The following is a 72,089-nucleotide window of genomic DNA, read 5'->3' as shown; positions in this document are numbered from 1 at the left end:
CCCATATTTGGTGTCAAGAGGAGCATGCTTGACCCACTTAAACTTGTGAATCATGGTGTCCATATCAATGAGGTGACCTCCTTTGACCGCCACATAAGTTTTGTCTTTGTTGAAATTTGGGTTAAAGTGCTTGGCCAAATAGGTAACTAATTCTCCATTCACAATAAAAGCGGTGCCCTCTTTACCACAATCGACATTAAGCCATCTTTGAACCAAAAGTCTTAGAGCATTATATGGCTTAGTATATTCCCTTCCTATGTTCAAGGCCGACTCAAGAAGAACAAAATCGAGCTTGGTAAGATAATTAGTGCCATTTCTTTCTATCAAATTATTCCCAATGACCTTATGCCACACTGTAATGCCCGGATGGTGGACTAATAGAGCACGACAATCTTTCCGGAAATTGCCTCCCAGAGAGGAGCGGGGTCATACTTGTCGGGGATCTTTTCATAGTACGGGGTATCACTAAGGCCTAAAATCTTACTCAATTCACCAAAAGTGATTCGTCTATTGACATTTGCAAGACGAAACTCGATGTGGGTTCTAGTTTCCACCCTTGTAACTTTCAAGGAACTCAAAAATTCCAATGTGAGGGAGGGGTATGTCAATTCCTTCATGGTGAACAATTTACCCAATCCCATAGCCTCCAAGAAGGTTTTGGTTTGTTCAAGAACACCCAACTTTGACAAAGCATCTTCACAAATAAATTTTGTAGGCATAATGGTCTTCTTAGCAAAGAGAACAAATTTATCCCTATGAGAGTCAGAAGTGAAAATTACCTCCGGATAATTAGATAGTTGCTCAATCACCGGAGTTGTTGATGTTGTAGCTTCCATAGGGGGACCTTGTTGAACCTCCAATCATGCCTCATGAACTACCAATGCCTTTGACAATTGTTTTGCTTGAAGAGTTTGTTGCCTTTTTTAAAGTGTCTTCTTTGGGGGTGCCTTGTTACCTCCTTTAGTTGTTGTCATTGTTGATTACACCAAAGAGAGATTGAAATCTTCAATTTTTAGTTATGCCCAAATCGATTTAAGATGAAAGAATGTTGCTTTGTATCTTAAAAATCGACTCAAAGGTTGAAGATTTTGGTGTTTGAATGAATTTTTGTTGTAAAAGGAGTGATTAATTTTTGTTGTGGGGAAGTTTGGATTTGATTTTGTTGAATTTGGTTGAAGAAATCTTGTTTTTTTGATGTAGAGGATGAGGGTTTTGGGGGTTTTTGGGGTTTGGGTAGTGTTTGAATGAAGAAGAAATGAAAATGAATGAGGGAGTAAGGGTTTAAAGGACCCGTTAGTTATTGAAATAGCAGTAGGGACGAGCGGATTCAGGACTGGGACGCTCGGATTCTGCGCGTTTTGCTTCAGGAAAAGACGCCTCAGGACGAGCGACTTTCAGGAAACACGAGCAGATTCCTCAATGTGAGACGAGCGGATTCTTTGGAAGACGCTCGGATTCTGTGTCAGGGTGATACTTTAAAATCCAACAGGAGAAAGACGAGCGTCTTTGCTATAAGACGAGCGGATTCTTCACTGGGACGCTCGGATTCTGCGACAGACCATTTTCTTGAATTCCACAGCTCAGCCAGACGAGCGAATTATAACATAGGACGCTCGGATTCATCAGGACGAGCGGATTCTCTCATCAGACGCTCGGATTCCTCCCTGTCCACACGGATTCAGGTCCATCCGTGGGTACTGCTTAACCCGTATCATTTTCATTCTTCAATTCTCGTGTTCTTCATTGTAGGGGTACTACAAAGGCATGAATAGCCTAGGCAATTGCTATCCCCACACTAAGTCAAAACACTACACATCAATAAAATCATAAGTCCCTCCCTCACTTCTCTCAAAAATAATGAATATCTTGATCAAGGCACAAAAATATAAATCCAAAAAATGACAAAAATGCAATGTAAAATTGAAATGCAAGTTAGGGAGTTAGAATATTTACCAATGGTGGTTTAGGGAGGACTCCACCAAACTCTCATCCATTGTGAGATGTCAAGGGGGCATGTTCAAGGTGTTGTTGATGTTACTCAACACCTTGAAGAAGTAGTCGAAAGCTTGTTCCTTATCATGATAAATATCCTCAATAGACCTTTTCACTTGTTGTTCTCCATGATGGTCTTGGTTCATAGCATTACCAATGTAGGGATTGAATATCCCTTCGAAATCATCATCCCAAAGACCGCAAACTTTGTCTACATGATCATTAAAAATCTCTTGAGTTGATAGAGACAACTCTCCTTCTTTCTTGTCTTGGCCAATGAGGCCATCTTATTCACTTGTCATGGGTGAGCTTTTAAAGCTCTCTTTGTTTCTATTCTCTTGCTCTTTGAATGGAGCATCATCCACCTTCTTTTTACATTGGAATTTCGACTTCTTCCTATCATCCTTCCGGCTATAGTGATCAACCATGAAGCATGGCTCATGCCAACGGGGAGCTCTCATGGTCTTGTCAAGATTGAAAGTTATGCTCTCGTCTCCCACTTCTAGAGTAAGCTCTCCATGCTTCACATCTATCACCGCACCCACGGTGTGCAAGAAAGGTCTACCTAGAATGATCGGAATATTGGAGTCTTCTTCCATGTCAACAATGACAAAGTCCACCGTGATGAAAAATTTCCCAACTCTCACGGGAACATCTTCCCATATCCCTAACGGTGTCTTCGTCGATCTATCGGCCATTTGGAGTGTGATGTTGGTACATTTAATCTCTCTCATCCCTAACCTTTTACTAACCGAATACGGCATAACACTCACGCTTTCTCCTGGATCACACAAAGCCTTGTTGATCGTGGTGTCGCCAATGGTACACAGTATTGAGAAACTTCCCGGGTCTTTAAGTTTCGGAGGTGAAATTCCCTGAAGGATTGCACTACTCACCTTAGTAAAGGCGATAGTTTCAAGCTTCCAGATCGACTTCTTTTTCGTAAGGATGTCCTTCATGTACTTTTCATAGGCCGGCACGTGATTGATTAATTCTGTGAAAGGAATCGAGACTTCCAAATTCTTCACAATTTCCATAAATTTTCCAAGTTGGTCATCGAACTTAGGCTTAGCTTGACGACTTGGGAATGGAAGTCTAATCACAATGGGCTCCTTCTCCTTGGCCTTCTCTTCACTTTTCTTTGAAACTTCTTCTTTTGTTGGTTCTCCATCCTTAGAGTTTTGCACAACTTCTTCTTTGTCACTAGCTTCCACAACTTGATCCTCAACTTGCTTCTTTGGTCCTTCATACCTCGTACCACTCCTCAAGTGAATGGCACTAACCGTTTCATGTCTTGGGGGATTACTTTGAGGTGGTAATTGCCCCTTTTGTCTTTGAGAACTTGAAGATGCTAGTTGGGTCAATTGAGTTTCCAAAATTTTTTTGTGAGCTAGGATGTTGTTGATGGTGATGTCTTTTGCTTGGCTATCCTTTTGCATTTGAGTGAAAAACTCTTGTTGATTCTTTTGCATTTGGAGGACCGCTTTTTGAACATCAAAACCTTGGTCATTTTGTTGATTGTATGGAGTTTGATTTTGGTAACCTTGGTTTTGGTTGAAAAAGGGTCTTTGATTTTGGTTTCTCATGGGAGGTGGGGTGTATGTTGGTTGAGGGTTTTGAACATTTTGGCTTTTGTTTGAGAGATTTGGGTGGAATTTGGTGTTTTCATTGTAATAGTTGGAATAAGGGGTACCACTCTTGTATGCTTGAAAAGCATTCACTTGTCCATTTGTTCCCCTACATTCACTTTGGTCATGTCCCAAAGTTCCACAATTCTCACATATCCCACTTGGGATTGATGAAGATGCTACCATGGCAGCGTTTGACATAGGTACTAAAGATAAGGAAATCGTCCCTCTTTAGCATCCTATCTCTAGAATGACTCTCGTACGCCCTGGATAAGGTGGTCCACTATCCAAAGTTTCTGAGTAAGAGGTGAAGGTACGTATTGGGAAGCCCTTTAATCAGACACCCAATCCCGCCCGCGGTAGCGGCCTCTACTGATCGATCTTGGTTGGTTGAATGCAAAAGTTGATAAAACGGTTCAAATGCATGAATGCGCATCCAATAATTTAAACCTAACATGTGAGAGCTTTCTAAGTCGGTTGATTTAATCCAAGTATCAAGTATAAGATGACTAGTTCGATTTATGGTTGATTTGCATGAAAGATGGAAATTAAACATCCATTTACCGTATTAGGTTTATGGTGCATAACGTGATCCATTTGTCTTAGTAAAGCATTTTGCAATATGATTTTGGATAAGCAAATAGTCATCTGATCTGTCCTATATCTGGGCTAACCGGAGTCGGGATCATCCTAGACTAATGCTGGAAAGGGAACTGGCCCTGTACCAGACGGCTACATGAGGCGCGAGCCAGCCGGCGGTGTAAGGGGCCTCCCCTGGTTTTGAATATGAGAATTGAAAGGCTTGTTTTAGGCGCGGTCAACCTACGGTAATATGCCGTGTTCTGACCTTTAAAAAAAACGTTTAGAAAGCGTATTGAAAAATGGGTATTTGACCCAATTTGGTTTGAAAGAGTCGTTTAGACCGCATTTGTTGATTTGAGGAACGAGACTCGAATAATCATCCTTATTTGATAATATTCGGTGTCGGGTTCGACTTGACAAGCGTGACATGAATAGTTTTGAAAATAATTATGAACTAATTATTTTAAGTTCATTCGAATATAATTAGTCGATACTCATCATCGTACCCGGGTTAAAATCCGGCATGGTATGTAGAACCAAGGATGACTTTGTATTGGTGACTAATATGTTTATTTTGAAAATGTAAAGAAATGATGAAAGGCTTTAAAATACCTCCCAAAATGTAAATAAATGAAATTAAAGGCTTTAAATACCTTTTAAATGTTATTAACTAAATATCATCACCGAACCACGGATTTAACCGTCATGGTATGAGGAACCAAGGGTGAGAAATGTTTTATGGTTAAAACAAATAAAATGAAATAAAAAGGTTCGAAAATATTTGAAATAGTAAAAACCGATTGTAAATATGAAAATGAAATAAAGGGAAATGACGAGAACATACACGATTGAGTTCTGATCTGGACACGCCATTGAGGCGCGGGCAAGCCGGTTGACGTGGCGTGATGTCGTCGGGTCACATCCAATCAAACACATTTATAATACTCAACAAACAACTAGTTAGCGGTAAGTCGAGGTCGATCCATGGGACGGTGTGCTTTGGGTTCTAAGTCTATCTATCTCAATTTATGCTAGTGTCACAATTTGTTCGGGTTTGTAGTTGTGTCTAGACTAATGCAAGCAATAAAATGAAACAAGTAATAAAAGGAAGGATGTAAGCAAATGATTAAAAGTGCTAGGATATAATGGGGTCATAGAGGATTCATGGTGTTTGACCATACAAACATGTTTACAATTATAAGCAAGCAATTAGTGTTGTGGAGGAACCGAGTTGGTTTATATCTTACGGTTCTTAGGAAGAGTTGGGTCCCGGAACCGAATCAATTAGATTGTACAACACCTACAAGTCGACTTACTTTCCTCCTAATCAACTTCTATGCATGGTCTAACAAGACTCGAGTTGGTTTATATCTTACAAGTCAAGTTGAATAGATAAGAGATGGTTGTAAATGCAAGGATTCATAGGCTTAGCATTTCATCAAACATAACATGTGCATAAAGTTGACATCACAACAAGCAAGCAATTTAATCATGTGAACATATTGATTTAAGCATGAATCAATCTCATGTTGGTTTCCCCTAATTACCCACTAATCCTAACTAAAAGACTACTCACTCATTATCGTGGGAAACATGTCATTAATGGTGTCAATCATCACAACAAGTATAAACATGATAATAGAATGAAGAAGAGAACAATAAAGATTAAAGAGCAAAGGAATTATTCCAAACTTGAGATGATCCAAATAATAAAGCAAAGAATAATAGAAGAAACTTGATTGATTGATGAAGGGTTGTCAATCCTTCAATAATAACCCAATAATCTTTAATTACCCAAAAGTAACAAACTTGAACAATAATTAATGTGAGATTTTTGGAAAGATCAAGGAGCAATCTATTCTAATCTACTCCTAATTGAGTCTAAGAGGAATTTCTAATGTGGAGGCTTAGCCTAATCTCCAAACTCCTTTTTATGATTATTTACAAGTGGGGTATATATAGTAGAGCTTCATTAGGTTAACTAAGGCTAAATTAGTAATTACATTTTTTAGTTTTAAGCAGGGAAACGCTAGTCTTTTTGAAAGGATGAGCATCTCGGCTCAAGATGTCGCGGTCCGTCCGTCCAGGAAGGGAAGATGCTCGGATTGTAGAGGGGGTGCACGGGCGTCTTTATGTGAATCCGCTCGGATTCTTTGGAGGAATCCGAGCGTCTTTGTTGCTTGAACGCTCGGGTTGTCGTTCTGGACGGGCGTCTTGCATGCAAACCCGCTCAGGTTCTGCTTCAGAATCTTTTCCTTCACTTCCTTTTTATTCTCGTAGGATTGGTCTTTAGTTCTTGCTTCTTCTTTATTCTTTATCCATCAAACATCGTCAAATAGCTTCCAAACATGCACGAAAGACGGGAATTTCCGCCTTATTATCTTCTTTCCTACAAAACATACGAAATGCACTAGGAAAGCGAAATAGAAAGCATTTGACGGATAAAATGGCTATGGAATGTTATGAAAGTATGCAAAATAGGCTCAACTAGGGGACTAAATGTGGTCAAATAATGGTCACATCAAATATCCCCAAACCGAACCTTTACTCGTCCTGAGTAAAGAGGTGACAAAAACTAGACCTAATAATATAACCGATGTGAGACAATTAGCGGGTCTCACTCCGCCCCTTCAACTCACAACAGGACAACCATGGGGTAGGATGCCTTCTTGCAAGGTAAGGTGGGTCTTGCCAAAATGGCAACACATCCAAACATTAAGCACACAAAATCAAATAATGGATGCATCTACAAAAGAATAGCCACTTTCCTCATTTAAGTGGCGGAAATTATCTACAAGGGAAGCAATTCAAGGGTACACACTCCTTCATAGATGCAATTTATTCAAACTACTAAGCCTAGAAGAATACCAATAAATCACCTCCAAATTGTGTCAATCTAGGGTATCTTTGTCCTCAATCGTTAAATGCTTTTGTCAAGAGTAGACTCCCTATGGTGTTAGAAACACTGGAGGATCGCGGAATTCCCCCTCTTGCCTAGACAAGAAGAAGGGTCGTCCCCTCTCTACCATGCACAAAAATGGATACGATGGATAAAGGGATCGATAGATATTTTATTTTCACTTTGGGAGTTTGCTTTTGTTTTTGTTTTCCCCCCAATTTCTTGTCGCATATAACATTTGAGAACACTTTCTTTTGCCATTTCTTTTGATTTTTGGCATTTCCATACTTGACAACTTTTCAACTTTTTGCATTTTCTTTTGAACATTTTCAAAGTCACCTCATATGTAGTGAGGGTGCCTTATATTTGAAGCTTTTGGAGTCTATTTTTGCTCCTCTTTTCATTTGATGCATTTTTGCAAACTTTCTTTTACTTTTCATTTCATTGAACTCAAATTGATTTCTTTTTATGCCCATTCCCTTGATGACAAAAACGTGGTAGAACATGGATGATGGATGCATGGTTTCAAGGGTCACTTTGGAATAAACGGTAGCCAAGGAGTTATCACACCAAAAGGTACTCATGACTAGGCCTTAATCCATGGGTTAAAGGATACTAGCATGACACATCCTAGGGTGTTTTACAAGTATTCTAACAAACAAAGTCTTAAGAAGAAAAAGCATCTACTAGGGCCTATATACACTTGTCAAGCTTCCCAAGTAGATGGTTTCACAAAAATTTTCTAACATGCAAACTATATGCCATGATGCAACAAACATTTATACATCCTAATGCATATGCTTCTACCAACTAGTATGCGATATAATCTAAATGCAACTCCTAACAACACATATATACACAAACCGCAACAATAAAATACACCACATTCTCCTTGACATGTAAGCTGATCGGTCCGTTTCGTGTTCACAATTTAAGGTGTGGTCGTTGGGTCACGTCCGAATCGAAACACAATTTATAGCTTCACAAACAACTCTACAATTAGTAAAGAGGCAAGTAAAGGTCGGATCCCAAGGGACGGGTATTGAAACGAGATTTCTATTGTAACTAGTGGTGTCTTAGGCGTGTCACAAATTGGGTTGATGTATGATGTGAACATTATTTGCGCACATTTAGTCCCCTAATTGAGCCTATTTTGCATACTATTATAACATTCTTTGGCCATTTTATCCGTCAAAACCTTCCTATTTGCTTTTCTATCGCATTTCATATGTTTTGTAGAAAAGAAGATAATAAGGCGGAAATTCCCGTCTTTCGTGCATATTTGGAAGCTTATTGATGATATTAGATGGACTAGTATGAAGAAGAGGCACGAATGATGACGAAAGATGTAGGAATAAAGAGTATATAGAAGGGTCATAAGGTTTAAAGCAAGGAGGAAAAGCAAGGAAGCCATTCATGAAGAAAACTGCTCGGAACGCAAACCAAGGGTTGCTCCTTTGGCTCTGAAAATATGCTAGATGGAACGGCGTCGAAAAAACAAGCGATCTAGGCTTTTGAATCACTCCAATAGGAGTCCGGATGAGAAAATGACGTCCGTTTTACAATCCGAGCTCAAACAAAGAAGCTGTACAGGAATCCGCGCGTCCCGCGCTGAAGACGCTCGTCCTCCCAAATCCGCTCGGATTGCTCCAAATCCGCTCGGATTCCCTCTCTTTTTGCCCGAGCGTCTTGCCCCAAATCCGCTCGGATTCCCTTGCTACAATCCGCCCGTCCCGACAATAATCCGCTCGGATTCCTTTACAGCAATTTTCGTGTTGTTCAAGCTCCGTGAAAGATGCCCTTCCTTCGAAAAATACCGGCTTCTCCCTGCTCAAATCTCAAAAGTGTAATTACTAGTTTAGCCCTTAGTTAACCCTAATGCATCCACCTAATTTCCACTATAAATACCCCATTTGTAATAATCAAACCATCAAGTTTTATTAGATTAGAACCAAGTTTTATTAGATTAAATCAAGCTTTCTTAGATTAGATTAGGAGTAGATTAGAATAGATTAATCTCAATCTTTCCACACAAATTACACATTAATCTCTCCTTAATTATTGTTATTACACATTAATCTCAAAAACATTGTTACTAATGGCGAGAAGTTGGCAAATCAAATTGCCCAAATGGAAGCCACCCAAATGCTAAATGAAGAAGAAAGGGAAAGTAATAAGGGTGAAGAAGAATTTGGATGGCATTATGAAGCTACTCTTGTGAATCCCCCACCACCTCCTAAATTCATAAGTATTGAACATCCCATATTCCAACTTGTACCCAACTTTACAAACATTCATGATGGATGTGAATATGAAGATGTAACTTTTGAGGAAGGGGAGTGCTTGATTGATTATGGACCAAGAGTGGATGATGAATTGAAGCATAATGTTGGGGTGGAGAGCAATGATGAATGTGAGTTGAAGGCCAATTATGAGACAAGCACTTTGTCTAAATTGTCTAATGAATCTAGCTCACACACTAGCCTTGCTTCTCCAATTTGGGATACCTATGATGATGATGAGGAAGACCTCCCACCACAATTTCCCTCTTTGACCCATGTAGAGGAAGTGTGTTCCCTTGACACTTATGGGAGTGAAGGTAAAACTTTGAAAGAAGAGGTTGATGAATTTGAACTTGCAATCTTTGGGGAATTGAGAGGTCAAGAGGAAAACTATGATGTTGGCATCTTTGATCATAGTTTGGAAGAAATTGAAGCTCTTTTCTTTGGAAATGGTTCAAGTTCTAAGGAGGGTCAAGAAGAAAGTGAAGATAATGAAAGCATGAATGACCTCAATGATGAGAAGTTGACTCCTCCACATCTTATCCTTCAACTATCCCCTCATCAAAGAAATGAGAACTTTCCTTCTACTATTGAAGGATTGATGAATCAATGCTCTATCATCATAGAATTTGAAAGAGATGGTAAAGAGTGGAAGCCTCCGGATGAATATGGGCAATACTTCATACCTTGTATTGACAAAAATCATGAGCTTGTTGGTTTGAAGCATTGTAAGAAGCCAAGTGCCAAGGGCAAAACAAATGGGAGAGTATTTGGCAAGTTCTATTCCAAGCCAAGATGGGTAAACTACGTTTTGACATCACCAATCTCCTATTTATGCTTACATGAAGCCCATTCAAAAGCCTTTGACCGGTTGTTGAGAGCATTAAGCAACATGGACAACATCAATAATCATGGCAACAAGGAATGAGTTTGGTGGAGTTCTCCCTCAAACCACCATTTGTAAGATATCCTTTCCTTTCACTTTGCATTACTTTTCCACTTGCATTTAGTTATATACATATACATTTAGCTTGCATTTGTATTATATTTCATATTGCATTTACATTAGTGAGTTCAAATAGTATAGTTTGCATTGTAATATATCTCACATGATTCATGTAAATAGTTGCATATAGATTAGAATTCATGCATAGTTACTAATGACCAAACCTATTTCTTTTCTACACTAGAAATAGTGTTTAAATCGGTTTGGGGAGGTTTGATCATAAGTGACCATAGTTTACTAGAAATCATGCATCATATAGTATAGTTTAGATTGCATTCATTTGTTATATATGTCATATAGAATTGCATTTAGTTAGAGCATGCATTCATTCATACCATATCATTGCATTTGTACTTTATTTCAAAAAAAATCAAAAATCCAAAAACATGTATTTCTTTTTCATTCCTACTCCTACATGTACATTGAGGACAATGTCCAAAATAAAGTGGGGGATGGGAATTTATATCCCAAAAATGCATAAAAATATGTCTTTTAATTTCATAAAAACAAAAACCATAAAAATTTGAAAAATTGAAAAATCCAAAAACAAGTTCATTTCCTTTTTAGTGTAGTCTTGTACATAATGTTTTGTATATATTGTGTTTGTCCATCCTTTTTCACATTGATCGACTACGCCACATCCGAGACATGAGGATATTGAAGACCGCATGGTATGATCTTTCCAATCTCCTTTTTCCTCTTTATGTTAATGACTATGTGGCTTTATTTTGATTGATGCGGTAAAAACAATGTGAACTTAGGACTTGCATTTAGTTTATATGGCATATTAGTTGGTAGAATCATTTGCATTAGGATGTATATATGTTAGTTGCATCATGGCATGTAGTTTGCATGTTAGAAATTTTTTTGCGAAACCGTCTACTTGGGAAGCTTGACTAGTGTATATAGGCCCTAGTAGATTCTTTTTATTCTTAAGACTTTGCTTGTTAGAATACTTGTAAAACACCCTAGGATGTGTCATGCTAGTATCCTTTGACCCATGGATTAAGGCCTAGTCAAGAGTACCTTCTGGTGTGATAACTCCTTGGCTACCGTTTATTCCAAGGTGACCCTTGAAACCATGCATACAACCATCATCCATGTTCTACCACATTTTTTTCATCAAAGGGAATGGGCACAAAAAAAAAATCAATTTGAGTTCAATGAAATGAAAAGTGAAAGAAAGTTTGCAAATTGCATCAAATGAAAAGAGGAGCAAAAATAGAACTCCTATGCTTCAAATATAAGCCACCCTCACTACATATGGGGTGACTTTGAAAATGTTCAAAAAGAAATGCAAAGAAAAGTTGAAAGTTGTCAAGTGTTGAAATGCCAAAAATCAAAAAGAAATGGCAAAAAGAAAGTGTTCTCAAATATTATATGCCACAAGAAATTGGGGGGAAAACAAAAACAAAAGCAAACTCCCAAATGAAACTCAAATTTTATTGATCCCTTTATCCATCGTATCCATTTTTGTGTATGGTAGAGAGGGGACGACCCTTCTTCTTGTCTAGGCAAGAGGGGGAATTCCGCGATCCTCCAGTGTTTCTAACACCATAGGGAGTCTACTCTTGACAAAAGCATTTAACGATTGAGGACAAAGGTACCCTAGCTTGACACATTTTGGAGGTGATTTATTGGTATCCTTCTAGGCTTAGTAGTTTGAAGAAATTGTATCTATGAAGGAGTGTGTACCCTTGAATTGCTTCCCTTGTAGATAATTTCAGCCACTTAGATGAGGAAAGTGACTATTCTTTTGTAGATGCATCCATTACTTGATTTTGTGTGCTTAATGATTGGATGTGTCGCCATTTTGGCAAGACCCACCTTGCCTTAGAAGAAGGCATCCTACCTCATGGTTGTCTTGTTGTGAGTTGAAGGGGCGGAGTGAGACCCGCTAATTGTCTCATATCGGTTATGTTATTAGGTTAGTTTAAATAAAGGTCTAGTTTTAGTCACCTCTTTACTCGGGACGAGTAAAGGTTCGGTTTGGGGATATTTGATGTGAACATTATTTGCGCACATTTAGTCCCCTAATTGAGCCTATTTTGCATACTATTATAACATTCTTTGGCCATTTTATCCGTCAAAACCTTCCTATTTGCTTTTCTATCGCATTTCATATGTTTCGTAGAAAAGGAGAAAATAAGGCGGAAATTCCCGTCTTTCGTGCATATTTGGAAGCTTATTGATGATATTAGATGGACTAGTATGAAGAAGAGGCAAGAATGATGACCAAAGATGTAGGAATAAAGAGTATATAGAAGGGTCATAAGGTTTAAAGCAAGGAGGAAAAGCAAGGAAGCCATTCATGAAGAAAACTGCTCGGAACGCAAACCAAGGGTTGCTACTTTGGCTCTGAAAATATGCTAGATGGAACGGCGTCGAAAAAACAAGCGATCTAGGCTTTTGAATCACTCCAATAGGAGTCCGGATGAGAAAATGACGTCCGTTTTACAATCCGAGCTCAAACAAAGAAGCTGTACAGGAATCCGCGCGTCCCGCGCTGAAGACGCTCGTCCTCCCAAATCCGCTCGGATTGCTCCAAATCCGCTCGGATTCCCTCTCTTTTTGCCCGAGCGTCTTGCTCCAAATCCGCTCGGATTCCCTTGCTACAATCCGCCCGTCCCGACACTAATCCGCTCGGATTCCTTTACAAAGAATTTTCGTGTTGTTCAAGCTCCGTGAAAGACGCCCTTCCTTCGAAAAATACCGCTTCTCCTCGCTCAAATCTCAAAAGTGTAATTACTAGTTTAGCCCTTAGTTAACCCTAATACATCCACCTAATTTCCACTATAAATACCCCATTTGTAATAATCAAACCATCAAGTTTTATTAGATTAGAACCAAGTTTTATTAGATTAAATCAAGCTTTCTTAGATTAGATTAGGAGTAGATTAGAATAGATTAATCTCAATCTTTCCACACAAATTACACATTAATCTCTCCTTAATTATTGTTCAAGTTTATTATTCAAGTTTATTATTGGGTAATTGAAGATTATTGGGTTATTATTGGGAGATTGACAACCTTCCATCAATCATCAATTTCTTCTATTATTCTTTGCATTATTATTTTGGAATCTCCATAGGTATAACTCTCTTAATCCTTGTTTTAATTATTGTTAATCTTTCTTACTTGTTCATCATGTTTTACCTTGTTAATATGATTGACAACATTGTTAGCATGTTAAACTTGATAATGAGTGAGTAGTCTCTTAGCTAGGATTAGTGGGTAATTAAGGGAAACAAACATGGGGATTGATTCATGCTTAATCTAATATGTTCACATGATTAAATTGCTTGCTTGTTGTGATGTCAACTTTATGCACATGTTATGTTTGATGAAATGCTAAGCCTATGAATCCTTGCATTTTTACCATCTCTTATCTACTCAACTTGACTTGTAAGATATAAACCAACTCGAGTCTTGTTAGACCATGCATAGAAGTTGAATAGGAGGAAAGTAAGTCGACTTGTAGGTGTTGTACAATCTAATCGATTGACTCAGGGACCCAACTCTTCCTATGAACCGTAAGACATAAACCAACTCGGTTCCCCCACAACATTAATTGCTTGCAACATTGTGAACATGTTTGTATGATCAACACCATGAATCCCTTATGCCCCCATGATATCCTAGCACTTTTTATCAATTATTTACATCCTTCCTTTTATTGCTTGTTTTACCTTATTGTTTGCATTAGTCTAGACACAACTACAAACCCCATCAATTGTGACACTAGCATAAATTGAGATAGATAGACTTAGAACCCAAAGCACACCGTCCCATGGATCGACCTCGACTTACCGCTTACTAGTTGTATGTTGAGTATTATAAATGTGTTTGATTGGATGAGTGACGACATCGTCCGGATCAATGTAGAAGGTCACTAAACTAAAATATCAATGGAAATAAACAAGCAAGATGAATTAAAGGGTTGTAAACAATTGATTAAAAAGCACTAGGGTGTCATGGGGTCATAGGAGAATCATGGGAATTGATCATACAAACATGCTCTCAAATTATAAGCAAGCAATTATTGTTGTGATGGATTGAATTGGGTTATATCTTACAATCCTAGGAAAGTTTGGGTCCCGGAGCCGAATCGATTAGATTGTACAACACCTAAAAGTCGACTTAGTCTTCCCTTCTCAACAACATGCATGGTCTAATGAGACTCGAGTTGGGTTATGTCTTACAAGTCTCATTGAAAAGATAGGAGATGGTGGTAAATGCAAGGATTCATAGGCTTAGCATTTCATCAAATATAACATGTGCATGAGTTGAGATCAAAACAAGCAAGCAAATAAAACATGTAAGCATATTAATTTAAGCATGAATCATTCCCCATGTTGGTTTACCCTAATCACCCATTAACCCTAGCTAAGAGACTACTCACTCATTATCATGTTGATCATGCTAGCAAGGTTGTCAATCATACCAACAAAATGAAACATGATGAATAAATGAAAGTAATTAACAATAATTAAAAAGGGATTAAGAGAATTATACCTACTAATGATTCCAATAATAAAGCAAAGATAAAAGAAGTACTTGATGCTTGATTGAGAGGTTGTCAATCTCCCAATATAACCCAAATAATCTTCAATTACCCAAAATAAAGGATGAACAAAAGAGAGATTAAGGAAATAAAACTTGTATTAGAACTTGATTAATTGTTGATTACAAAATTAAAGAGAGATTTGATTGGTATTAACTACTCTAAGAATTGATAAGAAAAACATGCTCTTCTAATTACACTAATGGGGTATTTATAGTGGAGATTAGGGGGATGAATTAGGGTTAACTAAGGGATAAACTAGTAATTACACTTTTTAGATTGAGCAGGGAGGAGCCGGTATTTTTTTCGAAGGAAGGGCTTCTTTCTTTGTAGCTTGGAGAAGACGAAATTGCGCTGTAGAGGAATCCGAGCGGATTAGTGTCGAGACGGGCGGATTCTGGCGGTGGAACACGAGCGGCTTTGGATGAATCCGGGCGGATTGTGGCAGAGCTAACCCGAGTGTCTTGTGATGAAACCGCACGGATTGTGCAGGTGGAGGACGGCCGGATTGTAGTCAATCCGCACGGATTGTTCTTCAGCAAGATTTCTTCTTCTTTTCTTCCCTTTTCTTCATAAATTCCTTGGGGATTTCCTTGGGGACTCAAGGATCCTTTCTCAACATTGTTCATCTACTATAATATGTACAAAGGCCTTCTAATCTTGTCTCTCCTTGATGCTTGGTCATTGGATTCGATCAATTTAGTCTCGTTTTGCCATAAAAATGCAAGATTCTTACTCCTTTCCTACCAAGGGATCAAAATCTCAAAGAATATGCAAAACAAAGAACTAAAGATAAGAAATGACCCAAATATGCACTAAAAAGCATGGGAACAAGGCTAATTCGGGGGCTAAATATGCGCTAATTATGGTCACATCAAATATCCCCAAACCGAACCTTTGCTCGTCCCGAGTAAAGAGGTGACAAAGACTAGGACCATTATTTAAACTAACCTAATAACATAGCCGATATGAGACAGTTAGCGGGTCTCACTCCGCCCCTTCAACTCACAACAAGACAACCATGAGGTAGGATGCCTTCTTGCAAGGCAAGGTGGGTCTTGCCAAAATGGCGACACATCCAAACATTAAGCACACAAAATCACATAATGGATGCATCTACAAAAGAATAGCCACTTCCTCATCAAGCGGCGGAGGCACTAAAGAGGAACAAATTTAAGAGCATGTAATCCTTCACAAATACTAGTTCAACAAATTACTAAGGCTAAGAGGATGGCACTAAATCACCTCCAAATGGTGTTAAACTAGACTACTTTCGTCCTCAATTTCCAAATGCTTTCGTCAAGAGCGATCGGATGGTGGTGGAATGATGATCCCTATCATGCTAGTAGCATATGACATGACAAGTCTCGAATTCTCTACAAAAGTAAAGGTCATGGATCGTCCCAAGCTCGACAAAGTTGCTTGACAAAAAGGCTTTTTGGGAATGAAATGCTCAAATCTTTATACACAACGGGTGGATATGACTAGTATTCAAAATTGTCCTCATTTCACTTTTACATTTCAAAAATTTTAGATGGGGTTTGTCCCTTCCGAGCTAGTGTCCTTTGCTTTCGCCAATCGCTTATTAGGCAACTGGTTAACCTCTAGACAATAGCTTTTCGGGGTGATAGTCACTCTGTCTCTAGGCAGCCGAATTCACAACTGTGTGGGGGCCCAATTCAATGGATCCCACTCCAAAGCACATCGAAGTGGTACGCCTCCATCAAAACAATTTAAATTTCTCAACATTCAACAATTCATAACTTTTGAGGTTTCCTTGGCATTAAATTACTTCCACATGACAAAATTCTTTGAAATGGGCACTTCAAGCTTATTGATAGAAAATATATTTGGGTTGCCTTACCACAAGGTCAATCAAGGTCACCTAGACAAGTTAACCAAGTCCACATCGCATCACGGGGTTGGATAGGTGGCTCACATGCAAACCCTTGACTAGGCTTTGGGTCATGGGTCAAAAGACACTAGTATGACACTATCTAGGGTGTTTTAAAACCATTCTAGTAGGCAAAGTCTTAAGTTGAACAAGTATTTGTAATGGCTTAGTTGCTCTTGTCAAAGTTCCTAATTAGGCATTTTTCAAAACTTTTATCTAAATGCAACTATATGCTATGATGCAACTAATATAAACATCCTAATGCAAGTGATTCTATCAACTAATATGATATATAAACTAAATGCAAGTCCTAAGTTCACATTGTTATACCGCATCAAACAAAATAAAGCCACATAGTCATTAACATAAAGAGGAAAAAGGAGATTGGAAAGATCATACCATGTGGTCTTCATGATCCTCATGTCTCGGATGTGGCGTAGTCAATCAATGTGAACAAGGATAGAACAAACATAATATATACAATAATATAAACAAGACTACACTACAAAAGGAAATAAACATGTTTTTGGCTTTTTCATTTTTTTTCAATTTTTATCATTTTGGAATATAAAGTTAAGTTAGAATTCCCTATCCCCACACTAATATGGGCATTGTCCTCAATGGCCAAAATGATGGGAAATTATGCAAAGATGATGCATGATTTCTATACTAAATGCAATCTACACTAGTCTACACTACATGATGCATGGTTTTTGTTATGACGGAGAGGATAATTTAGATTACCTCCCATTGTGTATGCATTAACTTCCCCAAATCGAGTTAGACACTATTGCTAATGTCCAAGGATGGGTGTAGTTCATGCACACACTATGCAATGAATGAAACAAATTTGTCATTTTAGATTTAGAAAGTGGGAAAAATAAAATGAGAACACCTCAATGGTACCGAGGTGTGAGTCCTCTATGGTGCTAGGACTACTCCAACAATGATCAAGAAAATAATTAAAACAAAGAGACAAGACACGAACTTCTTTTCATGAAACTTTGAAAAATAAAGAGGAGAGATGAGAAAACTTCACTTAAACTTAGGTGGGTGCCTCTCGCCCGCTCCACCTAGTGATGAAGTAGTCTTCTAGATATCGGCATCATCTCCCTCTACATCGTTATCCCAAATCTCCTTTGAAGCATCACTCAAACTTGGGTCCATGAATTCGTCTTCTTCACTCTCAAGCTCCACCGTGTCTCCTCCACAAGAATTGTTGCTTCCCTCCTCTTGTCTACCGTTCGCTCCTTCATTAACTCTCTCCGAATTGGGGAAGAGCAAATCCAATTGAGCCCATGAGGGGAATGCTCCTTCCTCACTAATCCGTCCTCTTCGAACCATCTCGTGATATTGGGGGGTAGAGAGCGTAGTAAGTGTCCACAGAGGTTTCGTATTGACGGTAGTGTAAATCTTGTAAGATTCCTGTGACAAAGTCGTCACGGGGGATGATGAAGGGGTTTGGATGGTTATACGGTTGGTAGGGAAAGGGGTAGGGAGGCACTTTTATCTTATCATCTTGAGTTTGTTGTTCTTGTTGTTGTGGTGGTGGTGCTTGCCTTGGTTGGGTTGGATTTGGAGGGATGAGGTAGGATGGGATTGGAGACAAATGTCCTCTTCTCGGAGAAACTCGTGGTAAGCCATTCATTGGAAGAAAAATCGGATCACATCCTTTCGTTATCCACTTGATGCGCTTGTCAACCCCCTCAAGGGTTATCCAATGATGTTGAATGAGAAGAAGATCTTCATTTATCCTCGTGTTTCCCAAGAGAGGAGTATACTCATTATTCTCATTGAATCTTTGGTTGAAATGCTTTGCAAGCCTAGTAATGAGTCCTCCATTCACTATGTGTTTCATTCCATCATCGTCACCATTCCTAAACTTTGCCCATTTCTCGACTAGCACTAGAGGTACATTGAGGTGGTACACACTTCTTCCTTGAATATTGAGGTAGGATTCCATAAACACAAGGTCTAATTGGTTCACGATCGCCGGATGTCGGCGAGCAAAGAGAGTGCCCGAGAGGAATCGATAAGTAAGTCTCAAGATCGGATTTTGAATATGAAAATCGAGACATTCCTTGTTGTGTACGAAATCCCGGCCGGTCATGGCCCTCCACAAAGGCTCAACACTGTATTTCTTTGGCTTCGATGTTCGGGTAGGCGAAACATCGAGTCCGAACACATTTGCGAATTCTACAAGGGTCATCATCCTTGAAACATTTTCTAGCCTAAACTCTATGTAGATTGTTTTGTTCAAGGTTGTAATCTTCAAAAAGCTCAGAAACTCAAGCACAAGAGATCGATAAGTTGGTTCATGCATGTGAAAAAGGGTAGAGAGACCAAATACTTCAAAGAGAGCTTCTACTTGGTGATAAATTCCAAGTTTCATCAAGGTATCATGACATAAAAACTTAGTGGGAAGAATGTTCTTACTTAGAAGCCGGTGGAAGACTAGTCTTTGCACATCATTGACAAATTCCACATTGGAGAAGTCATCAAGCCTTGTGAGATCTACAATCTCTTCATGCTCCCTTCTTAAAGTGTTGACATGGGAGGTGGAAGAACTTCCCCTCATCCATGGTCTTCTCCCACTCCTAAAAGAGGATCTTCTTGGTGCCATTCCTTGATTACAGAGTTGAATTCCTTTGATTTGAAAGATGCTCCTTGTTGATTGAGTGTTGCCTTTGGAAACCCTAGAAAATTGGGGCTTTTTGATTTTGTGGGTTAAGAAAGTGATTTGGATATGTATGGGAGTCATAAGGAGGTGGGTTTTATAATGCAAGTGGAAGGAGTAGTGATATGTCACTATATGTGTGGTGGGGTGTAATTTAATTAGGGAAAAGTCGGGTCAAAACACCGTGGGAGGACGAGCGGATTCGAGCTGAAGACGCTCGGATTCGTGCTCCTCGGGACGGGCGGATTCTGGGCAATACGCCCGGATTCTGTCACAGCGAAAATCTTCAAAATTTGACACCTCAAAGACGGGCGTCCCGAGCATAAGACGTTGGAATTCTTTTTCAACGGGACGGGTGTCTTCTTCTGAAGACGGACAGATTCCTTTACAGCGATTTTCCTTGAAATGCACAGGTAGAAAGACGAGCGTCTTTCTTCAAATCCGGCCGGATTCTTCAAGATGGGCGTTTCTCCTTCTGAGACGCTCGGATTCAACCTCAGTCCAAAAATCTTCAATTTCTCAGCGTAGCGGGACGGACGGATTGTCCTCGGAATGCTCGGATTCCGGTTAGACGGCCGGATTCCGGGGAACACGCACGTGTTCAGGCTGTGAATTCATCCTTTGACTTTCTCTCCTCTCTTAGATGCGTCCCCACATTCGAAAATTGGTTCCTTCCTTCATTCAAAATTCATTAGTAACCCTCCCTCACTTACGCTAATGAAAAAGAGTTCATGCTAATTATTGAAAGAAATGTAATAAATACAATAAATACAAGTTAGAGGGTTAGTATATTTACAAGTGGTGGTTTAGGGAGGACTCCACCAAACTCTCCCTTCGATAGTTCTTTCAAGGATTAGAAGGCCCGAGGTAGGTGACCTCGACCTCTCCAATAAACTCTCCCTCATAGTATGGCTTCAACCTTTGACGATTTACCTTGAACTTGCTTCCATCTTCTGCCTTGAGTTCAAAATCTCCATATTTTCCAACTTTGGTTATCACATAGGGACCCATCCATCTAGAGTTCAATTTTCCCGGAAAGAGTCGGTAGCGGGAATTGAATAGAAGGACTTTGTCTCCTTTGTGCAAGGCCTTTTGTCTAATTCTCTTATCATGAAGCAATTTCGTCCTTTCTTTGTAAATCTTTGCATTCTCATAGGATTGTAGTCGGAATTCCTCCAACTCTTGGATTTGAATCATCCTCCTTTGACCGCTTAATTTGAGATCAAGATTAAGTGCTCGGATTGCCCAATAAGCTTTGTACTCCAATTCGATTGGCAAATGACATGCTTTTCCATAGACAAGCTTGTAAGGGGAGGCTCCTATGGGAGTCTTATAGGCCGTCCTATAAGCCCAAAGAGCATCATCAAGCTTTGTGCTCCAATCTTTCCGAGTCTTGTTCACAACTTTCTCAAGGATTTGCTTGATCTCTCTATTTGAAATCTCAACTTGACCGCTTGTTTGAGGATGATATCCCAAGCCGGTTCTATGTTGAACACGATATTTGGTCAAAAAGATGCAAGTTTCTTCTCATGGAAATGCGTTCCTCCATCACTAATGATTGCTCTAGGAACTCCAAATATTGGGAAGATTATCTTCTTGAAGAGCTTGGTGACTGTTTTTGCATCATCATTTGGGGTGGCAATTGCCTCCACCCACTTTGAGACGTAGTCTACGGCCACAAGGATGTACTTATTCCCATTTGATGTCACAAAGGGTCCTTGGTAGTCGATTCCCCAAACATCGAAGATCTCTACCTCTAGAATGCACCTTTGTGGCATTTCGTTCCTCCAAGAGATATTCCCCGTTCTTTGACAAGCTTCGCAATGAATGATGAATTCCCTTGTATCTTGAAACATTGTAGGCCAATAGAAGCCCGATTGAAGAATTTTTGCAACGGTTCTCCTTGCTCCATGGTGCCCACCGTAGGGTGATGAATGACATCCTTCCAAGATTCCTTGGATTTCCCATTGAGGGATGCATCTCCGGTAGAGCCCATCACTACACTCCTTGTAGAGGTTTGGGTCATCCCAAAAGTACCTCTTCACTTCGAATAGGAATCTCTTCCTTTGGTTGTGGTTCAAATTGGGAGGGAGTACCTTTCCAACAATATAATTGGCATAATCGGCAAACCATGGGGTGATGTGCCTTTCAAGTTGTGTTTGAATGGCCATCAAAATATCGTCGGGGAATGAGTCATTGATCGGGGTTTCTCCATTTTCATCATGAAACCGGATCCTTGACAAATGATCCGCCACTACATTATCGGCTCCTTTCTTGTCTCTTATTTCCAAGTCAAATTCTTGAAGGAGCAAAATCCATCTCAACAATCTTGGTTTTGCCTCCTTCTTTATCAAGAGATGTCGGAGAGCACGATGATCCGAAAATACTATCACCTTGGATCCAAGCAAGTAGGAACGGAATTTATCCAAAGCATAGACAATGGCGAGAAGCTCCTTTTCGGTTGTGTCATAATTCACTTGGGAAGGGTCGAGGGTCTTGCTTATGTAATAGATGGCGTGAAGAGCTCTCCCTACCCGTTGGCCAAGAACCGCTCCAATGGCGTAGTTGCTAGCGTCACACATAATCTCGAAAGGTAACTCCCAATTTGGGGGTTTGATGATTGGTGCCGAGATTAATGCTTCATTGATTCTATTAAAAGCTTCAACACACTTATTAGTGAATTGGAATTGGGCATCTTTAAGCAAAAGTTGAGTGAGGGGTTTCGCTATTTTTGAAAAATCCTTTATGAAACGACGATAAAAACCCGCGTGACCGAGGAAACTTATTACCCCTCTAACATTCACGGGAGGTGGGAGTTTCTCTATCACCTCAACTTTAGCTTTATCGACCCCGATGCCCTTTTCTGAAATCAAATAACCCAAAACAATTCCTTCATTGACCATGAAGTGACACTTTTCCCAATTTAAAACAAGACTAACATCTTCGCATTTTTGCAATACAAGAGAAAGATTGTGCAAACATGAGTCAAAGTCCTTTCCATAAACACTAAAATCATCCATAAAAACTTCCATTATGATCTCTAAGTAATCGGAAAAGACACTCATCATGCATCTTTGGAAAGTGGCGGGGACATTACATAAACCAAAAGGCATCCTCCTATATGCAAAAGTACCATAGGGGCATGTTAAGGTGGTCTTATGTTGGTCATCCGGGTGTATAGGGATTTGGAAGAATCCCGAATACCCGTCAAGGTAACAAAAGAATTTGTTGGAGGCTAACCTCTCAAGCATTTGGTCAATGAATGGTAGGGGAAAATGATCCTTTCTTGTTGCGGAGTTTAATTTTCGATAGTCAATACACATACGCCAACCGGTGATCATTCTTGTGGGTATTAGTTCATTCTTTTCATTTGTCACTACCGTGGTGCCTCCTTTCTTAGGTACCACTTGGACGGGGTTAACCCACAAAGAATCCGATATGGGATATATGATTCCCGCATCAAGTAATTTCATGACTTCTCCTTTGACAACTTCTTGCATGTGGGGGTTCAATCTTCTTTGGGGTTGAATGGTAGGTCTATGGTCTTCCTCTAGATGAATTCTATGCATGTAAAAGTTGGGACTTATCCCCTTAAGGTCATCTAGACTATAACCTATAGCCTTCTCATGTTGTTTCAACACATCAAGCAATTTTCCCAATTGGTCATCATCAAGTCTATCATTAACAATCACGGGTTTGGTCTTTGATTCATCAAGGTAAGCATATTTCAAATTTGGGGGGAGGGGTTTTAAAGTAGGAGTTTGTACCTCACTTTCCTCCTTTGGAGTTTCATTGAGAGTTTGCTCCATCTCCATTAGACATTCCATTCTCATAGCATACTCAACTTCATTTTCATCAACCTCATCATATTCAAATTCGATGATGGGTTCCTCTTGCTCTTGAGCTTGTAAAATATCTTCTAGGATGGATTGCTCATCTTCTATGGGTTGACATGCTTCCACAAGGATGTTATGCACTAATTCGGATTGTGCTCGAGTAAGTTCTTTGTTAGCTAGAGCGGCCTCAAAAAGATCCACCTCCAATTCCCAATACATATTTTTAGCCTCACTTGCTTCCAAGGCCTCCAATGCTTGCATGGGATCTTTGAAGAAAGGTATACTTAAGTGGTCCTCTACAAAACAATCTATAAGATCCATCTCGCAAAATATCGAACAACTTGAAAACGATTAGAACAAACCTTGACCAGTTTTACTTCCCCATGGAAAAGAAAAGACACAACTAATAACAATAAAAGGAAATCTAAATCAAGTAAACACCGTCCCCGGAAACGGCGCCATTTTTGATCGGTCCGTTTCGTGTTCACAATTTAAGGTGTGGTCGTTGGGTCACGTCCGAATCAAAACACAATTTATAGCTTCACAAACAACTCTACAATTAGTAAAGAGGCAAGTAAAGGTCGGATCCCAAGGGACGGGTATTGAAACGAGATTTCTATTGCAACTAGTGGTGTCTTAGGGGTGTCACAAATTGGGTTTATGTAGAAGGTCACTAAACTAAAATATCAATGGAAATAAACAAGCAAGATGAATTAAAGGGTTGTAAACAATTGATTAAAAAGCACTAGGGTGTCATGGGGTCATAGGGGAATCATGGGAATTGATCATACAAACATGTTCTCAAATGATAAGCAAGCAATTATTGTTGTGATGGATTGAGTTGGGTTATATCTTACAATCCTAGGAAAGTTTGGGTCCCGGAGCCGAATCAATTATATTGTACAACACCTACAAGTCGACTTAGTCTTCCCTACTCAACAACATGCATGGTCTAATGAGACTCGAGTTGGGTTATGTCTTACAAGTCTCATTGAAAAGATAGGAGATGGTGGTAAATGCAAGGATTCATAGGCTTAGCATTTCATCAAATATAACATGTGCATGAGTTGAGATCAAAACAAGCAAGCAAATAAAACATGAAAGCATATTAATTTACGCATGAATCATTCCCCATGTTGGTTTCCCCTAATCACCCATTAACCCTAGCTAAGAGACTACTCACTCATTATCATGTTGATCATGCTAGCAAGGTTGTCAATCATACCAACAAAATGAAACATGATGAATAAATGAAAGTAATTAACAATAATTAAAAAGGTATTAAGAGAATTATACCTACTAATGATTCTAATAATAAAGCAAAGATAAAATTAGTACTTGATGCTTGATTGAGAGGTTGTCAATCTCCCAATAATAACCCAAATAATCTTCAATTACCCAAAATAAAGGATGAACAAAAGAGAGATTAAGCAAATAAAACTTGTATTAGAACTTGATTAATTGTTGATTACAAAATTAAAGAGAGATTTGATTGGTATTAACTACTCTAAGAATTGATAAGAAGAACATGCTCTTCTAATTAGACTAATGGGGTATTTAAAGTGGAGATTAGGGGGATGCATTAGGGTTAACTAAGGGCTAAACTAGTAATTACACTTTTTAGATTGAGCGGGGAGGAGCCGGTATTTTTCGAAGGAAGGGCTTCTTTCTTTGTAGCTTGGAGAAGACGAAATTGCGCTGTAGAGGAATCCGAGCGGATTAGTGTCGGGACGGGCGGATTCTGGCGGTGGAACACGAGCGGCTTTGGATGAATCCGGGCGGATTGTAACAGAGCTAACCCGAGTGTCTTGTGATGAAACCGCACGGATTGTGCAGGTGGAGGACGGCCGGATTGTAGTCAATCCACACGGATTGTTCTTCAGCAAGATTTCTTCTTCTTTTCTTCCCTTTTCTTCATAAATTCCTTGGGGATTTCCTTGGGGACTCAAGGATCCTTTCTCAACATTTCTCATCTACTATAATATGTACAAAGGCCTTCTAATCTTGTCTCTCCTTGATGCTTGGTCATTGGATTCGATCAATTTAGTCTCGTTTTGCCATGAAAATGCAAGATTCTTACTCCTTTCCTACCAAGGGATCAAAATCTCAAAGAATATGCAAAACAAAGAACTAAAGATAAGAAATGACCCAAATATGCACTAAAAAGCATGGGAACAAGGCTAATTCGGGGGCTAAATATGCGCTAATTATGGTCACATCATAAGCCCATCCTCCTTATATGAACAATGAAAAAGAAATGGAAGGGAAATAGAGATTAGAGCGATCATACCAAGCGGTCTTCATTTTCCCTTGCTAATGCCTCAAATATAGTGTTGTATCTATGTGAGAAGAGAACAAAAGCACAAGTATATACAATTCTACACTATTAAATTAAAGAACATGTTTTTGGTTTTTGAAATTTTCAAATTTTTATGGATTTTTGTTTTATGAAATTAAAGAACATATTTTTGGGGTTTTTTTTTTTTTTTTTTTGAAATTTTCAATTTTTATGCATTTTGGAATTTAAATTCTCATCCCCCACTTTATTTTGGACATTGTCCTCAATGTACATGTAGGAGTAGGAATGAAAAAAGAAATACATGTTTATGGATTTTTGATTTTTTTTTGAAATAAAATACAAATGCAATGATATGATATGAATGAATGCATGCTCTAACTAAATGCAACTCTAAATGACATATATAACAAATGAATGCAATCTAAACTACATTATATGGTGCATGATTTCTAGTACACTGTTGTCACCTATGATCAAACCTCCCCAAACCGATTTAAACACTATTTCTAGTGTAGAATTGAATAGGTTTTGCCATTAGTGAATATGCATGAATTCTAGTCTATATGCAATTAACTACATGAATCATGTGAAATATATTACAATGCAAACTATACTAAATGAACTAGCTAATGCAAATGCCATATGATACAAATACATGCGAAAACTACACTAAATGCAATGTATATACAAAAGAGAGAGGGAGAGAGGGGTATCATACAAATGGAGGTGGTGAGGTAGGCCTCTTTTACTCGTCATCCTCCTCATCTTGGGAGTAACCATACTGGTGAGAACACCCGGCTTGGTCATACCCACCTTTTTGGCCCCAATACCCTCCTTGGTCAAACTCTCCTTGATCATGCCCTCCTCCTTGGCTCGAGTACCCTCCACCACCGAGATTCCAAGCTTGGCCCCCTTGATTAGGGAACAAATGTTGTGGTTGGGCCAAAGAGGGCTTAGGACCATTGGGGTCAATATACCCTTGTTGAGCCATGTTATAGTATTGGAGATAAAGGGCCAAGTAGTTGTCGACCCTCCCTTCATGTACCCCGAGGCCCACTCTATTCATGAGTTTCATCAAATCATTAATGCCCGGGGTATTGGGGATTTCCGGTTGAAATTGGGTATATGGAGTAGGGTATGGTGGGATAGGCACATAGGAAGGTGGGCGAGTAGGCCTTGCCGGTACCCCACGAGGTACTTGTTGTTGGCGGGGTGGCTCTTCCCTTTGAGGGGGATTGTCGAGAATTTGGATATCAAGGAGGTAGCTTGGTGGAGGCGAATATGGACTCAATCTTGGGTCGGTGCCCGGTATCTTCCAACCCTCAAGGATGATTGAGGTGCATCCTTTTGTGTACCATTCTACACTCCCTTCTTGAGTGTAGTTACACCACCGGTGATGGGTGAAGACGGTGTGCTCATCAATCAAAGTCCTCCCCTCAAGAGGAGCATAAATCCCACGGGCGTTGAACCCGGGCAAAGGTAGTTGGCCAAAATAGTAATTAGACCTCCCATTATGAAGGTCTTGAGTTGGGTGGTCCCTTGATCAAAATCATGAAACCTAGTAAGTATCTCAAGGGGTGTGTTGAAGTTATAGCGCTTCGTCCCCCGAACATTCAAATAGGACTCAAGAAAAGTTAAATCAATGAGAGTACACCTATCTTGTTCGTACCTCCCATTGATGGTACCAGCCACAAAGCGCTCGGTGATTCGAATCACCGAATGTTGGATGGCGAAAGTATAGCATTGCTTTAAACCGGTAAAATTCCTCCCGGAAATAGCCCTCCAAAGTAGGTCCACATCGAAATCAGCAGGTTTTTCGGTATAGTTGGTGGGCACTTCAAGACCGAAAATGTGGGCAAATTGATCTAGTGTAAGACTATGGTCTAGGTTGCACAACCTAAACTCCATGCCCACATTGGTTCGAGTATTCGTTACAATGCGAAGGCTACTCAAAAACTCCAGGGTGAGACTAAGGTACGTCTCCTCATGGTCATGGAAAAGTTTTCCAATCCCTAAGCCATCAAAGAACATCTCGGTGTGGTACCTTATCCCAAGGACTTCCAACACCCTAGTATCTATGAATTGAGTGGGTTCATAGTTCTTACCTAGCAATTTGACAAAGTTCTTGCGGTGGGCATCGGATTCGAAAAGCACCTCTTGGAAGTACTCAAGTTATTCAATTCCTCCTCTCATGATGGGACGGAAGTTCCTTGGTGGGACTACCTCTCGCGGAGTTGAGGAGGATGATCCCTTGCGTTTCCTTCCGGTGGATTCAACCAACTTCTTAGCCTTGCCCTTGAGGTTCATCATCTTGAAGTTGAGGAAATGGGGGTTTTGTTGGCTTTTGATGTGAGGGGAGTGTTTTTGAGGATGAAGATGAGTGTTTTAAGGTTAGATAAGGTGAATAAATGAGGGAGAAAGGGGGTGATTTTATAGAAGAAGAGGGGAATCCGAGCGGATAAGGGTGGGACCCGGCCGGATTGTTCGAGAAAAAGACCCCATTCCGAGCGTCTTTCATGCGGGACGGGCGTCTTGCGCTAGTAGAAGACGAGCGTCTTCCTTCAAATCCGCGCGGATTTTGAGACAGGACCTCAGCAATTTTGGGAGCAGGAAGAAGACGGGCGTCTTCTGTTTTGGGATGGGCGTCTTACTCGGGACGGGCTTCTTTTCAAAAATCCACTCAGATTTCCTGGAAGTTTCAAAATTTTGTTTCACATGACATTTAGGTCGGGCGTCCCGTGGAGAATACGAGCGTCTTCTTTGAGGATGGGCGTCTTGTGCTGAATCTGCTCGGATTCTGAGACAGTGCCAACCAGTTATGTGACGAGGGCCCTGGACGGCCGTCCAGGCCTCGGGACGGCCGTCTTTGGCTGCTTTTCTTCTTTTTCCTTCTTTTCCTTGCTCAATCATACCCTTTCACCGATTTGTTATTCCTCCTTATCTTTTTCTGAAATTTGCTCAATAAAAATGTAAGAAGACTCTCTCTCTCACTACTCTCATGCAAGAAATCGAATACAAATGCAAGAATGTACAATAATATACAAAGTAAGGAATCCAAGAAATATCTTACAAATGGTGGTTTGAGATAGGACTCCACCAAACTAATTCAAATTGTAAGAATTTTTGTCCATAGAGCTCAAGGCTCTTAATAAGAGATCAAAAGCTTGTGAACAAGCTCCAAATAAACACAAGTATGGGTTGCTCCATTTGAACATGAAATTTGGCCAAGGAAGCTTGTAAAATGCTCTTTCTTTTGCTTTGTCCTCGGCATTAGAGCTTTCCCAATGCTTCCAATAAACAAGCCCATGATTCTTGTCAACACTAGGCATGAAGTATGGTTCATTTTCATACGTAGACTTCCAATCACCAACATCTTCTTCAATTTCGGTAATGATGATAGCATTTGAATTTGTCAATCCTTCGATAGTAGAAGGAGAATTCTCATGGCATTGATGACATGGTACCTTTGGAATTGTCATTGTGGGGGCCAAACTTCTACAAGTGGCTTCACGAGCAAGTTTCTCTTTGAGCTTTTTCACCGAGTAGATTTTGTACGATGCTTTGGCCTTTTGAAGAAGATCTACCATATCCTCTTCAACAATCATTGGCTCCATGATAGGTGTCAAGTAGTCTTTATGAGGAATAGGGGAAGGACGTTCTTCTTCATGATAGGGTATCTCAAATGTTGCAAGGATAGGCTCCTCAAGCAAGGTGATATTACGAGTCCATCCGTTAGGCTCATCATCATTGTTGCTATCTTCATATGAATCATAAATGGGGGCTTCATTTTTCTTCATTATTTCTTCCTCCAACGTCTCCATGTCCACATCAAACGACACACCCTCGTACTCACAAAGGTTAAGAGTATTTGGCTTACTCAACCTCAAATCTTCCTCATCAAACACAACACTTTCATACTCACAAGAGCTCAAGGAGATTGGCTCTTCCCATTTTTCATTCTCCATGTCAAAATTTACTACTTCAAATTCACATTCATGATCAATGTCCAAACAATGGTGAGGAGTGGTTGCTTGGGATTCTTTCAATTGGGTGATTTGAATCTCCAATTCCTCACGTTGGGCAACAATGCCTTGAAGAACATTGTCCCTCTTTTGGCTCTCATCTAGCATTTGTTTGAAGAAGTTTTGTTGATCTCCTATCATTTGGAGAATCATATTTTAAATGGGTTCAGCTTCTTGTTGTGGGTGGGTGTGAAAGTGGTTGTATTGTAGCAATTGAAAGTCATTATGAAGTGGGTATCGAGTGGGTAGTAGTTGTGGATATTGCATGAGGTGATGTTGGGGGGAGAAATTGGGGTAGTGGTTAGGATTTTCCTTGTACAAATAGTAAGGTAGGTTTGTGTTGACTTGCTCCTCAAACTCCTCATACCCATAGTCATACTCAAAAGATCCGCCACATACTCCATATGTAAAGTATTGAGTCATCATAACTAAGACAAGGAAGCAACTACAAGCATGGAAACTACACAAAAACGGTAAGAACAATCCTTGAGGAACAAGTTCCTCAAGGTGAAAGCATCAAAATAGACAAACAAGTAAGAACTTAATCACATAGCACCATCCCCGGCAACGGCGCCATTTTGACGTGGCGTGATGTCGTCGGGTCACATCCAATCAAACACATTTTTAATACTCAACAAACAACTAGTTATTGGTAAGTCGAGGTCGATCCATGGGATGGTGTGCTTTGGGTTCTAAGTCTATCTATCTCAATTTATGCTAGTGTCACAATTTGTTCGGGTTTGTAGTTGTTTCTAGACTAATGCAAGCAATAAAGTGAAACAAGCAATAAAAGGAAGGATTTAAACAAATGATTAAAAGTGCTAGGATATCATGGGGTCATAGGGGATTCATGGTGTTTGACCATACAAACATGTTTACAATTATAAGCAAGAATTTAGTGTTGTGGAGGAACCGAGTTGGTTTATATCTTACGGTTCTTAGGAAGAGTTGGGTCCCGGAGCCGAATCGATTAGATTGTACAACACCTACAAGTCGACTTACTTTCCTCCTAATCAACTTCTATGCATGGTCTAACAAGACTCGAGTTGGTTTTTATCTTACAAGTCAAGTTGAATAGATAAGAGATGGTTGTAAATGCAAGGATTCATAGGCTTAGCATTTCATCAAACATAACATGTGCATAAAGTTGACATCACAACAAGCAAGCAATTTAATCATGTGAACATATTGATTTAGGCATGAATCAATCCCATGTTGGTTTCCCCTAATTACGCACTAATCCTAGCTAAAAGACTACTAACTCATTATCATGGGCAACATGTCATTAATGGTGTCAATCATGACAACAAGTATAAACATGATAATAGTATGAAGAAGAGAACAATAAAGATTAAAGAGTAAAGGAATTATACCAAACTTGAGATGATCCAAATAATAAAGCAAAGAATAATAGAAGAAACTTAATTGATTGATGAAGGGTTGTCAATCCTTCAATAATAACCCAATAATCTTCAATTACCCAAAAGTAATAAACTTGAACAATAATTAATGTGACAATTTTGGAAAGATCAAGGAGCAATCTATTCTAATCTACTCCTAATTGAGTCTAAGAGGAATTTCTAATGTGGAGGATTAGCCTAATCTCCAAACTCCTTTTTATGATTATTTACAAGTGGGGTATATATAGTAGAGCTTCATTAGGTTAACTAAGGCTAAATTAGTAATTACATTTTTTAGTTTTAAGCAGGGAAACGCTAGTCTTTTTGGAAGGATGAGCATCTCGGCTGAAGATGTCGCGATCCGTCCGTCCAGGAAGGGAAGACGCTCGGATTGTAGAGGGGGTGCATGGGCGTCTTTATGTGAATCCGCTCGGATTCTTTGGAGGAATCCGAGCGTCTTTGTTGCTTGGACGCTCGGGTTGTCGTTCTGGACGGGCGTCTTGCCTGCAAACCCGCTCGGGTTCTGCTTCAGAATCTTTTCCTTCATTTCCTTTTTATTTTCGTAGGATTGGTCTTTAGTTCTTGCTTCCTATTTATTCTTAGTCCATCAAACATCGTCAAATAGCTTCCAAACATGCACGAAAGACGGGAATTTCCGCCTTATTATCTTCTTTCTTACAAAACATACGAAATGCACTAGGAAAGCAAAATAGAAAGCATTTGATGGATAAAATGGCTATGGAATGTTATGAAAGTATGCAAAATAGGCTCAATTAGGGGACTAAATGTGCTCAAATAATGGTCACATCACCGGTGAATCAAGGGGCTTCTGTCTCAGGCCAAAAATCAGTTTTGGCTCGTTTATTCCATGTTTTGGTTCATGTTATGCATGTTTTAGCATGTTGTAGTCATCAAACAAATAAAACCATGATAAAAGAAGGATTTTTACACCCTCATACTTACATGTTTGGTATTGGGAGTGACCGACGTAAGTGTAACAACTCGTTTGGTCGGAAAAAAAACTCGGTTTAAAACCGTTTTGGTAAGTAAAAAGAGTGTTTTAAGATTAGGGACGGTGTAGTGGTCGAAGTGGTCGGTCAAGTGATTTAATGCACGATGACGGTACCAAACAATGTGTAAGGCTTGTATTTACGATCGGTAGGTCGTAAATACGTGTCGGATTGTGACTTAAGAAGTCGAGTCGAAAATTTTAAGTGAGAAAAGAGGGGGCGGACACTCACGTGTTCTCAAATGGGGGCATTTGAGGGGTATTTATAGGGAAATGAGTGGTTGTGTGACTTTTGAGCGACGTGGCCACCTAGGCTGCTCAAAGAGGCATGAGCCACGTCGCGGTTCTTCGAGTTGTCCTGTCACTTTCACACAAGAGCAATCATGATTTGTTCTATCCTAGGTTTTGGATGAACATGTTTGATATTTGACTATGTAAGATTCCGGAAAACCTTAAGATAGAAGGCTTTGAATATTTTGTTTTTGGTGGTTGACTCGGTTTGACTCGTTGTTGGAGCCGGGATTTGAATTTTTGAGTCGGTTTTTGGTCCGGTGTTGGTTTTGACTCTAGTTAGTGTCATTGCGACCCCGTCGTCGGGCATTAAACACTCCAGGTATTTTTGAAATGTTTTATTTTTAAAATCGTATTAAGTTTTCCGACGTAAAGTTGTACACAAACTGTCGATCAAACGTCGCGATTCCAAAGCATGTTATAGTCCGATAATCATCGGGTGTTTGTTGGAGTCTATGCAGATACTAGGTATCTACAATTACATAAGCTAAAAGGCATTCTCCTATATGAAAAGGTACCGTAAGGGCATGTGAAGGTGGTCTTATGTTGGTCATCCAGGTGTATCGGGATTTGGAAGAATCCCGAATACCCTGTTAGAAATTATTAATCTCATTAATTAGACATATTCATATATGTGAGAAATTATTTAGTCATAAAATAATTACAAATCTTATGCATGCAAACATAAATATAAGTAAAGAAGAAATCATGTTACTTACTATGTGATTTCGGTTTTATGGGCACCAACAAGATCTCTTTCTTGTTAGTTCTTGAGCATTCCAAATAATGGATGAACAAAGATTCAAGTGAATACCCAAGGAAAAACTCTTAAAGACTAAAATAATATGATCTAGTATTAGGATTAGTCTTACTTAAAATTTTGACACAAAATATTTACTTGTTCTCTCTTGTTTTCGGTTGAGAGAGAATAGATGAGTGAGTTTTTATTTCTCTAGGATTTTCATAAAAGATAGAGAGACTATATTTTCTTACACTAGAAATTTTTATAAAAATGATGAATGAATAAAAATTGAAAAGAAAAACTCTTTTCTTTTTACCTATGGTGGCCGAAATAATTGGCCTTGGGTAGCATGCCCAATGCCTTTTATTTTTGCTCTTCTCAAAAGCTAGGTTTGCATGGCTACTAGTTAGATATAATCATTGTGTTTTCCACTTAAGATAAAAACACAATATAAATCTTACACTTCCTCCATTATTTCGGCATACTTAAAATAAAATGGGTAGACCATTTTATTTTGTCATTTGTCAATTTTGTCACATGTAACATGTTACATGAGATGTCACAATGTAATGTATTTTTAACATATCAAAAATCAACATACTCATAAAATATGTCATTTACAAAATTGACTAGTAATTCGTAATTACTTGTACCAAAACGGTTTATCAAATTATAAATTACAACGTCTTGTATTTAGAGTAAATTGATTATTACTCCCTTATATAATCCACTTTTTGAAACTTACTCCCTTATATAATTTTTTTTGAAACTTACTCCCACCATATGTAACTTTCATCAAATATTGCTCCCATTTTAATGATTCCGGTCACATAAAAGAAAATATTTCATCAAAAATTTGAAATTTGTATTAACTCTGGTTGCTTATGAATGTATTGCCTTTTGCCGTATTACATGACCGATTTAAATTAGTCCTCGTCCTCCCAAATGCCTTAAACAGTGATAGATAACTTAATGGATTTAACAAATTTGGGAGGAACGAGGTTGATTTAAATTGGTTATATAATACGGTAAAGGGCAATACAACCATAAGCAACAAGAGTTAGTACCAAATTTTAAATTGTGGACGGGATATTCTCTTTTCTGTGACCGGAATAATTAAATTGGAGCAATATTTGATGAAAGTTACATATAGTGGGAGTAAGTTTCAAAAAAAATTATAAAAGGGAGTAACTTTTAAAAAGCGGATTATATAAGGGAGTAATAATCAATTTATCCTTGTATTTATAATAAATTATTCATTCAATTTCTATTTCAATTGTTTCGTAAACAATAATTTTATCCAAGTAATAAAACAATTTAATTACTTAGACTGTATCTAATATAATCGAATTATAATAAGACACGTTAATTTTAGTCACAAGTTGATCCGTTAATTTTAAGCAATTTAATTAACTCGTATCGGCATACGATTAATTAAATAATCAATTAAGAGTATTTCCCTATAGGTATGACCTAAGGGGATCAACTGATCACCACCGTCGCACGACAGTAATGTCAAACTCTAGTCAGCCAATCATTACCGATATGTGTGGACCAGTTGACTGTAAAAATATTACATCCCATATGTATTCTTAAAATGAGATTTAAACATGTGATCATTATGATCGACAGTTGTGATCGCATTATTGTCGGAGGACACATATTCCAACAATCTCCCACTTGCCCTCGACAAGTGTGCGTCACCAATTCTCTTGTCCTATTACTATCTCCCACTCAATGCAAGGTGTCTTTCAGGTCGTACTTGCAAGTGATCATATCGAGAGTGGTTTCCTCGATCTGGAGACTAACTGATTGACTGGAATCATCTACCATGGATACCTTACGAGCGTGGCCACGCATTTCCAGTTCATTACTCCTCGAGTGGCCCTAAGATATTGTTTTAACCCTGACAAGGGGTGGATAATTCCCATCGCACTTATTCCCTTCGACTAGCCACAGCTATCATAACCCAAAATATGCCCATTTGACCCCATTTACGAAGGTCGTAGTAACACAAATCAAAGTTAATCTGAAACTGTGCCACCTTAGGTGAACAGTCTTTAGTCAAAAGAATCGACTCATTAGAATACTATAGTAGCTCTCGCCTTGACCAAGCTATGGAAATTTGCCAGAACTCTATAAGCGGTCATAAGGCCCGACAAAGTGTTCCTAACAGTCTGCCTATGTGATCGACTAGTCATCTCATATGACTCTATGGCATTTGAACTTGCCATCAATCGCATCACACTCTAGTCACTTCGAGACGTCACCTCATACAAGTGACTATGGGCGAATACCATGTTAATCCGGGTTCACTTTAACGGGGTTCAATATTGTCTCTACAACCCGTTTGGATGTAACAAAGTATAAAAGGAGTTTTCAGATTTTAAAAACTCGCACGACAAATGTTATTATCATATGAGTAGTCAATACTTGATTACTACTTCATATCCAATTTAGATCTTGTATGTAGTTGTTCATCTCAATTCAATTGAAATGACATGACTCATCATGTTAAGCCTATGAGAAGGCTTTGGTTAGTAGGTTTTATCAACTTCTTGTACCTTACTCAACCTTACTACATACTCATTTTCCTTTGTAATGTATACATTTGCATTACAAAACTTTCTGAGTACTTGTCCAGATCCAATCAAGACATAGGCCCTTTAGCCTTAGAATAGCTCCCACTGTTTTCACAGTGTGCGGGACTCATCCTTCTTGCACATCCCATGATTGCAAGTGTACTAAATTTCCGTTGTAAATATTTCTCATTGTTCTTTATTGCCTATAACGATTCTAGAAAATCTATTTCTTAAATAACATAGCCACAATGGTATCTTAACCATCCTCATGTGTTTTGATTATGATTTTGTCGGAAACCATGCACAATTTCAATTGTCAATTGTCACTTGTATAACACCCTTACACAAAATTGCATCAAAAAACACTTTGCATTACATCCTTAATGCTTCTGCAAGCACTTAAGAGTAATATTTATGGCTTACTTGGTAACTATTACTTAAATTCGATTTGAAACAATTCATCATACTTAAAGTATATGAATTGTTATACATCATTTCCTATTTAATTGATTCGACAGCGGAAACAAATGGAATCAATCAAATATGTTCAACTCGATTGAACTAATCATGAATCTTATCAACATAAGACTTCTTATTTGACGCTAATATCATGTGGATTTATCTCCATAAATCTGGATATTAAAGATGTATTATATATCTCCAAGTCTTAAATCATTCCCAATGATCAATATGTCATCCACATATTAGACTGATTAAAATTTCCGTAACTCCCACTAAACTCCATGTATAAACACAACTTCTCGACTTATAAAAGTTTTATAACATGATCAAAACAGTGATTCCAACTCATTGATGTCCTACTTAAGACGCTCTCTTAAGTTTCACATTATCTTAGGATTGCAAGAATCTACAAAACTCAAGACATGTATTGCATACATTTCTTCTAATTGAAGAAGTGGGTTTTAGATTCACTCGTTATATGTATATCATCATAATGAAATACAATCCGTAAGAAGATCCGAATAGTGCAAAACACTTTGCTTGATATCTCTCTTTTATATCCAACAATTCCATTCGGAATTTATTTCGGATTTTCATGGCTCTAAGGCTTGTATTGAGTTGTGACTTAAACACTCTCATGTAAGTCATATGTTCATTACTTTCTAGAAGTAATCAACTTGAATCAAACGATTTCTTTGTAAGTTATAAGCTCTTTACTTTCTTAAAAGTAGCATGAATTCATAATCTTCAACAAGTGACGAATTTAACCTCCTAGGTTTTGAAGAAACAACGTCTTACACAAAACGTCTCATGTAGCCAAGAAAGACCAGTTTCTTGCGACATAACATTCTTTGTGGCTCTTGAATAATTTCTCCCACTCTGTCTTCTAGAAATAAACTTGTATTTTAGAAAGACAGCTTCACGAGCCACAAACCCGTTGTACTCGTGATTATAATAAGGAAAAATGAGCATTTGTTTCTTTTGAAAACTTACAAACATGGTACCCTACCATTTCATATCTCATATGACTCGTTTTAGATTTAGTGAAAAAATAATTTAGACAAAATGATAAAATCCCCAAAAGGATCAAGTAACTCAAAGTAACTTGATTGAAGTCCAAACCATATCGAATAGCGTTTGATTTCTTTATCCAACCACACATTATCCCATAATGCGTGCTAAGAGAGATTAATTTGTGATACTATATTACATTTCCTTTGGCTTATATCAAAGTCTTCACTTTCATAATCCCATCACGACCAAATCGTGATTCCTGGAACTCTTTGAACTTCTTCAAAGATTTCTCTATTTACCTTATTAAGTGAACACATTAGTGTCAACCTAAATCGTTGGTAAAAGAAAATGATCAATCTATTTTGGATCAATGATTTACAACCTCGATCTCCTTTTCAACCAAAAGGCACGAGACATCTTGCTTTGAATACAAGATACGCATATACCATAAGATTAACAATGTATTGGTTTCAAGAGAACTCAATAACTCTTTGGGTTCATCATTCCAGAATCTAAGGTTCAATCTTGGGTTACCAATTTGAGTCTTGCATCATCTACATGATATATCATTCTAGTTTGGTTTAGAATATAATCACCTTGATAATGGGCTAGCCATACATCAAATCGTGGTGTAGAGGGTCACAAAAGTGAAACCTCTTTTGTATCTTAACAAGTTTATATTCTTATTTAGAGTTTATGCACTTAATAATCATAATTAAGTACAACTATAAACCCAAAACTAGATTGATTACACAATGACTCTATCTCTCAACATCATTGTTGCTAGTCGTCATATTCTAATCATCCTATGTATCAAGTACAATGATGAAAACCACCACCGGTTTCTAATATTGACGAAATAATACTAGCAAAATTTATGTCAATCAAATAAACATTTAAAGAAGAAGGTCCCATTAGATGTCCCACAACTAACTTGTTGATTCTTCAATAATTTGGGGTAGTTTCCTTTCTATCGTCCAACAATTAAGACAATGGAAACTATATCGGTCGGGATTGATAGGTTTAGTATCGTTATTCTCAATAACTTTACTTTTAACATTACCTTCTATCAATTCCATTCTTATTTTTCTTCTTTAAAAACCTTATCCTTTTCTTAACGGTTTAAGAGAATGCTCCCACTCAATTCAATGAATCTTTACTTTAGAGAAGCAAAGTTGAATCTTATGAAGACTACTCTTCAATTCAATCGTTTTAGTCTTAAAACTTTCATTGAAGTAGTTGCGGTATTTTTGTCAATTTTGATTTCCAACAAATCTAGTTACAAAAATGATTTAACGTTTCAAAGTACTTAACTCAATTAAGCATATGAGAAACAATTCATTGTAAGTAGATATTGTTGGAATATATGTCCTCCGACAATAATGCAATCACAACTGTCGATCATGATGATCACATGTTTAAGTCTCATTTTATGAATACATGTGGGAAGTAATATTTTACTGTCAACTGGTCCACACATATCGGTAACGATTGGCTGACTAGAGTTTGACATTACTGTCGTGCGACGGTGGTGATCAGTTGATCCCCTTAGGTCATACCTAAAGGGTAACACTCTTAATTGATTATTTAATTAATCGTATGACGATACGGGTTAATTAAATTACTTAAAATTGACGGACGATTTTTGAAGTAATATTTATGTGTCTCATTGTAATTTGATTAAATTAGATACGGTATAAGTAATCGAATTGTTTTATTACTTAGATGAAATTATTGTTTACGGAAACAATTGAAACGGAATGAATTGATTAATAGAAATACAAAATGTTGTATTTTATGACTCGGGAACCCATTACGGTACAAGTAATTATGAATTACTAGGTTACTTTTATAAGTGACATATTTTATTAATATGTTGATTTTTAATTGTTAAAAATACATTTGATATTCCTAATGTCATGAAACATGTTACATGTGACAAATTGACAAAATAATGTGTAAAATGGATTTCCCATTTTACACTATATGTACCGAAATTTAGGGTGTATTAGGATAAATATTGTATTGATTAATTAAGTGGAAAACATAATCATTTAACCTAATACAAGCTATGCAAACCTAGTTGTTTTTGTAGAGAGCAACTCGATCATGCATTGGCTAATACCACCCCCCCCCCCCCCCCCCACCCGGTTTTTCATAGAGAAATGCCAAAGGGATTTTCTCTATAATTTGTCTAATATACACTACTTGAATGCTAGTGTATTTTTCATTCCATCATCTAAAAATATAGAGTTTTTAGAGAGATAAAAATCACTTCTTTTCTCCCTTCTCTTAACCGAAATTAAGAGATCAAAATAAATAATTTGGGTCAATTTCATTTAAATTAACATTGTTCTAGTATTAATAATATTAATTTTATTAAGAGGTTATCTTGGGTATCATTCCTTGGGAGGGATTCTCTAATTGAATCCTTTGCTCATCCATTTTAGGAAGCTCAAGAACAAGTGAGTAGGCGAACTCATTTGTGCCCATTTATCCGATTTCTCATTGTAAGAATGACGATTTCTTCTTTATCCTTATTCTTGTTTGCATGCATAAGATCAATATTTAATTTTATGACTAAATTAATTCATCACATATATATGTTTAGTATAATGAGATATAGTTTTCTAACAAGCGGTATCATGAGCCTTAGGTTGTTTGTAAGCAAATCGGTTATAGTTTTTCCGAGTTATACGATTAACATATAAAACTTGTAAATTTGTGTTTATTATGATATATCACGAAATCCATTATGCATGTTAAAGTTTCTGATCCTAAAATGTATTTAGGATATTTTGGTCAATTTATGGATTTTTATTGTTCATTTTATATAATAATGGCATTAAAAATGTGATTTTATGATAAAAATGTCATTTTCGGACTAAAATTAGCTAAACTTCGTTTTTTCCAGTGGTTTTTGGATATGTTTTCACATATATTATTTTTAGATGACCTGTAAATATTCATAATTTTATGAGTTCTTATGCTCGAAATATGGATTTTTCATGATAAAATCGAATTTAAATGATAAAATAGGTTAATATGATAAATATTTCGAATCTGGTCATAGAAATTTAGTACGTTCTCACATAAAATTTTACAAGATGTGTGTAAAATAATAGGCAATAATGAAGTCTTTATGCATGATTTATGAATTTTTGATGAAAAATAGCATAAATAGTGACTTTAATTAGTGAATAATTGCTAAAACATACTTCATGACTAAGGAAAAAGTCACATATTGCATTTTATTACCTATTTCAGATCTAAAATTAAAAAGTTAATAAATATAATTTTTCTCATATTTTTATGATAATAATTGATAAATCCGATAAACCGCAACATTGTTTTTCTCGATAAATTTCGAAATTTTTAACCTAAGTTTTTTGAATATTATGAGTGTCATGGTATTTTTCCATAATGTTCATTAGTTTAAATTTTAATTTTTAATTTATTTGAAATTTTTATGATTTATTTGGAGTTTATGGCATTTTATTGTAATTTTGAGTCTATTAATGAACAATTTTAAGAAATATAAGTTAATTATTGTCAATATATTAGTGGAGACTAATTTTGAGTCCTAAGATGGTTAGGGTAATTAACTAATACATAAATGTGATTTTATGTAATTTATTGTGATTTTAAAAGGTTGAATCACGCAAATCCGTAAAAACCGTTTAATATACGATATTGGCTCCTTAAAGGCGATTTAGCATAAAATTGGGCATGTTCATACATATTATAATGCTGCAATTTATTTATGATTGTCATAATTTTATTTTATGTAATTTTATTTTATGTAATTTTACTTAGTATGGCCTTAGTTTTTAATTGGTATTACCCGAAATGTATGGGAATATCGATTCGGTTGTAATTTATTGTGATCTCGTATCACCGTTTTGTAATTTAATAGATTTATTTTATTTTAATTACAAATGTCTAATAGGAAATTATGTAATTTGTTATGTAATTTATTTTTTCCGGAGATCCTTGAAGACGGTGTCACTCGAGAAGGCGATCCATTAAAGACGGTGTTACCTCGAGATGCGTGCCAAAACCGAAGTTCAAGGGACCAATGGAGTTGGTTTCCGAATATATAATAGTTAATTATATTTTCTATTTTAGGAAGGCCATACTAGGATTTTTTTTCATGCTTTGCATTTTATTTATATGTTGCATGCTTCGCTAAATCGCCATAACTAAAACATGCATTATTTTTTTAATCGAGTTTATCGACCGTGTCAATTACAATCATCGTAGTTTACCGCTTTAGTTCACTTAAAACGTGATAGATAATAAATTGACATGACCTCTCGCTAAAAATAAACAATTGAGACTTAGCGTTACCAAAAAGTAGAAACCATGAAAACCTATTTCGTGAGGGAGTGCACTTGGCCACACCGGGGTACAAACCTTGTTACGTAGGGGAAGTGGGTGATAAATGTCTATCCACCGAATTCATGTTGATGAGGGTTTCATCGGCCACACCGTGCCCAAGTTAATGTGGGTTTGGATTATGGACACATTTATTCGAAATTTGGATTGAGCTCAACGGAAGTATTCGTGACCGTAGTGGCATGTGTTCCGGGCTATAGATAAATATTAGAGTAATTTTATCGACCAAGAGTTCTAAAAGTAGAATCGATTAAAGTGTTAATCCACCGATTTATATTAATAAGGGATTCATCGGCCACACCGTGCCTATGTTAATATGAATTTGGGTCTTGGAATCATTTATCTAAGTTGGGTAGAGGTCACTAGATAAATGCAATAAAACATTTTTAAATTAAATTTTTTACGAGTGTTATTATTTTGAAAACGACATATGTTTTATTCCTTAAATATTCGTTTTGTAGATCGCACCTATTTCTCATAACAAATGGCCACTCCAAACACCAACCCCACACCTCTCACTAATACTTCATGGCTCCGATCCTTCATGGATCGTTGTAAACTTGAAAATAATGGGTCAAATTTCTCCGATTGGGATGCCCAACTCAAATTAGCCTCCCAAGGTGACGACAAGCTTCGTTACCTCACCGAGGCCTCTCCACCCGAACCTAATGCTAGGTCGAGTGCCGCTACTAGGGAAGCATATGAGGCTTACCACAAGGAGTCCGCCGCAATGAAAAATGTGTTGATTTTTGCGATGGAGGCGGATCTCCAAAGAAGAGCCTTTAAAATGAGCACCGCTAATGAAATCTATTCCAAGCTTGTGACAATGTCTTCACAAACTCCGAAGATCGTCCAATATGAGGTGGCCGCGGCATTCTTTGATCTCGACTTTAAAGAGGGCCAAAAGGTTAGCCCTCACGTGCTCAAATTGATGGAGCTAGTCGAGACTTTGAAGATTCAAAAAGTTGAAATCCCCAAAGAACTCATTGTAGATAGGATTCTACACTCCTTATCCAAAGTCAAGGCATATGTTCAATTCTGGGTGAATTTTAACATGCAAGACAAGGACGTGTCGCTTGAAGAGTTGCACAAGTTACTTGTGCAAGCCGAAAGAGACATGGGGTTAAATGTTAACCCACCTAAGGAAGTGCTTAACATAAGCACAAAGAGCAAGGGGAAGTTCAAAAATAATGGGAAGAAGGGTAAGAAGCAAGCTCCCACTTTCACCAAAGCTAAGACTTTTGAAGCTAGCACTTACAAGACCAAGAAGGGTCCTCTTGACAAATGCCATTATTGTAATGGTGTTGGACATTGGAAGAGGAATTGTTCCAAGTATCTTGGTGACATCAAAGCTGGAAAGATCACTCCAGTAGGTAAATGCCTATCCTTTCTTTTATGTTTCTAAATTCAACTATGGTATTGTGATACAAAGTTGTGATAATGTATCCCCTTTTTTATTGTAAATAGGGCCTCCACCAAGCAAGGACAAGGGAAAAGAAAAGCAAGCTTGAGAAACCATCAAGAAGCTAGGAGTAGCTTCCATGAAGCTTGGCTTTTTATTGTCTTATTTTAATTTATGTTTCGGATTTTTAGAACCTTTTGATTTCCGTGTTCGACATGAAAATGTTTGATCCTTTCTAAACAATTGTTGTATTTTGGATTATGGTGGCTTGGTTTGCAACCCAAATCACCCGTTTTATCGTATTTTTCTTGTTCTAAAATTCGTCTATATATGCTTGCACATAGAAACATATGATCATCCACTTAAAGTGATCTAATAGACAACTATAATAATGGGATTCATTATATTTCCACAAGCTTAAGGCTTGTGTATGATCAATTAAAAGTGATGATTGAGTTGATGAACTCTCTTAAAGAAATATCAATCACCAAGTACACTTGTCAAATCTAAAATTATTAATCAACCTATGAGATAGTCCTCCTTATACTTCAAAATCATTATTTGTGTCTCATAAGCTATCTTTGAATCTCTAGTGTATTCATTCTAAAGATAGAGTGGGAGAAAAATGAAGACACAAAGAACACCAAGCAAAATTTGTGTATTTGTGTAAATGAGATCTACGCAAGAAAGAATGATTTGTATACCTATACAAATAGTATAGACGAATAGATGAGATCTATGGTCTCGAATAGATGAAATCTACATGACAAAAGAAACCAAGTGAAGTAATCAAAAGAATATGTTCTCAAGATAACTACACGAGGAGACCAAAAGAAAGTTTTGGAAGAAGAATGACTAATGTAATGTCTTCACAAGAGATTTGGCTAGTTTATGAGCGACTTTTGACCAATAGTTTCAATATTGATATTTAATTAAGAGCCTAAATGAAACAAAGTTGCATCCTCAAAAATAAATGTGATTTATGACTAAAAGTTGCAAAGAAAGATATACCGATATCTACAAAAGATAAATTAATTATTAACCACGCTAGTGTCATTACTTAACCTCATTATGAAAATGAAATGGTTAAACCTCCTTCCAGAAAAGGGTATTTTGAGAAGGACGTATATTAAATGAAATTCGCATTTAAATAATGACATTTGCTACGCATCATTATCAAAATGAATGAGTTAGAGATTAAAATCTTTTTCCATAAGTTTAAGATTGAAACCTTTTCAAAATAGGTATTTTGAAAGGATATGCTGGGAACATATATGGTTTTATCTTAATAACTTGGCAAAGCAAAATATATTTCAGTTCTTGAAATGTTTCGATTGAGTAGTCAATTGTGAGACATGTGGAATTAAATGGGAGTTGCAAATTATCATGTGAAGACATGGAATTTAGTGGGAGCAATCATCTTGTAAAATTGATAACTCATTACTCATTGAGAATGACGAGCTAATACTATCTTTCACAAAGATATGTTTGAGTTTTCAATTCTGAATGAAAATGGACTTTGATGAATCCAATCACATCATGAGATGTTGGATAGGTATTGAGATATACACATCATATCAACCAGAAACGTAGGTTATTCATGTTAATGAAAATGGAATTGCCATTAGCAGTCATGGTCGTTCATTGAACCTAAGAATGGTTGATCACATGATCATTTATTACTAATGTTTCCGACATTAGAATAATCATTCATATGTCCAATAATGAATCATATGCATAACAGCGTGATGATTCATTGGCAAGCCATAGAAGAATCGTCATGAATTCTCGAGGAGAACTAATGAGTGATTCCAGTGATGGACAGAACACTCTGTTATGTGAGCACATTTTGAAGTTCAATCACACGTAAGGATTTATGAAAATCCTAAGCTATACAAGCTAAAAGGAGAAATAAGAAGCTTTGAAAATACTTAGTTAAAGTAAGAAGTTACTCAAAACTAATATTTTCTAATATGCTAGGACTTATGAGAAGTGCTAGGCTAATCATCTTAACAATTTTTGCAAGACCCTACAAAACGTATACCTAGTACATTATGAGTTGGTAGAACACTTGACCAGGGCAAGTTATATCATCCACCACAAATTCGTTGGTTATGAGATAAACAACCAGAAAGTTCTTTCAAGATAAAGAACTCAAACCTAGGTTGGGAACCTATATATATATATATATATATATATATATATATATATATATATATATATATATATATATATATATATATATATGTGTGTGTGTGTGTGTGTGTGTGTGTGTGTGTGTGTGTGTGTGTGTGTGTGTGTGTGTGTGTGTGTGTGTGTGTGTACTTGGTAAGGTTCATGCTATGAAAGATAACATGAATATAAAGGAAATTGCAATAAAAGAAGTTTGAACACATGGATACATGGTATGTTAAACTTCTATTGCAATCGACTAGTGTTTACAGACATACGATATACATCACAGGTTGTAATATGGTATTGACTACCCAGATGTGATGTCGACATTCGTCTTTTGAGTTATTATTAACTCACCTTATACTTTGTTACATCCAAACGGGTTGCAGAGACAATTGAACCCCGTTAAAGTGAACATGGATTAAGCATTGTATTCGCCCATAGTTACTTACATGAGGTGACGTCTCGAAGTGACTAGAGTGTGATGCGATTGATTGCAAGTTCAAGTGCCATGGAGTCATATGAGAATGACTAGTCGATCACATAGGCAGACTGTTATGAACACTATGTCGGACCTTATGACCGCTTATAGAGTTCTGGCAAATTTATATAGCCTGGTCGTGGCAAGAGCTACTATAGTATTCTAATGAGTCGATTCTTTTGACTAAAGACTATTCGCCTAAGATGACACAGTTTCAGATTAACTTTGATTTGTGTTACTACGACCTTCGTAAATGGGGTCAAATGGGCATATTTTGGGTTATGATGGCTGTGGCTAGTCGAAGGGAATGAGTGCAATAGAAATTGTCCACCCCTAGTCAGGGTTATAACAATATCTCAAGGCCACTCGAGGAGTAATGAACTGGAAATGCGTAGCCACGCTCGGAAGATATCTATGGTAGATAAATCCGGTCAATTAGTTATTCTCCAGATCGAGGAAACCACTCTCGCTATGATCACTTGCAAGTACGACCTGGAAGACACCTTGCATTGAGTGGGAGATAGTAATAGGACAAGAGAATTGTTGACGCACACTTGTCGAGGACTAGTGGGAGATTGTTGGAATATGTGTCCTCCGACAATAATGCGATCACAACTGTCGATCATGATGATCACATGTTTAAGTCTCATTTTATGAATACATGTGGGAAGTAATATTTTACTGTCAACTGGTCCACACATATCGGTAATGATTGGCTGACTAGAGTTTGACATTACTTGTCGTGCGACGGTGGTGATCGATTGATCCCCTAGGTCATACCTAAAGGGTAACACTCTTAATTGATTATTTAATTAATCGTATGACGATACGGGTTAATTAAATTACTTAAAATTGACGGACGATTTTTGAAGTAATATTTACGTGTCTCATTGTAATTTGATTAAATTAGATACGGTCTAAGTAATCGAATTGTTTTATTACTTAGTTGAAATTATTGTTTACGGAAACAATTGAAACAGAATGAATTGATTAATATAAATTCAGAATGTTGTATTTTATGACTCGGGAACCCATTACGGTACAAGTAATTATGAATTACTAGGTTAATTTTATAAGTGACATATTGTATTAATATGTTGATTTTTAATTGTTAAAAATACATTTGATATACCTAATGTCATGAAACATGTTACATGTGACAAATTGACAAAATAATGTGTAAAATGGATTTCCCATTTTACACTATATGTACCGAAATTTAGGGTGTATTAGGATAAATATTGTGTTGATTAATTAAGTGGAAAACATAATCATTTAACCTAATACATAGTCATGCAAACCTAGTTGTTTTTGTGAAGAGCAACTTGATCATGCATTGGCTAATACCACCCCCCCCCCCTACCCGGTTTTTCATAGAGAAATGCCAATGGGTTTTTCTCTATAATTTGTCTAATATACACTACTTGAATGCTAGTGTATTTTTCATTCCGTCATCTAAAAATATAGAGTTTTTAGAGAGATAAAAATCACTTCTTTTCTCCCTTCTCTTAACCGAAATTAAGAGACCAAAATAAATATTTTGGGTCAATTTCATTTAAATTAATATTGTTCTAGTATTCATAATATTAATTTTATTAAGAGGTTATCTTGGGTATCATTCCTTGGGAGGGATTCTCTACTTGAATCCTTTGTTCATCCATTTTAGGAAGCTCAAGAACAAGTGAGTAGGCGAACTCATTTGTGCCCATTTATCCGATTTCTCATTGTAAGAATGACGATTTCTTCTTTATCCTTATTCTTGTTTGCATGCATAAGATCAATATTTAATTTTATGACTAAATTAATTCATCACATATATATGTTGAGTATAATGAGATATAGATTTCTAACAGATATGTTAGTCAAGAATCAAAAACCCTTTTGATCACGAATAACTTTTATCTATACTCTTCACAAGAGATCCTTACAATGGATAATACGAGGTTTTTAGAAGAAAATTCAAGTTTTGTCTTTAGTTACGATGTTTTAATGGAGATTTGAAACAAAATCGAAATGATATCGTATATGAATTGTGGTAAAGAAATAGAACAATATGATAACGGAATAGTGGAAAACTTAACATTTATCGTTTTATTAATACTTGTAAATAATAAGTAAAGCATTTACATAGTGACCTCTACCCAACTATGATAAATGATTTCAAGATCCAAATTCATATTAACTTAGGGCACGGTGTGCCGAAATACCCTTTATTAACATAACTCGGTGGATTAACTCTTTAATCGATTCTACTTTTAGAACTCTTGGTCGATAAAATTACATTAATATTTATCTCTAGCCCGAAACACATCCGGAAATCGTCGTGAATACTTTCGTTAAGTTCAACCCAAATTTCGAATAAATGTGTCCATGATCCAAATTCATATTAACTTAGGGCACGGTGTGCCGAAATACCCTTTATTAACATAAATTCGGTGGATAGACATTTATCACCCACTTCCCCTACATAACAAGGTTTGTACCCCGGAGTGGCCGAGTGCACTCCCTCACGAAATAGGTTTTCATGGTTTCTATTTTTGGTAAGGCTAAGTCTCAATTGTTTACTTTTAGCGAGAGGTCATGTCAATTTATTATCTATCACGTTTTACATGAACTAAAGCGGTGAACTACGATAATTGTAATTGACACGGTCGATAAACTCGATAAAATGATGCTGCATGTTTTAGTTATGGCGATTTAGCGATGCATGCAACATATAAATAAAATGCAAAGCATAATAAAAATCCTAGTATGGCCTTCCTAAAATAGTAAATCTAATTTAACTATTACAAATTCGGAAACCAACTCCTTTGGTCCCTTGAACTTCGGTCTTGGCACTCATATCAAGGCAACACCGTCTTTAATGGATCGCCTTCTCGAGTGGCACCGTCTTCAAGGATCTCCAGAATAAATAAATTACATAACAAATTACATAATTTCCTATTATACATTTGTAATTAAAATAAAATAAATCTATTAAATTACAAAATGGTGATACGAGATCACAATAAATTACAACCGAATCGATATTCCCATACATTTCGGGTAATATCAATTAAAAACTAAGGCCATACTAAGTAAAATTACATAATTCAAAAATTACATAAAATAAAATTATGACAATCATAAATAAATTGCAGCATTATAATATGTATGAACATGCCCAATTTTATGCTAAATCGTCTTTAAGGAGCAAATATCGTATATTAATCGATTTTTACGGATTTGCGTGATTCAACCTTTTAAAATCACAATAATTACATAAAATCATATTTATGTACTAGTTAATTACCCTAACCATATTAGCACTCAAAATTAGTGTCCACTAACATATTGACAATAATTAACTTATATTTCTTAATATTGTTCATAAAAGGACTTAAAATTAAAATATAATGCCATAAACTTCAAATAAATCATAAAAATTTCAAATAAATTTGAAATTTGAAATTTTAAACACATGAACATTCTGAAAAAAATACCATGACACTCATAATGTTCAAAAACTTAGGTTAAAAATTTCGAAATTTATCGAGAAAAACAATTTTGCGGTTTATCGGATTTATCAATTATAACCATAAAAATATGAGAAAAATTATTTTATCATCTTTACAATTTTAGATCTGAAATATGAGATAAAAGGCAACATGTGACATTTTTCCTTAGTCATGAAGTATGTTTTAGCAATTTATACTAATTAAAGTCACTATTTATGTGATTTTTAATCAAAAATTCATAAATCATGCATAAAGACATCATTATAGCCAATTATTTTACACACATCTTATAAAATTGTATGTGACAACATAATAAATTTCTATGACCAGATTCGAAATATAACTCATATTAACCTATTTTTCCATTTAAATTCGATTTTATCTTGAAAATTCCATATTTCGAGCATAAAAACACATAAAATTATGAATAATTACAGGTCATCAATAGATAATATATGTGAAAACATATCCAAAAACCACTGGAAAAATCGAAGTTTAGCAATTTTTAGTCCAAAAATGACATTTTTATCATAAAATCACATTTTAATGCCATTATTATATAAAATGAACAATAAAAATCCATAAATAAACCAAAATATCCTAAATACATTTTAGGAACAGAAAATTTAACATGCAAATTAAATTCGTGATATGTCATAATAAACACAAATTTATATGTTTTATTTGTTAATCGTATAACTCGGAAAAACTATAACCGATTTGCATGCAAACAACCTAAGGCTATGATATCACTTGTTAGAAATTATTAATCTCATTAATTAGACATATTCATATATGTGAGAAATTATTTAGTCATAAGATAATTTCAAATCTTATGCATGCAAACATAAATATAAGTAAAGAAGAAATCATATTCCTTACTATGTGCTTTCGGTTTTATGGGCACCAACAAGATCTCCTTCTTGTTAGTTCTTGAGCATTCCAAATAATGGATGAACAAAGATTCAAGTATAGAATCTCTCTTAAAAGTGAATACCCAAGGAAAAACTCTTAAAGACTAAAATAATATGATCTAGTATTAGGATTAGTCTTACTTAAAATTTTGACACAAAATATTTACTTGTTCTCTCTTGTTTTTGGTTGAGAGAGAATAGATGAGTGAGTTTTTATTTCTCTAGGATTTTCACAAAAGATAGAGAGAGTATAATTTCTTACACTAGAACATTTTATAAAAATGATGAATGAATAAAAATTGAAAAGAAAAACTCTTTTTTTTTTACCAATGGTGGCCGAAATAATTAGCCTTGGGTAGCATGCCCAATGCCTTTTATTTTTGTTCTTCTCAAAAGCTAGGTTTGCATGGCTACTAGTTAGATATAATCATTGTGTTTTCCACTTAAGATAAAAACACAATATAAATCTTACACTTCCTCCATTATTTCGGCATACATAAAATAAAATGGGTAGTCCATTTTATTTTGTCATTTGTCAATTTTGTCACATGTAACATGTTACATGACATGTCACAATGTAATGTATTTTTAACATATTAAAAATCAACATACTCATAAAATATGTCATTTATAAAATTGACTAGTAATTCGTAATTACTTGTACCAAAACGGTTTATCAAATTATAAATTACAACGTCTTGTATTTAAAATAAATTATTCATTCAATTTCTATTTCGATTGATTCGTAAATAATAATTTTATCCAAGTAATAAAACAATTTAATTACTTAGACCGTATCTAATATAATCGAATTACAGTAAGACACGTTAATTTTACTCACAAGATCATCCGTCAATTTTAAACAATTTAATTAACTCGTATCGGCATACGATTAATTAAATAATCAATTAAGAGTATTTCCCTATAGGTATGACCTAAGTGGATCAACTGATCACCACCGTTGCACGACAGTAATGTCAAACTCTAGTCAAGGCAATCATTACCGATATGTGTGGACCATTGACTGTAAAAATATTACATCCCACATGTATTCTTAAAATGATATTTAAACATGTGATCATTATGATCGACAGTTGTGATCGCATTATTGTCGGAGGACACATATTTCAACATACCCGTCAAGGTAGCAAAAGAATTTGTTAGAGGCTAACCTCTCAAGCATTTGGTCAATGAATGGTAGGGGGAAATGATCCTTTCTTGTTGCGGAATTCAATTTACGATAGTCAATACACATACGCCAACCGGTGATCTTCCTTGTGGGTATTAGCTCATTCTTATCATTTGTCACCACCGTGGTACCTTCTTTCTTGGGTACCACATGAACGGGGCTAACCCACAAAGAGTCCTATATAGGATATATGATTCTCGCATCAAGTAATTTCATAACCTCCGCTTTTACAACTTCTTGCATATGGGGGTTTAGTCTCCTCTGGGATTGGATGGTAGGCCTATGGTTATCTTCTAGATGAATTCTATGCATGCAAAAATTAGGGCTTATCCCTTTAAGATCATCTAGACTATAACCTATAGCCTTTTCATGTTCTTTCAACACATTAAGCAAGCTTTCTAATTGATTCTCATCAAGTTTGTCATTAACAATCACGGGTTTAGTTTTAGATTCATCAAGGTAAGCATATTTCAAATTTGGGGGAAGGGGTTTTAGAGTTGGAGTAGGTACCTCACTTTCTTCCATTGAGGATTCACTAAGGACAATGTCCATCTCCATTAGACATTCCATTCTCTTGGCATATTCGACTTGTTCCTCAAGCTCCTCATACCCATCATACTCAAACTCCATGACATATTCGTCCATCTCTTCTTCTTGTATGGTAGGATCTTCGGTTGCTTGTTCAACTTTAACGGATTGCGATGTTTCCTCAAGAATGTCATTTATCAATATGGACTGCTCATATGTGAGCTCCTTGCAAGCTAGAGCGGCTTCAAGTAGATCTACTTCCAATTCTCAATGCTTATTTTTGGCCTCACTTGCTTCTAAGGCTTCCAATGCTTGCAAAAGGTCTTTAATGAGAGTAGTACCCACATGGTCCTCTACACAACAATCTATATTATCCATCTTGCAAGTAAACTAAGAAAACGGTGAGAAGTACGTTGAGGAAACGCTCTCCCTTAAGGTAAAGAAAGACACAACTAAAAATAAATCAAATCAAGTTAACACCGTCCCCGGCAACGGCGCCATTTTTGGTCTGGTTTTAACTTGTCGTCAAAAGCTACCAACTAAAACAATGTTTATAACTTTACAAACTACTCTTAGCAAAGAGGCAAGTTAAGGTCGGATCCCAAGGGACGGGTATTGATGTAGGATTTTCAATTGCAAATGGTTGTGTCTTAAGGTGTCACAATTTGGGTTGAGATAGGAGATCAACTAAACTAATCAACAATATAAAAGTAAACTGATAAAAACAAGCAAGATGATTAAAAAGGGGTGTAAACAATTGATTAAAGTCACTAGGGTGTCATGGGTTCATAGGAGATTCATGGGAGTTGATCATACAAACATGTTCTCTACTAGATGCAAGAACTTATTATTGTGATGGGATCGAGTTGGTGTATAAGCGTACAATCCCTAGGAAGGTTTGGGTCCCGGAGCCGAATCGATTCGATTGTGCAACACCTACAAGTCGACTTAGTCCTTCCTATTCAACTATATGCATGGTCTAATGAGACTCGAGTTGGTGTATAAGCTTACAAGTCTCATTGAAAAGATAGGTGATGGGTAAAAAATGCAAAGATTCATAGTCTCGCATTTCATCAAACATAACATGTGCATAAGTTGAAATCACAACAAGCAAGCAAATTAATTATGAAAACATATTAGATTAAGCATGAATCATTCCCCATGTTGGTTTCCCCTAATTGCCCATTAACCCTAGTTAAGGAAACTACTCACTCATTATCAAGTTCAACATGCTAACAAGGTTCTCAATCATACTAGCAAGGCAAAACATGATGAATAAATGAAAGTGATTAACAATAATTAAACAAGGTTAAGAGAGAATTATACCTATGAAGATGATTCCAAATAATAAAGCAAAGAATAATAGAAGTACTTGATGATTGATGGAAGGTTGTCAATCCTCCAAATAAACCCAAATAATCTTCTAATTACCCAAAATAAATGAAGAACAATAAAGAAATTAAGGAAAGATTAAGATTGAGAATTGTATTATCACTTGATTAAGAGTTGATTACAAGATTACTACTTAATTAAGGATGGATTAAGAGAACATTAAAGGATGATTACAACTTGATGCTAATCTAGGTAGTACAAAGGGGTATTTATACTAGAGATTAAGTACAAGGATTATGGTACTAAGGGCTTAAATGACTATTAACACTACTAAAAATCTAGGCAACTACAACGCCCCTTTAACAACGATTATTCACGAAAATCACAATAGACGTTGTAGAATGTATGCCGCGAATTTTACTAAAATTAATTACAACGGGTATGGTTATAAAAACCGTTGTTATTAGTTTTAACAACGGGTAACACATGCGGAACCGTTGTTAATAATTTGGCGCAAAATTGGCGCAAAGTTAGTGAAAAGTAATCACAACGGTTACTTTTGTAACCCGTTATTAAAACATATTTGACAACGGGTGTTTTTTACAACCGTTGTTAAAACATATTTGACAACGGTTGTTGATTTACAACCGTTGTTAAAACATATTTGGCAACGGTTGTTGTTTAATAACCGTTGTCAATACCTTCCATACAATAAACCACACAAACACAAGTCTGCTGCAGCCACAAAACACAAACCTTAGTACACAAACACAAACACAGCAGACAAACACAAACACAAAACACACACCTTCCATACAATAAACCACTCAAACACAAGTCTTCTCGCCGTCACTGTTGATTTCATCGTCTCTTACGTTTTGTAATTATCAGGTAAATCTCGCCGTCACTGTTAGTTTCATCGTCATTATTTTCTTTTTCTAATTATTTCTTTTGCATGTATGTGTTTTTATCGACCATTATGTTATTTGTTTAAGTATTGTTCGCATAATTAGTTAGTAAAACAAAGAAGAAGCAAGATGAAGAAGCAAGATAAACATAATTACTATATATATATATATATATATATATATATATATATATATATATATATATATATATATATATATATTTATAAATACATAAATTTAAAAAAAAATTACATTAATAAAAATGCAATTCTTATATTTTCATAGAGGATCTTATTCTCCTCTATCATATCCGTCCTCTCCTCCTTGGCTATTTGGAGGTTCCGTTCGGCCGATTGCTATATCGTCATATAGCCGCAATCGTTGCTCCCGTCAAGCCATCTTCTTTGGCGTCCTTCAGTACGGATCGAGCATTCGCAAGGTAGCTCCTGAAACTTTCCTCAATATGGAGCAACCGGCGGATGAAACTGTTGTTGTTCTCGATCATAGTAAGAGTCTTAAGGATAATATCATTCATTTTGTTGGAGTTTGGAGTTTGTTTTGAAAGATTAAGTAGGGTTAATTTATTTGGGAGTTTGTTTTAGCAGTTAGGGTTTGGAGATGTATATATTGAGATAATGGAAATGTTAGTTGAGATAATGCAATGTATTTATACTAATCAATGTATGGGTTGAGTTGTTTTTTAATTAATATATATGTTAGGAAGTTGTGCCATAATCATCATCATTTCTCTCAATGCTGCTTTAAATCTTATTACTAACCCTTCTCATTCCATATTGTCCGTTCATATGCACAGTGATGGCAGTAATAATGCATGCACCGGAATTATAACGGGCCGTAATTATGCATGCATCTAGTAATATTTAATTTAATTTTTTTTTATTTTTTAAGAACAAACAACAACGGTTATTTACAAACAACCCGTTGTCTTTAGTTATAACAACGGTTTTGTATATTACAATCCGTTGTTTTAACTTTCCCCCCAAAATTGAGTCACACTTTCCACAACGGGTTTTTATAATTAAAACCGTTGTTAATATTTTTAACAACGGTTTCCTTAAGAAAACCAACAGTTGTTAAAACCTTTTACAACGGACGCTTTAACAACGTCCGCTTTTTTTATATAACAACGGTTTTTGACCGTTGTTATAGCCTGTATCTGTAGTAGTGTAAGTCCCTAAGAAAAGTTGAGTAAATGCTCCTCTCGAAGGAAATGAGCATATCCCTTTTGCTAGTCTTGCCATGATGATGGGTGATGTCGTCAGGTCTCCCAATCAAACACATTTATAATTCTCAACAAACAACTAGTTAGCGGTAAGTCGAGGTCGATCCATGGGATGGTGTGCTTTGGGTTCTAAGTCTATCTATCTCAATTTATGCTAGTGTCACAATTAATTTGGGTTTGTAGTTGTGTTCTAGACTAATGCAAGCAATAAAATAAAACAAGCAATAAAAGGAAGGATGTAAACAAATGCTTAAAAGTACTAAGATATCATGGGGTCATAGAGGATTCATGGTGTTGATCATACAAACATGTTTACAAAGTTGCAAGCAATTAATGTTGTGGAAGAACCGAGTTGGTTTATGTCTTACGGTTCATAGGAAGAGTTGGGTCCCGGAGCCGAATCGATTAGATTGTACAACACCTACAAGTCGACTTACTTTCCTCCTATTCAACTTCTATGCATGGTCTAACAAGACTCGAGTTGGTTTATGTCTTACAAAATTTGTTGAATAAATAAGATATGGGTAAAAATGCAAGAATTCATAGGCTTAGCATTTCATCAAACATAACATGTGCATAGATTGACATCACAACAAGCAAGCGATTTAATTATGAAGACATATTAAATTAAGCATGAATCAATCCCCATGTTGGTTTCCCCTAATTACCCATTAACCCTAGTTAAGGAAACTACTTACTCATTATCAAGTTTAACATGCTAACATGGTTGTTAATCATATTAACAACGCAAAACATAATGAACAAGTAAGAAAGATTAACAATAATTAAAACAAGGATTAAGAGAATTATACCTATGGAGATTCCAAAATAATAATGCAAAGAATAATAGAAGTACTTGATGATTGATGGAAGGTTGTCAATCTCCCAATAAACCCAAATGATCTTCTAATTACCCAATAATAAACTTGAATTACTCAACAATAAACTTGAACAATAATTAAGGAAAGATTAATGTGTAATTTTGTAGAAAGATTAAAGGATAATCTATTCTAATCTACTCCTAATCTAATCTAAGGAAAGTTGATTTAATCTAAGAAAGCTTGGTTACGAGAGCATGGTAATCTAAATAGTACAATAGGGTATTTATAGTGAGGATTAGGTGCACAAATTAGGGTTACTAAGGGCTTAAATGACGATTAAGTCCTTGAGGAATCGCTCCTCTCAAGAAAAGATGCGGGTCTTCTTTTAGCTAGTCTTTCAAAAATATGCGCATCTCGAATGGAGAAAGAAGAGGACGTGTTGCACTGGAGGACAATCCGAGCGGCCAGGTAGTCGGGACGAGCGGACTGTAGCAGGGGGAGACGAGCGGATCAAGCACGGGACGCTCGGATCTTAAGGCAGTGTTCTTCTTCATTCACGTCTGCCAAACAATCCGAGCGTCTTGAAGGGGAGACGCTTGTCCTGCAGGAATCCGAGCGTATTTGGTCTTGGGACGCTCGTCCTGCAGCAGACGAGCGGATTGGGTCTCGGGACGCTCGTTCTGGCGGACAGTTTCTCTATTTGAGCTCGGATTGTAAAACAGACGTCATTTTCTCATCCGGACTCCTATTGGAGTGATTGAAAAGCCTAGATCACTTTATTTTTCGACGCCGTTTCATCTAGAATACTTTAAGATCCAAAGGAGCAACTCTCGGTTTGGGTTTTGAGCAATTTCTTCTTGCAATGTCTTCCTTCTCGTCATCCTTGCTTGTAAGCCCATGATTCTTCTATATACTCTTTATTCCTACATCCTTGGTCATCATTCTTGCCTCCTCTTCATACTATTCCATCAAATATCATCAAAAAGCTTCTAAATATGCACGGAAGACGGGAATTTCCGCCTAATTGTCTTCTTTCCTACAAAACATACGAAATGTACTAGGAAAGCAAAATAGGAAGCATTTGACGGATAAAATGGCTATGGAATGTTATAATAGTATGCAAAATAGGTTCAATTGGGGGACTAAATGTGTGCAAATAATGTTCACATCAAATATCCCCAAACCGAACCTTTACTCGTCCCGAGTAAAGAGGTGACAAAAACTAGACCTTTATTTAAACTAACCTACTAATATAGCCGATATGAGACAATTAGCGGGTCTCGCTCCACCCCTTCAACTCACAACAAGACAACCATGAGGTAGGATGCCTTCTTGCAAGGCAAGGTGGGGCTTGCCAAAATGGTGACACATCCAAGCATTAAAGCACACAAAACAAGTAATGGATGCATCTACAAAAAAATAGCCACTTTCCTCATCTAAGTGGCGGAAATTATCTAAAGGGGAAGCAATTCAAGGGTACACACTCCTTCATAGATGCAATTTCTTCAAACTACTAAGCCTAGGAGGATACCAATAAATCACCTCCAAGTTGTGTCAATCTAGGGTACCTTTGTCCTCAATCGTTAAATGCTTTTGTCAATAATAGACTCCCTAGGGTGTTAGAAACACTGAGGATCGTGGAATTCCCCCTCTTGCCTAGACAAGAAGAAGGGTCGTCCCCTCTTTACCATGCACACAAATGGATACGATGGATAAAGGGATCGATAGTATTTGAGTTTCATTTGGGAGTTTGCTTTTGTTTTTTGTTTTTCCTCCCCAATTTCTTGTGACATATAATATTTGAGAACAATTTCTTTTTGCCATTTCTTTTGATTTTTGGCATTTCAATACTTGACAACTTTCAACTTTTTGCATTTTCTTTTGAACATTTTCAAAGTCACCCCAATTTGTAACGAGGGTGCCTTATATTTTAAGCATAGGAGTTTTCATTTTTGTTACTCCTCTTTTCTTTTGATGCATTTGCAAACTTTTTCTTTTCTTTTCTTTTCATGAACTCAAATGTTTGAACAATTTTTGTGTGCCCATTCCCTTTGATGACAAAACGTGGTAGAATATGGATGATGGATGGTTGCATGGTTTCAAGGGTCACCATGGAATAAACGGTAGCCAAGGAGTTATCACACCACAAGGTACTCTTGACTAGGCCTTAATCCATGGGTCAAAGGATACTAGCATGACACATCTTAGGGTGTTTTACAAGTATTCTAACAAGCAAAGTCTTAATAAGAAAAAGCATCTACAAAGGCCTTATATACACTTGTCAAGCTTCCCAAATAGATGCTTTCAAAAATTTTTTCTAACATGCAACTACATGCCATGATGCAACTAACATAAATACATCCTAATGCATATGCTTCTACCAACTAGCATGCCAAATAAACTAAATGCAATCCTAATTTCACATTGTTTATGCCGCAGCAATCAAAATAAAGCCGCATAGTTATTAACATAGAGAGGAAAAAGGAGATTGGAAAGATCATACCATGCGGTCTTCATATTCTCATGTCTCGGATGTGGCGTAGTCAATCAATGTGAGAAAGGATAAATAAACAAGCAAACAAGCAAGCAAGTATGTGCAATATATACAATACTAAACTATAAGGGAAATGAACATGTTTTTGGAATTTTTAAATTTTTAAATTTTTATGGATTTTGTTTTTGAAACAAAAATACATGTTTTTGTATTTTTCAAAAATTTTCTATTTTTATGTGTTTTTGGAATATAAATTCTCATCCCCCACTTTATTTTGGACATTGTCCTCAATGTACATATAGGAGTAGGAATGAAAAAGAGATACATGTTTTTGGTTTTTTAAATTTATGGAAATTAAAGTACAAATGCAATGATATGATATGAAAGAATGCATGCTCTACCTAAATGCAATTCTATATGACATATATAACAAATGAATGCAACTTAAACTATATTATATGATGCATGATTTCTAGTAAACTATGGTCACCTATGATCAAACCTCCCCAAACCGATTAAAACACTATTTCTAGTGTAGAAAAGAATAGGATTGGTCATTAGGGACTATGCTGTTAGAATTCAATAATCTGATAAGTTTTTATATTCATATATGAAATAATTTATTTAGTCATAAAATAAATACAAGATCTTATGCATGCAAACTTAATAAAAGGAGATGGAAAAATCAGTTTCTCACCATCTTATTTTCGGCCATTTGGGCACCAACAAGATCTCCTTCTTGTTAGTTCTTGAGCTTTCCAACAATGGATGAACAAGGTTCAAATTAAAACCTCTCCCAAAAGCATATACCCAAGGAATACTCTTAATAACCAATACTATTATGAACTACTAATAATATTAGTCTTACTTAAAATTTGACACAAAATAATTTGTAATTGCTCTTGAATATGTCGGTCCAAGAGGGAGCATTTTGTGATGTTTTATTTCTCTAAGATTTTCACAAATTGTAGAGAGAATTAATTTTCTTACACTAGAAAAAAAAAGGTAAAGTAGTGAATGAAAAAATTACAGGAATCCATTTGGTTCCTCATAGTGGAAAACCGGTGGGAGGGTGGTAGAGGGGAGCCAATGCATGATGCTCATTTTCTTCCCAAGAAAATAGGTTTGCATGGCTACAATTAGGTGAGTAATCATTTTGTTTTTAGTCATTTAAAATATAAAAACACAACCCCACTATTCCCTTCAAAAACCGGTTATCCCATAAAATGGTAGTCCATTTTATTTTTTGTAATTTGTCAATTGTGACACATGTGACATGTTACATGACAAGTTACATTATAATGCATTTTTAACATATTAAAAATCATCATATTAATTAAATATGTCACATACAAAAATAATTGGTAATTCACAATTACTTGTACCAAAATGAGTCATACAATTATAAACTACAACAACTTGTATTTATAATAAATTATTCATTTTATTTCAATTGTTTCGTAAACAATAATTTTATCCAAGTAATAAAACAATTCGATTACTTAGACCGTATCTAATTTAATCGAATTACAATAAGATACGTTAACTTTACTCACAAAATCATCCGTCAATTTTAAGCAATTTTAATTAACTCGTATCGGCATACGATTAATTAAATAATCAATTAAGAGTATTTCCCTATAGGTATGACCTAAGGGGATCAACTGATCACCACCGTCCGCACGACAAGAATGTCAAACTCTTGTCGCCAATCATTACCGATATGTGTGGACCATTGATCAAAATATTACATCCCACATGTATTCTTAAAATGAGATTTAAACATGTGATCATTATGATCGACAGTTGTGATCGCATTATTGTCGGAGGACACTTATTCCAACAATCTCCCACTTGTCCTTTACAAGTGTGCGTCACCAATTCTCTTGTCCTATTACTATCTCCCACTCAATACAAGGTGTCTTTCAGGTCGTACTTGCAAGTGACCATATCGAGAGTGGTTTCCTCGATCTGGAGAATAACTGATTGACCGGAGTTATCTACCATAGATACCTTCCGAGCGTGGCCACGCATTTCCAGTTCATTACTCCTCGAGCGGCCCTGAGATATTGCTTTAACCCTGACAAGGGGTGGACAATTCCTATCGCACTATCCCTTTCGACTAGCCACAGCCATCATAACCCAAAATATGCCCATTTGACCCCATTTACGAAGGTCGTAGTAACATAAATCAAAGTTAATCTAAAACTGTGCCACCTTAGGCGAACAGTCTTTAGTCAAAAGAACCGACTCATTAGAATATTATAGTAGCTCTCGCCACGACCAGGCTATATAAATTTGCCAGAACTCTATAAGCGGCCATTAGCCCGACAAAGTGTTCCTAACAGTCTACCTATGTGATCGATTAGTAATTCTCATATGACTCTATGGCACTTGTACTTGCCATCAATCGCATCACATTCTAGTCACTTCGAGACGTCACCTCATACAAGTGACTATGGGCGATTACTATGTCAATTTAGTTCACTTTAATGGGGTTCAATCTTGTCTCCACAACCCATTTGAATGTGACAAATTAATGGAAAAATAAAAGACAAATGTAATTATGCATATGAGCAAATAAAACAACTCTTTTATTTCATATCAAAATCTAACATAAAACTGGCATGCGTTTAAAACCCATGGACGCAACATGTCCATCATGCTTAGCCTGCGATAAAGGCTTGGTGAGCGGATCAACTATGTTATCATCCGTCCCAACCTTACATATCGCAATTTCCTTTCTTTCAATGAAATCTCTAATTACATGATATTTTCTAAGTACATGTCTAGATCTATTACTAGACTTTGGCTCTTTGGCTTGGAAGATCGTCCCACTATTATCACAATAGAGAGTGATAGGATCATTGGCGGTAGGTACTACTTTTAGACCTTCCATAAATTGCCTAATCCATACAGCTTCCTTGGCAGCTTCTGATGCTGCAATGTACTCAGCCTCCGTTGTTGAATCCGCAGTCACAGCTTCCTTGAAGCTTCTCCAGCTAACAGCACCACCATTGAGCATGAAAACAAAACCAGCTTGTGATTTCATGTCCTCTCTATCCGTTTGAAAACTTGAGCCCGTGTAACCATTAACACGGAGCTCGGTGTCTCCTCCAAACACTAAGACAGAATCCTTAGTTCTTCTCAAGTACTTAAGGATGTTTTTGACAGCTATCCAGTGACTCTCACCTGGATTTCCTTGATATATACTCGCCATGCTCAAGGCATACGAGACATCAGGACGTGTGTATATCATGGCGTACATGATTGATCCAACAACGGAAGCATAAGGGATCAACTTCATGCGTTCAACATCATGGGGTTCGGTGGGCGATTGAGACTTGCTTAATATTGTCCCACTTACCATAGGTACCAATCCCCTTTTGGATTTGTCCATGTTGAAACGTCGAAGAATCTTATCAACATAAGATTCTTGACTTAGTGCCAATATCCTCTTGGATCTATCTCTATAGATCCGGATACCTAATATGCGTTGTGCCTCTCCTAAATCCTTCATTTGGAAGTGGTTACCTAACCACTTCTTAACCGAAGACAACATCGGAATGTCATTTCCAATGAGTAGTATGTCATCGACATACAAGATTAGGAACACAACATTGCTCCCACTAAATTTCATGTATAAACATGGTTCCTCAACACTTTGAGTGAAACCATTCTCTTTTATCACATGATCGAATCGATGATTCCAACTTCTTAATGCTTGCTTAAGTCCATAAATGGATCTCTTAAGTTTTCATACTTTGTTAGGATTTTTAGAATCAACAAAACCTTCGGGTTGTATCATGTACACCTCCTCTTCTAAATGCCCATTTAGAAAAGCGGTTTTGACATACATTTGCCACATTTCATAATCATGAAATGCGGCAATCGCTAACAAAATACGTATGGATCTTAGCATGGCTACGGGGGCGAAGGTTTCATCATAATGAAGACCTTGGACTTGGGTAAATCCTTTTGCCACTAGCCTAGCTTTGTAGACATCATCATGTCCTTCTATGCCATTCTCGACCTTGAAAATCCATTTGCATTGAAGAGGTCTTGCCCCTTTAGGCAAATCCACCAAGTTCCAAACTTGGTTTTCATGCATAGAATCCATCTCGGACTGCATGGCTTCATGCCATAAGGAGTAATTGGGACTAGAGATTGCGGCTTTGTAGGTGGCGGGCTCGTCACTTCCTAAAAGCAACACATCGAGTGTTCCATCTTCTTCGATAAGTCCCACATATCGATCGGGATGGCGAGTAACTCGGCCCGTTCTTCTAAGTGGAGGAGGGACAACCGCGCTAGACGACGAAGGAACATCTTCTTGCGTCTCTACCTCGGTTTGTGGCTCTTGAACTTCATCAAGTTCAAAAGTTCTCCCACTCTGTCTCTTAGAAATAAATTCTCTTTCTAAGAAGACAGCTTCGCAAGACACAAACACTTTGTTCTCTTGAGGTTGATAGAAGTAATAACCTCTTGAGGCGGTAGAATATCCTACAAAGATGCATTTTTCAGATCGTGGGGCTAGCTTGTTGTCATTTTTAACTTTGACATAAGCATCACAACCCCAAATTTTCAAATATGATAGAACTGGAACTCTTCCTCTCCATATCTCATATGAAGTCTTTTCGGTTGCTTTGGTAGGACTAATGTTCAATGATTTCATTGCGGTTTGGATAATGATTCCTTCCCTTGTATTTCGCAAATATATGGGACAATTCCTAAGCCAATGTCCCATGTCATAGCAATAATGACACTCATCTTCAACTTGCTTGAAGTTTTTCCCTTTCTTTCCCTTATTCTTGAACCTTTTGCCCTTAGAAGCAAGAGCTTGATTGCTTGAGCTACCACTAGTTTTGGCATCTTTCTCTTCCAAAGATAAAGATCCTATAGATTTTATGAGGCGGTCTTCCTGAGACTGGCTCACAAGAGATCTTGTAGTAGTAGGTGGTCTAGAAGAAGTGATGAATTTTATGTTTCCATCCGAACCTATCCCAAAATGAAGTTCTCTAATGGTGTCGAAATCATTGTTGAAGCAAACGTCGTCAAAAACATTGTGCCAAGACTCAATAGTTATCGGTGTAGTAGCGTTCTATGGATTCATTGTAATGAACTACAAGTATGGAGGAAAAGGAAATATTAACATTTGTCTTTTTAATCATACTTGTAAATAATTTTAACAAGATATGAGCATTTATATAGTGACCTCTGCCCAACTATAATAAATGATTCCAAGACCCAAATTCATATCAACTTGTCATCAATCTCTCCGGAAAAATGCAAATCATGAATTCCAATCCAGGGATGCGAACTGACCGAGTCGGGTCCAAAGATGAGACTCCAGTGACTGACCTGAGATGCCACCATAGCACAATCCACCGGATCAGGCAACCTCCTTCACTCTTCAGCTTATTCTCTCAATAGTTGCAAACCCGAGTGAAGTCCACCATATAGAGTCTAGTTCTCATTGCAATTGATCGAGCATGGTATCCTGGCACATTAACTGGGGGCTCGATCAATCGCAACCGTTCCATCAGCCAAACCTGAAAAAGAAGACACGGGAATTAATGCCCATATTTCTAAAAAAAAAATGGTTGACATACATAAAAAAAAAGAAAAAAGGTTCTTACATGTAGAATGACGGGACTTCCCAAATAAGGAAGCTCGCGGTTGGCCTTAAGGTTATCCAAACCAAGAATGGTCTCCCCTAGGCAAAGGTATGTTGGGCTCTTGCGCAGCTCCATTTGCTCCACTAGGCTCAGAAAACGAGGATCCCCTCTCATCTCCTTGTCAATATGACCTTGAAAGACATAGCAATGAAGTAGACAAAACCCGAAGGCCCTGTGCCTCGCAACATAAGAAATAGTAGGGTACCCCTATTTATAAATCGATCAATAAAGTCAAACATACGGACTCCTTTCGAGGTCACAAGACGGTCCACCTCAGCCTTGGTCAATCCGAGCAAGTCTCTAAATTTACTTTTATATCCTTGGGAGCTAAGGGGTATAGCGGGTGCTTTTTCTGGGTCCCATCCTCCAATAGCAGATATTTCTTCAGGGAAAGGACAAATATCGCCTCTGGGAAAGGCAAACACATGAAAATTTGGGTCCCAATACTCAACACAGGCATCCAAGAAAGGCTTTACAATTTTTCACTAATTAGAGACTCAAGATCGATCCCAAATTAAAAGCACCCATGTCGTGTTTCTCAACATTCGTGAACTCATTTGTCCACTCCTTGAGACGGTTTTCAAAAGCATCCATAATTTTGATATTTTTTAGAAGATATGAGAGCTTTTATGTGATAGACGGAATAAAGAAGGAATTGTGTGAATAAAAGCTTCCCCGAAGTCTCTATTTATACCAATCGCTATTTCCAAATTTCTGTCGAGGTCTGACTAGCTGGGGAAATGACGCAGCATCTGCTGCGCCTCTTCCTCAGGCCTTTTTCCGTGATTTTCAGATTTGGATATTTCCTAATTTGCTTTTTGCTATAATTTCCTATTACTATAGGGTATTATTTTGGTAATTCCGTCAAATTACCAAGTTTTATGTTTCCTAATTATTTTTGGGTTCGCTTTTCGAAACAAAGTCGACATTTTCGCCAAACGAGCACACTTACCCATTTTATTTATTTTCTTTTTTAGGGGAATCATTTTATTCCTCGTTTTCAATACATTTCACACTTATACATTTCTTTTTAAAGTTTTTTTTAGGGGGTAGCCCTCCCTACCCTCCGGTCATTTTGCTCATTTCTGGGCATTTTTTGCGCATTTTTCTATGCATTCTTGGACATTTTGTCATTTTTGCTCATTTTCTCATTTTGCGCCAATTTAAGCCACCCATATGTTATGTGTTTTACGTGTAAATTTATAAATTCTATGTAAATTTCGGCAGCATGACGGCACAAACTGTCACCTACCAAACCTGTTTTTAAGCTAACCTGCAGGAACAGCAAACACCCAGCAGCAAAGCCACTCAGGCCATCATATATACAACCAAAATGCGGTATATACATCAAACTGGGAGCTCTCGCCCAAAACAGGTTCGAAAAATCCGAAGTAAGGTCCAAAATGTACAAAATATATACAAGACAACAACAAAAAAGGAAAAGCAGCTAGTCCTGGTCGCCACTCAACTCAGCTATGGTCGCCTCGAGAGCAGCGATCTCAGCATCTCTGACCTCCAACTCTCTCAACAGACGAGCTGTCTTCTCCCGAGACTGTGCTAGCTCGCGCTCCAGGTCACGCTCTCTCTGCAAATGATAAATTAATGCCTCATTTTCAATCATTTCACTAAAACGCAAGGAGTTGCGATAAAATTCAAAAATAAAATAAGTAAGAGAATGAGAGGTTCATAACTGTCATCCCCGGCCACCAACAAGTGCCTCAATGGCCGTGGCTCATATCCGGTTGGCCATCCTCCATAGCGCCACGTACTGAGATGGTGCCACCTGCATTTGAATAACAAAAAGGAACAAACGCATTTTTATGCAATAAAAACAATAAAGAGAGTCAAAGCTGGGGGCTTACCCTCCTCACTAAGTGCTACCACTCCTCCAAGCCAGCGTTCGTCACCTCCTCGCCGAAGTCGCGGATCTCCGAGATTGTCGTCATCTCTGCCGCGTCGGTGTACTCGAGTGTCTCAGGGTAAGCTGGGGGCTCGACGCCTGCCACCTCGATCTCCTACGAGGTTCAAATAAGCTCTTATTTGACGATCATTCGTCGTTTGTCAAAACAGTTCAAAAATAGAAAAGTAAAATACTTACCACAATCGGCCAGAACGACAACCTCCGGCGAATGAACTCAGAGTACTCCTCGCCAGGAACGAGAAGGGCGTCACCGCTCACGTCCGCCAAGTCAGCCTCTCTCTCGGTGTCATAAAGCTCCCTAAACATCGTCCTGGAGGATCGATGGGAACCGCGAAGGTGTCACAAGATCACTGCCGAGTCAAACGCTCGCTCAGGTACCACACAAGTCCCATAGTCATCCTCAGCAGCAACCGGCTCGAGGTCCTAGGACGAAGGACCTCAGCCACGAAAGCTAGAGCGTTAGGGTAGTCCTCCCAAGGTCTGGGCACCCACTAAAATAAGGAAATGAGGGGTCATTCCTATGATCGGCTCTAAGCGAGAAGGGGGTCATTCCTATAATCACTTCTAAATAAAAGACATAAATAAAGAAAGGTAATCAAATAAGGAAAAGTAATCAAGGGTACTTACGTCCTCCAACTTCAGGGCATTCACGCCCCTCCGACAGACATCGTAAGAAGAGCGTTGGCTCTTCCTACGACACTGGTGTGGAATAAACTCGTCGTCAAAAGCTACCAACCAAAACAATATTTATAACTTTACAAAGTACTCTTAGCAAAGAAGCAAGTAATGGTCGGATCCCAAGGGACGGGTATTGATGTAGGATTTTCAATTGCAAATGGTTGTGTCTTAGGGTGTCACAATTTGGGTTGAGATAGGAGATCAACTAAACTAATCAACAATATAAAAGTAAAGTAATGAAAACAAGCAAGATGATTAAAAGGAGATGTAAACAATTGATTAAAAGCACTAGGGTGTCATGGGTTCATAGGGGATTCATGGAAATTGATCATACAAACATGTTCTCTACTAGATGCAAGCACTTATTGTTGTGATGGGATCGAGTTGTTGTATAAGCTTACAATCCCTAAGAAGGTTTGGGTCCCGGAGCCGAATCGATTTGATTGTACAACACCTACAAGTCAACTTAATCCTTCCTATTCAACTTTATGCATGGTCTTATGAGACTCGAGTTGGTGTATAAGCTTACAAGTCTCATTGAAAAGATAGGTGATGGGTAAAAAATGCAAGGATTCATAGGCTCCTATTTCATCAAACATAACATGTGCATAAGTTGAAATCACAACAAGCAAGTAAATTAATTATGAAAACATATTAGATTAAGCATGAATCAATTCCCATGTTGGTTTCCCCTAATTCCCCATTAACCCTAGTTAAGGAAACTACTCACTCATTATCAAGTTCAACATGCTAACAAGGTTGTCAATCATATTAGCAAGGCAAAACATGATGAATAAATGAAAGTGATTAACAATAATTAAACAAGAGTAAGAGAGAATTATACCTATGAAGATGATTCCAAATAATAAAGCAAAGAATAATAAAAGTACTTGATGATTGATGGAAGGTTGTCAATCCTCCAAATAAACCCAAATAATCTTCTAATTACCCAAAATAAATGAAGAAAAATAAAGAAATTAAGGAAAGATTAATATTGAGAATTATATTATAACTTGATTAAGAGTTGATTACAAGATTACTACTTGATTAAAGGATGATTAAGAGAGCATAAAGAGATGATCCTAATCTAGGTAGTACAAAAGGGTATTTATACTAAAGATTAGGTACAAAGATTAGGGTTACTAAGGGCTTAAATGACTGTTAAGACCTTAAGAAAAGTTGAGGAAATGCTCCTCTCGAAGGAAATGAGCATATCTATTTTGCTGGTCCCGTGTTAATCTGCTCATCCCGTGCGTCTTGAGCTGTGGCACGGTTAGTATTGCCTTGTGATCCGCTCAGATCACTGGTGAGACGCTCGGATCAGGGTGCTATGGGACGCTCGTCCTGGGCACAAGACGCTCGGGTCTTGCTGCCCAGAGACGCTAGTATTGTGCACAATCCGCTCGGGTCCTGGGACAGTATGCTTTTCTTCTTTTTGCTCCTCAACAATCCGCAAGGATCATGTCGGGGATGCATGGATCCTTTCATCATTGCCCATTTCACTTTATTATCTACTTAGTCCTTTTAGTATTGTCTTCTCTTTGATGCTTGGTCATTAGATGCGATCAATTTAGCTCCATTCCGACTCATAGATGCAAGGTTAGCACTCCTTTCCTACCAAAGGGGACAAAACCTCAAAGAATATGCAAAATGGGAAACTAAAGATAGTAAATGACCCAATTATGTGCTATAAAGCATAGGAACAAGGTTAATTCGGGACTAAATGTGCTCAAATATGAGTCACATCAAACATCCCCAAACCGAACCTTTGCTCGTCCTGAGTAAAGAGTGACTAAAACTAGGACCTTTTTTTAAACTAACCTGCTAATATAGCCGATATGAGACAATTAGCGGGTCTCACTCCGCCCCTTCAACTCACAACAAGACAACCATGAGGTAGGATGCCTTCTTGTAAGGCAAGGTGGGGCTTGCCAAAATGGCGACACATCCAAGCATTAAAGCACACAAAACAAGTAATGGATGCATCTACAGAAATGAATAGCCACTTTCCTCATCTAAGTGGCAAAAATTATCTATAAGGGAAGCAATCTAAGGGTACACACTCCATCATAGATATGATTTCTTTAAACTACTAAGCCTAGAAGGATACCAATAAATCACCTCCAAGTTGTGTCAAGCTAGGGTACCTTTGTCCTCTATTGTTAAATGCTTTCGTTAAGAGTAGACTCCCTATGGTGTTAGAAACACTGGAGGATCGCGGAATTCCCCTTCTTGCCTAGACAAGAAGAAGGGTCGTCCCCTCTCTACCATGCACAAAAGTGGATTCGATGGAAAAGGGATCAATAGATTTTGAGTTTCATATAGAAGTTTGCTTTTGTTGTTGTTATTCCCCCCAATTTCTTGTGGTATTTGACATTTTGAGAACACTTTCTTTTTGCCATTTTTTTTGATGTTTGGCATTTCAATACTTGACAACTTTCAACTTTTTGCATTTTCTTTTGAACATTTTTAAAGCTACCCCATTTGTAGTGAGGGTGCTTATATTTGAAGCATATGAGTTTTTATTTTTGTTACTCCTCTTTTCTTTTGATGCAATTGCAAACTTTTTGACTTTCATTTCAATGCTTGAACTCAAATTTGAATAGTTTTTGTGCCGATTCCCTTTTGTGGACAAAATGTGGTAGAATGTGGAAGATGGTTGCATGGATTCAAGGGTCACCTTGGAATAAACGGTAGCCAAGGAGTTATCACACCACAAGATACTCTTTACTAGACCTTAATCCATGGGTCAAAGGATACTAGCATGATACAACCTAGGGTGTTTTACAAATATTCTAATGAGCAAAGTCTTAAGAAAACAAGTATCTACAAGGGCCTTATATACACTTGTTAAGCTTCCCAAATAGATGATTTCACAAAAATTTTCCTAAAATGCAACTATATGAAATGATGCAACTAACATATATACATCCTAATGCATATGCTTCTACCAACTAGTATGCCATATAATCTAAATGCAATTCCTAAGATCACATCGGTGTATACCACATCAACCAAAATAAAGCCACATAGTCATTAACATAGAGAGGAAAAAGGAGATTGGAAAGATCATGTGACACCCTCATTCATTGCGGAAAAGTAAACACATAATTCTAGATAAAAACTGCATGGATATGTTTGTAATAGGTTCATTTGGGTAAAAACCTGTAATTTTTAAAACCTGAACCTGTTATAAAAATATCCAAATGGGAAGGTGTCAAACATGCAAGGTCCCAAATAAATCTTATGAATAAAACATCGCTAAAGTCGCGAAACAAAGTTATACAACTCAAATATGAAAAAGGGAGACATATGTCCCTAAAAAGAATATGACATAAAAAGTGTTTAAGGGTCACAATAAAATAAAGCCAATCAAGGTCCCTAGGTTACTTTGCTCGCTAGCTCGTCCATGAACCTCATATAAGCATCACGATACCTGTCAATCGCATTTTATACAAATACGAAAGCCACAGTCAGTGGGGAGTAACTCCAAGTTCTCCCAGCCACGAAATGTCATAATTAATATAACATGTAAACATAAGAATATGAATACGAACAACACATAGCCTTAGTATATATATATGCTAGACAATCGTGCCTATCATGTGAACAACAATATAGCAACACATAGTCCTAGCATGTGAATACTAGACCGACTCATACTACACTATCATGTGAATCACATAACATCCAGGAATCCAAACTCTATCAACCATAGCCGGCTTGCATCTCACATTCTATGATTCATAGAATCATCAAACAAGAAAGGATAATATATCTAGAGACAGGCATAAGTTCCTAGTACAGTCAATAGTCACTCTGTAACTCGAGTCTATACCACGAGGTAAGGTAAACACCCTAGTCCTAAACCTGCGCAGACCTAGCGACATGCGGAAACTACCGCATCCAAGACCCATGATCACACACATGAGTACCCCTAAGGAGTCCACCAAAGGGTTGGCTAGTACTTAAGCTGACCACATACTTCTAAGAGTACGTCAGGAGGTCATGCCCTAACTTCGATATAAGCCCACCAAGCTAAGACACAAAGGCTATTAAGCCGCAAACATACACTCGTCAAAGACTATAAGGGCCTATCCATGACGAAGGCCAAAATACTCACCTAGGACCTAGTCCCAGCTTGAATACTTTAGCCCACTCCACACAAGACAAGTAGGACACCCAATTAACCATAAGAGGGGCAAAGAGTCCAAACTTGCACACACAAATGATCATACACACCCTAGCATATGAAAGGTTCCGCAAGAGCATATTTAGTTGACAATCCAACAATATCTCCAATATAAAAAATAGTCCAAATTCCAGCTAACCAACAGTACCATAATCCATGAGAACAAGCTAAAATGGCGAAGAGGTAACAAGACTCAAGCATAAGGCATCCAAAGCATCCAACAAACAACAACAACAACAACAACAAACAACAACAAACAACAAATACAACTACTAATGTGACATTAATTCGTCGAGTAACTCGGAATAGTTACCTTAAGCTAGCAAATAGACAAGTAATAACTTGAGAAAGCTTCTAAGACCCAAAATTACTCTTCATCTTCAACCACATATGAATCACCTAACTCATCTTCAAATTCTTCACCTATAAGAACAACAAAAACATAATTATTAAGCTTAAATTCGAAAACCCTAAAAAAAAAGTGTCTTAAACAAAAATTGGGGGAAATGAAAATAAAGCTTACTAGTAGATGAGGATTGAAGAGAGGATTCCGAATATATAATTTTTATGCGATTTGGTGGAGAAATGAAGAAGTTATGGTGGATTTAGGGATTGTAAGGAGGTTATTTTAAGAGGAATTTGGTGTTTGAGAGAAGGAAGTGATAGAATGAAAATTGAGGAAATGAAAGATGAAGAGGAGACAAATGGAGGGTAGGTGGCCAACCAAAAGGCATGGGGAGATGGGTCATTTGTTTACGTTTTGGTTCGTTTCGACGGAAATTAGAAATATTCGTCGAACGCGATTTCCGAGAAAATTAAAGTTCTTAAACACGATTTTACTAAAAGATTAAGTACTCATATGCCCAATATCCAAACTCGTTTACCCAACGACTGTAAGAAATGGGAAAATCCCAATTTTACGACTTTTATCCGAAATCTATTTTATCAAAGAAAAGGTTTAAATATAGTTTAAATCACTTTTAAACATTTCTAAACTATCAAAAATAATTACATTTCTTCAAAATAAAATAAGATTATATTTTATCAAATAAATTTTATT

This window comes from Silene latifolia, chromosome X, assembly GCF_048544455.1.
Source record: "Silene latifolia isolate original U9 population chromosome X, ASM4854445v1, whole genome shotgun sequence".
In the NCBI taxonomy this organism is placed as follows: domain Eukaryota; kingdom Viridiplantae; phylum Streptophyta; class Magnoliopsida; order Caryophyllales; family Caryophyllaceae; genus Silene; species Silene latifolia.
Note: the sequence above shows the minus strand (reverse complement) of the source record.